Here is a 72,089-nt window from a genome sequence, read left to right on the forward strand (position 1 = left end):
GGAAATAGAGCCTCAACCACGCGCCCCAACCCTAATTGGAGCCGGTGATGCACCACGAAACCTTACCACTAGACAAGGGATAGTCCCGCCAACAGTCCAGAACAATAACTTCGAAATTAAAAGCAGCCTCATCTCAATGATACAAGGAAATCAATTCCATGGATTATCAATGGAGGATCCACTCGATCACCTCGATGAGTTCGATCGAATGTGTGGCTTAACCAAAATCAATGGAGTGAGCGAAGATGGGTTCAAGCTGCGATTGTTCCCTTTCTCCTTAGGCGACAAGGCTCATCAATGGGAAAAGTCCTTGCCAGCCGGTTCAATCACGACATGGGAAGAGTGTAAGAAGGCATTCCTATCCAAATTCTTCTCCAATGCAAGAACCGCCAGATTGAGGAATGATATCTCTAGCTTCTCTCAGCGCAACAACGAAACATTTTATGAAGCATGGGAACGATTCAAGAGCTATAAGTCATAGTGCCCTCATCACGCCTTCAGCAATGAGTCGCTGCTTAGTACTCTCTATCGAGGAATACTACCTAAGTTTCGCCTACTCCTCGATACTGCTAGCAATGGAAACTTTCTAAACAAGGATGTTGAAGCTAGTTGGGAACTTGTGGAGAACCTAGCTCAGTCTGATGGCACGTACAACGAGGATTATGACAGAACCGTTAGAGGCAACAATGACCAAGAGGACAAGTATAAGAGGGATATGAAGGCACTTAACGACAAGCTCGATAAGTTTTTGATGAACCAGCAGAAGAATGTGCACTTTGTTCGAGAGGAGGAGACCTTCCAACCTAATGATGGTGATTGTGCTAATAATGAGGAGGTAAGCTATATCCAGAATCAAGGAGGTTACCAAAAGGGTTACAACAACCACAAACCCAACCCGAATCTCTCTTATAGAAGCACCAACGTCGCGAACCCCCAGGATTAAGTCTATACGCCTCAACAACAACAGTTCCAGAACAAGCCATATGTTGGCTTTAATCAAAAACAAGCTTTTCAACCTCAACAACAGTCCCAAGGTTCTTATCAACAACCTATATCACACCCTCCAGGATTCCAACAACACCCTACTAATGTGCAACCAGAACAAGATATTCAAACAACACTACATCAGCTTCTCCAAGCACAGAACAATAGCCACCTGGAACACGCCAATCAGTTACCCGAGCTTCGCAACGAGATGAGTGAGTCTATACAGGAGCTCCACCAAAATTTCGATTCTTTAAACAAAAGGGTAGTTATCTTGGAAGGCAACAAACCCTCCACATCTTCTGGCCAACTCCCAGGAAAGTCTATCATGAACCCTAAAGAATTTGCTACTGCTCATGCGATTACTCTGGGAAAACCATTCCCAATTATCACTGAGGACAGTGAGGTTCAAGAGGGGGAGGATTCAGCCCAAATTTGTACCCTACACGGTGAACCCGATCGAGTCTACAACAGGCACGACCGTTCCAATGGTGAACCCGATCGAGTTTACCAAAGACTCGACCGATCCGATCAAAGGTACCATGAACCCGATCGAGCCCGATATCGTGTACGCTGCTTGTCTGACAGGTTGTGTGAATTAAGTTCCGACGAGCCTCTTCGCCCGATCAGAGCCACCAGCCCCAAGCCTTCAAATCAAAGACTACTCTACCCTGAAGAATCTAAGGCAGAAATCAAGGAAGAATATAACCACATTCTCGATTCACTATCACGGAACGATCAGCTGAAGGCTTTGGTGGATGCTTTCGCCAACCTTCCCTCCTACAGGGAGATTCTCAAAGAAGTCCTATTGGAAAGGATGCAGCAAAGGAAGAGTTGGATTCCACCCTCTCAAGATTCTGATTTCTCCAAGAAGATTGGGGATCCTGGAGCTTTCACACTCCCCTGCTCAATCCGATCAACGATCTTCAACGAGTGTTTATGCGACACAGGCGCTTCGATTAGCTTGATGCCCCTCTCAATAGCTCACGGGATGGGCTAGACACCCTTTACACCATGCAGCCTGACGATTGTGATGGCGGACCGAAGCTCTAGGCAACCCGTAGGGGTATTGGAGGATCTCCTTGTTGAAGTTGGAGGAGTAAAGATTACCACTGATTTTCCGATTCTCGAGATGGAAAGGGAACCTCAGTATCAACTAATTCTAGGAAAACCATTTCTAGCCTCAGCAGGTGCAGTTATTGGTATGAGAATGGGGGTCATGACTCTTGATCTTGTTAGAGGGACGAGGATGAAGATCAATATGGCGTATCCGCACCAAAGTACAACGTTCAGAATAGAAGAAACCTTGACCTCTTCTCCAACTTGTGTTGAGCTCCAGGAGATCAAGACTCTCAAGAAAGACTTAAGGCGGCTAGTAACCACTATTCAGGGATTGACCGAGGAAATTGTGATGTTGAAGAAGAAGAACGACATCTTGACTTCTAGGAAAGCAAAGAGGATATTTACTTTCAAGAAAAGACATGCTGCAAGGAAGAAGTATCAGATACATTGGTCATTGGCATTGGAGAGAATGGTTGAACCTCTCCATTGTTCAAACACTTCGTGAGGGTTATACCAAGTCAAGCTTAGCGACTATAAACAAGCTCACTTGGGAGGAAGTCCCAAAGGTATCCTTGTACATATTTCTTTAAGTTTTTAAAAAATTTGATGTTCTTTCTAGTTTGATGTGTTTTCAGGTTTGAATGTGAGTGAAGAAAGGTGTTATTGGGCCAAGATAACAGAAGGAGGAAGAAAGAGTCAATTTGAGCCTTAAAAGCCCAATTTCACAAGCCCATTCGGTCGAGTCAACACTCACACGGACGGGTCAACGCGATTCGATCGTGTCAATCACGACCGTCCGATCGAGTCAATCTGAGCCACCCGATCGGGTTCATCTCAGCCGTCTGATCGGGTCAAAGGTAACAGTCGGGTCAATGGTCAGCTCGATTTGAAATTCAAATTTTGAACCAATCCCGACCAAAAACGCTCCTCTTTCAGATTTTTGTCCCCTCTCACCCTCTTTATAACATCTAAACTCGACCAAAACCTCTCTCACTCCCTCATTTTGCTAAAAATTCATTTATCTCTCTAGAATTCTCTCTTCCTTCTCTCTAGATTCTTGGTCGATAGAATTTCTGGGTTTGATTTCATTTGCCCCTTGTTCCTCTCATTCTCTGGTTTGTTGATAAACTTGCTTTCGATTCTTCATATTTTCTGGGTTTGTTTGTGTAATTGAACCTTGTGTTCTTATTTTCTGGGTTTATTTTCAAGATTGTTCTTGGTGTTCTTATTTTCTGGGTTACTAACCTATTAAATTTGAGTTTTGAGTTTCTCATTCCCAGAAAACAAGAATGTCTTCAAGGATTCCCCAACCCAGAAGGAAGAGGCTCTCAAGATCACAACGAGAAGCTCATCACAGCCAATCTGCTGAAGAAATTGCAAGAAATTTCTTGGCAATCCAAGCCACTGGAACCGGACTCGATCGGGTCAGAAGCGGAAGAAGAGAAGCCCGAACACGAACCCGATCACCCGATTGGGCCAGTCGATCGGGTCAGACCCACCCGATTTCCAGAGAAGAAGTTTCGATGGGGAAGAGACCTGCATAAGAGGATGTTGATGAACCGATGGTGGATATGGAGCCTAGAAGGGTAGTGGCTCCAAGGAAGACCAAGAACATGCCCCCTCCAGAAGAGCTTTATGCAATGTTTAAGAAGCAAAAGTTCGTTGGAACTCGCTATCCTCAGCGGCAAACGATGAAGGAGCTGGGCATAGCAAGAGATGTCGAGTTTCTGTTCCAGAGAAGCGGTCTTGCTCATTCATGTCCAAAACCTTGGAAGCCTACGACGAGGAGACGTCCTACGTGTTGGCTTCACTTTAGCTCCATTTCTACGAGGATGAAACCGATTTCCACTAAGATGACTGCCTTGGATACATCACCTTCAGCGTGAAGGGCCTATTCTCTCACGTTCAAAGAAGTTGAGAACCTCTATGGGTTCTTGCAAGCAAGTAGGATGAGCCAAGATGTGTATAAGGAGGAGATCAAGTCTGTTTGGAAAACAAATGGAGATGGGAAGGAGTACACCTCTTCGAAATCCAAGAGCGCCCAAATCCGAAATCCAGCTTTGAGGTATTTCCATAAGTCCTTGGCTAGTACGATTTTTGCTAGAAAGGAGACCGGGAATGTGAACGAGAGTGAGATCCAGCTCATAGATATAGTATTGAGTGGTGTATTGCCAAGTACTAGGGATGGTAGAGAACTAGTAGGAGATAGAATGGATGGTAGCATGGTCTCGAATCTGTTAGACTAGCTGATGTACTGCAAGGATTGGGTATTAAAGGCTGTTAGGAGAGGTGTGCAAGGAGAGCTCAGTATTGGTGGACTAGTCACCCCGCTATTGGTAGCTTGTGATGTTGAATTACGGGGGAAGGTTTACAATGCTCGCTGGATTGACATTGAGACTTGAACAAGGACGCACTTCCTTGATAGCGAGCGTCCCAACGGGTTTTATCTATATAAGTTCACCCACCCTTCACTTGGAGCAGCAAGAATGGTGTTGCCTAACACCGAGCTTACAAAGATCAGATTGGGTGCTAATATCGAATTTTGGCCACCCGTCTCAGCCTTATATGACCCGAGCTCAGTCCAAGATCCAGTTCCTAGCTTCGAGCCAGCCCAACAAACCTATGCTCCTGAGATCAGAGAAGAAGAGCCTGCTAGGGAAGAGCAGGAAGAGGACTTCTATTTTGACGAGTGGGAAGAGTCCTCTAGGTAGTCAAGGGGGGTAAAGGAAGCTCATAAAAAGATTAGCATCCTTCAGAAGTGGAACAAGTTCCAAAGCAAGACTATCAAAGCATTGAAGAACACTGTGAAAGATCTTGCTGGAACAGTTAAGGATATGAGGGAACATATCAAGGAGCTTTAGAACAAGGTCGGATGTTCAACCTCCACTGCAGCCATGCGTAGTGGTTTGGGAAAGAGTGCATCAGTCAGGACACCTACCAAGTCCAACCTACCAGTTAGCCCGCCTAGAGCCTCACTTGATCCAAGGAGGAGTCTGTTCAGAACCAGAAGAGAACCGGGAGCTGACATGAGCACCTCACCCGGACGCACACCCGATCGGGCCGGCTCTTCACACCCGGTCGAGGCAGCCTATCACCTCGCAGTCGACTCTGAAAATGTCCAAACCGAGCATGTAGCAGCAGGTCTCGACGTCATAAGCTCGTGGCTTGAACCACCACCGAAGAGGTAATTCTATTACCCTCAACTTTGTAAATACAGCCTTGCATTTTTAAAATTTCTTTTTGATCCTAAGCCTTTCTTCAGATTTTTATTACACAAGGGACTGTGTAATTTAAGTTTGGGGGAGAGCTTATGATAGCATTTGACATGTTTTCTGTTTTCTTATTTTGAATTTTTAGCATCTAGTTTTGCATTCATCTATGTGCATTAAAAACCCCTAAAAATTTGAAAAATTTCAGAAAATCATTTAAAAACAGAGTGTTCATGTAATTGCATTTACATCATTGCATTAGCATTGGGGATTATGATGATTATAACCAAAGAACTTTCTGTTTCATTAGATTTAACACCAATGCCCTCGTTCATAGTTGTTTAATGCTTTCATTTGAGCTTGAAATGAGACCGCACCATTCTTTGATCGCATGATTTGAATTCTAGTCTAAACTGAAGCTTGCTTGATATGATGCCATCCTTTACTTATAAGAACCTTAACTTGAATTGATAATTATCTGGTTGTGATTTGTTTTAAACTCATGGATACCTTGTATACATACTTGGATCTTCTTTCCCTCTTTTTACCGCTCTCTTGTTGATCCAAGTAGCTGGTCATAACCTTGACCAGTTAACCACACCCTAAAAACCTTAACCTTTCCTTCAAGCCTTTGTTTTAATTCTGAGTGGAGGACCTTTTGGGATTGAGCTTTAAGAGAACGTATTAGGTTTGAGCCGAGAGGAATAGGTTTGAGTCGATGGCGCCATTGCTTCTACACCGTATGCCAGGGCAAAGGATGAAAATCCTGTCGCGCGTCGCGGTGTTGTGCGATGTGACCATAACATGCCATCCAACTCGTCAGCCCAAAGTCCCTTTTTGCGTTCTAACCTCTTTTTTATGCCATCAATAATGGTTTTGTTAGTGGCCTCGGCTTGACTGTTTCCTTGAGGGTATCGCGGGGTTGACGTGCTGAGCTTTATGTGCCATTTCCTGAAGAATCGCCTGGTTAGATAGGAAGTGAACTAGGAGCCGTTATCCGTAACGATCTCGTAATGAATGCCATGCCGGCAGATAATGTATTTCCAGATAAATCCGATTACGTCGGCCGACTTGACGTGGTTGAAGGACTCCGCTTCGACCCATTTAGTAAAGAAATCGGTTAGCACTAGCAAGAACCTCTTATTGCGGAATAAAGGAAATGGTCCAACGATATCCATGGCCCACCGCATGAAGGGATAAGGGGCGGTAACGGGAGAGAGCACCTCGGGAGGTACGTGTTTTAAGGGGGCGTGCCTTTGGCAGGCTTCGCATCTTAGGGCAAATGCTTCGCAGTCGGCGAGCATAGTTGGCCAAAAATGGCCGTCTTTTTTTATTTTTAGAGCTAACGCGCGTCCTCCCGAATGATTTCCGTCGTCTCCATCATGGACCTCGCCCATGATCCTCTCGCTTTTGTCTCGATCCGCGCAAGTGAGGAAGGTTCCATCAGAACTTCGCCGGAGAAGTTCTCTGTTGACAAGAATGTAATTAGCACATCAGGCTTTTAACCTCCGGGCTTGTGCGGGAACGTGGCCGCTTTGTATCTAGAGTTTGATCTCATCCCGCCAATCAACAGGGCGGTCTTCCTCGTTGCCGAGATTGTCTTCGGATGGATCGATTTCTATCTGGACGATTTTGTTTGTGATGAGGTTAATTAACTGAGACTGATCGATGCTTGGTACATCAATGCTATCGATGGGAATGGCTCGACTTAGATCCGGGTTCGCGCTCGAAGCTAAAGCGGCGAGCGCATCAGCCGAAGTGTTGTCGCAACATGTAATCTTTGTGAGGGAGAAGCTATCGAATTCTGCCGAAGCGGATCGGACTAGCGTTAGATAGGAGCTCATCCGTTCGTTCTTGGTTTCGAATTCTCCGCTGAATTGGTTGACGACTAGCTGCGAGTCGTAGAACAACTGGATATGTTTTATCCCGATCCCTTTAGCGATTCTCATTCCCGCGAGTAGAGCTTCATATTCGGCTTCGTTGTTGGATGCCTTAAAACCGAGTTTCCACGATTGCTCTAGGACCTCGCCCGTTGAAGATCGTAGCAGGACTCCCACTCCGGATCCTTGGTTGCAAGAAGATCGCAACGTAGAGGACCCAGCTTTTGACTTTTGGTGCATCGTCTAAAAGTTCTTGGGCGAGTTCAACGATGAAGTTTGCCAGAACCAGCGATTTCAGGCTGGGGCAAGAGCGATATTCGATGTCGTATTCGCTCAACTCGATCGCCCATTTCGCCATCCTCCCCGATTGCATGGGGCTATGCAGTACCGTCCGAAGTGGTTGATCGGTGTAGATGACGATTGAATGTGATTAGAAATATGGGCGTAGTTTCCGGGTGGCGACGATTACAGCTAGCGCGAACTTCTCTAGAGTCGGATAACGCGTTTCGGCATCGTTCAAGGATTTGCTGACATAGTAGATTGGTTTCTGATCGTTGCAATTGTCTTGGACTAAAGCGCCGCTCACCGCTGAGCTAGAGACCGATACATAAAGGTACAGAACCTCGCCGTTCTGGAGCTTCACTTAGATGGGATGGCTGGTTAAATACGACTTCAATTCCTGAAAGGTCGCTTCACACTGTTCGTCCCTGTGAAAATCCTGATTTCCCCGGAGCAGTTGATAAAAGGGGAGACACTTATCAGTTGACCTCGCGATAAAGCGATTGAGGGCTGGAATTCGACATGTCAGGCGTTGAATTTCGCGTTTGCTGGTTGGAGAAGGGACTTCCAATACTGCTGTTATCTGCTTCGGATTGGCCTCGATCCCTCGCTCAGTGACGATGTACCCCAGAAACTCCCCGGATGTCACTCCAAACGTGCATTTCGTTGGGTTTAACTTCATTCGATACTCCTCGAGGAGGTCAAAACATTCCTTGAGAAGGCGGACGTGATCTTCTGCCACTAACGACTTTGCCAAAATGTCATCGATGTATACTTCCATCGTTTGCCCTAAGAGGTCGGCGAACATTTGGTTTACAAGACGCTGATAAGTCGCTCCAGCATTTTTCAAACAAAAGGCATGACTTTGTAGCAGTACGTTCCCTTGTCCGTGATGAAAGACGTTTTTTCACGGTCGGCGATGTGCATCATGATCTGGTTGTAACCTGAGAAGGCGTCCATAAACGATAACAACTGGTTTCCCGAAGTTGCTTCCACCAGGCGATCTATATGTGGCAGCAGGAAAGAATCCTTGGGACACGCTTTATTCAGGTCGATGAAATCTGCGCATGTTCTCCACTTGCCGTTTTTCTTTTTCACGACAACTGGGTTTGCTAGCCATTCCGGATATTGCACCTCCATGATAAGGTCTGCATTCAACAGTCGTTGCACCTTATCTTGAACCGCCTGGGCCCGCTCGGCGCCTAGTCGGCGTCTTTTCTGGCGAACTGGCTTGAAAGTGGGATCTACGTTGAGCTTGTGGCAAACTGCTTCGGGATCTACTCCGATCATATCCCTAGTTGACCATGCGAAGGTAGACGACCTCGTTTGTAGGAAGGTTACCAGTTCTTGCTTGGTACGATCCTCTAGCATGGCTCCGACGCCGACTGTTCGGGAAGGATCAGATTCGTTGATATTGACCTGGATAATCTGACAGCTCGGAGATTGGAGAGATGCTCGAGCTGGCGGTTAGAGAACGTCGACGCATTCTCCGTTCTGTAATTGCTACGCCAGGTCGTCTCTTCGCTTCTTCTTCTCAATAACACAACAGTTGCGTGACATTTTCTGGTCGCCTTAAAGTATGTAAATTTCGGACTCCGTAGGGAATTTTACGCATAAATGATAAACAAAAGGGATTGCTCTCATGGCGTAGATCCAAGGAGATCCGAGAATTGCATTGTAGATTAGAGGGGCGTTGACCGCCGTGAATTTGAGCTTCTTTGTTACTCCTCTGACCTGACGTCGATTTTGAAGTCGCCCATCGCGAGACGCGTGGTGCCATCGTAACCAGTTAGCGTCCGAGTTTTCGGTTTTATTTTGGATTCTGAGATCCCCATCTTGGTCAGGGTGCTCAAGAACAGCACGTTGACGGTGCTCTCGGTGTCAACTAAAACTCGTTCGACATTGTGAATGCCCATGGTTACTTCGACGACTATGGAGTCGTTATGGGGATGTCGTATCCCTTTAGCATCATCAAAGGAAAACGTGATAGGTTCGACAACCGGCGCCTCGTCCTCCAAAGCGACGTGCAAGCTACACACCTGTCTGGCCCTTTTTTTGAGTGCCCGAACTGAGTCGTTGCAGTCCTCAGGTTCTCCCAATATCATGGTTATCCGCCCGCGAGCTGGTGAGTCTACGCGCTGTGGTCGTTGTCCTCTCTGTCTTTTCGGCGGTCCTGGCAATTCACCCTCTTCATTATGATGATGTTTGGGGCTGTGCCTTTCTTCAGGTTGGTCTCGCCGGTCAGTGCCATCTTCCCGATATTGACGGGTCCCCTGGCTTCGACCACGGCCGCGTCCGCGCCTTCCATCAGGTCGTTATCCCCTGTATTCCTTTGGATGAAATACAGCTGATACTAGGATTTTTCTATCAATTACCCTAGAGTACTATCATGTCATTGCAGTACAGTAGGTATCAATCCAATCAGGTGTGATGCTAGCAATCAAGATATATCAGAAATGATTAAGTCAAGCAAGTATAAATGATCTTTTGGTTTTCAGTGATCCTAAGCAAACATGTTAAACATGCGATAAATGTAAGGCTGTAAAACATAGACTACCATGCATAAACTAAAACATAACGATTATTGATATTGGCAAGAAAACAAAGCAGACCAAGTAAATAACAAGAGAATTAAACAGAAAGCACAAATGGATAGAAGATCCCGAGGATGAGGTTATTGATGTAGGTGGAGTATGCTAATCTACTTCGAGTGTTTATCAAACTGCAAACATTCGAATCCCTAGACAATGAACTTCTGATACTAGTCAATCCAATCTCTTGGCAGAAACTATCAAGTTTACAACACTTCCTAATCTCAATTCTCATTGATGAAACATGTAGTAAACAAGCATAAAGAAACAGCTCATTAATGTCAATAAACATCTTAGACAACCAATCTCTTGGGCTAAGCATGTAAATCTCTGGCACTATTTGGTTCAGACATGTCATCATATATATACCTTTCGGGTATGAAATGTCTATGACCCAATTCCAATTGATCAGAGAAGAACTAGCTAATAAAACTCTAGTCCAGAAGGGAAACAAAACGAATCTAACATAAACACTCTAGCAAACTAACATCCTCCACCTAATCTATCCCATCCTCAAGAACCCTAACACTACTCAGACGCAGAAATCATGTTAAACATCATGAAACAAGAATCGTTCAAAACATGCATAATAATAAGGATGATAGGAAAAGTAACAACAATGATTTCAGAACTAGTTGCAAAATCTCAATAACTCAAAAGAAATATGAATTACAATTTTCTGGATTGTTTGGTGGCTAACAACAAAAACCTAATAAAAATAAAACTCGATCCCTTGGGAAATCCAAATGAGACCTATTTATAACAATGTTTGGGAAAACCTTAAAACATAAAACGACAACGTAAAAGCGGTTTAAAAGTTGTAATGGTCATGTCGGTCGAGTGAGCGTGTCGAGTAACACTTAATTTCTTCTCTGCATCATTTCATACTCGACCGTGTTCCTCGAGTGATTGTGTCGAGTGACCTGTGAAACCATCAGCTACTTCTTTGCTTTGCTCGATCATGTCACTCGAGTGAGTGCATCGAGTGACAGGTGGTTCTGCTTCGCTTCCCTTCTGCTCGATCAGCTACTCGATCGTATACGTTTGCTGCTCACCGATCGTCCTACTCGGTCGTGTCAATCGAGTGAAATATGTTCCTGCAACGCATCCTTGCTTCTCACTCGATCGTCCCACTCGATCATGTGCATGTCGAGTAACGCTTGTTCCTCTGCTTCGCTCTGCATGTCTCCTAAGTACCTGAAACACTCCAAATATGCACAATGTATGCAAGATATGCATGATATGCATAAAACCTACCTAAGTATGTAAAACATGCAGAAATGGATCAATATGATGTGAATCAACAAGTGAATGATGCTGAAAAGATGATGAATGCATGCTCAAAAAGCGATTAAATACAGACTTATCAACTCCCCCAAACTTAGTCTTTGTTTGCCCTAAAGCAAAGCAAAAAGAAACAAAGTGGAAGAGAGGTTTGAAAATGGGGTCTCAGAACTTGTAACTTGCAAGATAGAGCAGTTAAAATCAATGTCCTGGTTGCTAAGTCTTTGATGCATGCTGAGAGAACTTTACTTAACGACTTTAGACAAACTCATCAAATCCGAAACTGATTCTATCCCTTGATCTACACATGCATTCAAATCATTCATTCCTTTTAACATTCATTACTCAAGTATATGAATCTGGTTGTGCAAGGCTTAACAAACTCACTTGGCTAGGCAGAAAAAGGTTTTGAGAATCATGAGGGTTTAAACAATTTCAGGACAAGGATCTCTCAATGAATGGATTGAGCTTTAGGGAGAATGCTAAAGGTAAGGACCAACAAATGCATACATGAATAAAACCTTGACTACCCAATGGTTCCCAAGTGCTTACTCCTAATCATCTAAACCCGGATGATCCCTATGTCTACCCTTTAACATCAATCCCGTTTTTTTTTTCTTTTTGCCTTCGGAGAAGTTTATTATCAATACTAGTGGATAGGGGATTTCTTCTTAACTATGGTTCTGTATTCTTCTTACGTTATAAGACATCAAAACTTTTTCTCTTTCTTAACATCCCAGAACCATTCTCTGTATATCATGCTAACCCCACAAAAATCAATCACTAGAGTATAAACTTCTAGAAAACATTCTCCTCCTAAGGACACAACTTTTTCTGTTTCTCTTCTTTCTTTCCACAATCATTCCAATCCCAAACCCAAGTAAGAATCATGACCTAGTCCTATCTGATTTGAAAGCGAAAATTAGAACTACTCAAGATTTTAATCCTGTCGGCTCATACCTAACACGTTCTCCCCAAGCATAATCCGGTTAAAAGACCTACCAGTCAAAAATTATCAATTGGCTTGAAAGAAAAGGATAGGCTGTGGGTGTGGCAAACTGATCAAAAGAAAGATCAGCTACTTGGATCAACAAGAGTGGTGAAAGGAGGAAGATGATCCAAATATGTATATGGTGACCATGAGCATGCAAGCAAAACACAATCAGATATTTGCAAGTCAAGATTAAGTTCTTATAGGGTAAGGAATGAGATCATATCACAACATGTTTCAACCAAGTTCGAGAATGCTCTTCATGAATTCCAAGTTTGTTTCAGACTTACTTCAAGTTCAATCATCATGCATCAAAAAGCTAACAACCAGAGCATTGATCTCAACTAGTGAATCATAGCAAATCAACAAGGTGTAACTCATCATCGCCCCCTATGCTAATGCAACAGTCCTACATGAAACAATCTAGACTCAATCATAATATGCAAATGCAAGCTACATAATCACTCTGTTTTTAAAGATTTTTTCTGAAAATTTTTCAATTTTTTAGGGGTTTTCAATGCACATATATGAATGCAAATTATATGCTAAAAATTCAAAATAAGAAAAAAGAACACAACATCAAATGTCATCCCAAACCCTCCCCCAAACTTAAATTACACAGTCTCTCGTGTAATAAAAATTTGAGAGTTGGTTTGAGAATCAAACAAACAAAAGTATGAAAATGCAATGGTATATACAGATGAAGTTTTGGAGTGGTACCTTACTGAAAATAGCAATCCAGGTATTGAGTCATAGACTCGCTTGTATAAGCACCTGGTGCAGGCGGGACAGGAGGTGCCTCTGCTGGTTGCTCAACGTTCTGCTCGACAGGATCCGCAGTGAGGTCTTGGAAATGATACGCACCTGGATCAATAGTCAGGTCTTCAATGTGATCCTCAGCTTGATCCATGGTCAGATCCTCAACATGATGCTCCTCTGACAAGTGTGATGAACTGGCTTTTGCCTTCCGTCTCGCTGCCTTCTTCTTTTTCCGTTTCTCCTTCTTTTTGCTAGCCCTAAGCTCAGGGGAGGACTGTCTCAGAGGAGAAGAAGAAACATTATGCTCTCTATACTCATAAGCGGAATGACGTGATGGAGAAGGAGTTCTGTAGCGTGCGGGGACATCACTCGTTGACAAACGACGCTGCACTACACAAAAAATCCTAAACAATATTTACAGGATACCTTTGGGACTTCCTCCCAAGTGAGCTTGTTTAAAGTCACTAAGCTTGACTGTTTATGCCTTTTAGGCTTTGGGAGGCTCATAGAGAGGCATGGAGGACCCCTCTGGTGTTTCTTGATCAGCTAGGTAACGCTTGACACGTTGACCGTTCACAGTGAACTCGCTGCCATCCTTGTTCAGGAGAGTGATCGCACCGAATGGCAAAACATCCTTGATTTCAAATGGTCCAGACCATCTAGACTTGAGCTTTCCAGGAAACAGCATAAGTCTGGAATTGAACAGCAAGACGTGATCTCCAGCCTTAAGCTCCTTAACAACAATCATCTTGTCATGGAAAGCTTTGGTTCTCTCCTTGTAGATTTTTGAACTTTCAAAAGCATCAAGTCTGATTTCCTCAAGTTCATGGATGTCAAGAACTCTCTTTGCCTGGGCTGCATCAATGTCCAAGTTCAGAAGCTTGATAGCCCAAAGCGCCTTATACTCAATCTCCACAGGGAGATGACATGCTTTACCATACACCAGCTGAAAAGGTGTCCTTCCTATTGGTGTCTTGAAAGCTGTCCTGTATGCCCATAGAGTATCATCCAACTTGGTAGCCCAATCTTTCTTCAAAACCCCAACAACTCTTGACAAGATTCCTTTCATCTGCTTGTTGGAGACCTCAACTTGTCCACATGTCTGGGGATGGTAGGCTGTAGACACCTTATGCTTCACACCATACTTCTTCAACATGCTTTCAAAAACTTTGTTGATGAAGTGTGTACCACCATCACTGATCACTGCTCTTGGTACTCCATACCTGGGAAAAATGATGCTCTTGAACAGTTTCAGAACAACCTTGTGATCATTAGTGGGACTCGCAATGGCTTCAACCCATTTTGAAACATAATCAACTGCAACCAGAATGTAGACGTTGCCATTTGAGGGAGGGTTGAACGGTCCCATGAAATCAATTCCCCAAACATCAAAAATTTCTACTTCCAAAATCGGATTCTGAGGCATCTCATTCCTTCTGTTGATGTTACCCATCCTCTGGCAAGCGTCACACTTGGTGATGAAACTGTTTGTATCCTTGAACAACGTTGGCCACCAAAGGCCTGCTTGTAGAACTTTCTGAACTGTCTTGAAAGTAGCGAAGTGTCCTCCATATGTGGATCCATGAGAGTGCTCAAGCACTCCCTGCACTTCTCCTTCTGCTATGCATATCCTAAACAGCCCATCTGAACCTCTCTTGTACAAGTAAGGTTCATCCCAGAAGTAGTGGTTGACATCTCTGAAAAACTTCTTTTTCCTATAAGGATCCATGTCTGCAGGAATCTCTCCACAGACCTTGTAGTTAACCACATCCGTATACCAGGGCATACTCTCTGAATTGACTGCTAGACATTGAAGCTCCTTCATAGCCATTCCTGTTTGATGCATCTTCTTGCATATCTCAACAACCATAAGATGTTCTTCAGGCATAGAGTCATCAATAGGGATTGGATCTTCTATTCTCATTCTGGACAGGTGATCAGCAACGCCGTTCTCTATCCCCTTCTTGTCAACAATCTCCATATCAAACTCCTGGAGTAGAAGTATCCATCTCAGCAGTCTCGGTTTGGTATCCTTCTTGGAGTATATATGCCTAAGCGCAGCATGGTCTGTATAGACTACCACTTTTGATCCCACCAGGTAACTTCTGAATTTCTCAAACGCAAAGACTACAGCCAAAAGCTCTTTCTCTGTTGTTGCATACCTCCCTTGTGTCTCATCAAGGGTTCTGCTCGCATAGTAGATGACATGCAGTTTCTTCTCTATTCGCTGCCCCAACATAGCCCCTACTGCATTATCTGAGACATCGCACATTATCTCAAAAGGATGATCCCAGTCTGGAGCTTGGACTATTGGTGCTGAGACTAACGCTTCCTTGATCTTGTTGAAAGCTTCCAGACAGCTCTCATCAACGACAAACTCGACCTCCTTGCACAGCAGTCTTGAAAGGGGTCTTGCAATTTTTGAGAAGTCCTTGATGAATCTTCTGTAAAACCCAGCATGCCCAAGGAAACTCCTTATATCCTTGACTGACTTGGGAGGCTGCAACTGCACCATGACCTCAATCTTTGCCTTATCAACCTCAATCCCTTTCTCTGATACCTTGTGTCCCAACACTATCCCTTCGTTCACCATGAAGTGGCACTTCTCCCAGTTGAGCACTAGGCTTGTCTCCTCACATCTTGCTAATACCCTGCAGAGATTCAACAAACATGAGGAGAAGGAGGAGCCATACACGGAAAAATCATCCATGAATACCTCCACCATCTCCTCTATCAAATCCGAGAATATAGAGGTCATACACCTCTGAAATGTTGCAGGTGCATTACACAAACCAAAAGGCATGCGTCTATAGGCAAATGTGCCATAGGGACAAGTGAAAGTAGTCTTTTCCTGATCATTTGGGTGGATAGGAATTTGGAAAAATCCGCTATATCCATCAAGGAAACAGTAGTAGGGATGATTGGCTAATCGTTCTAACATTTGATCAATGAAAGGAAGAGGAAAATGATCTTTCCTAGATGCAGCATTCAGTTTTCTGTAATCAATGCACATCCTATGGCCAGTGATAGTCCTAGTGGGGATCAATTCATCTTTTTCATTTTTTATCACTGTAATTCCCCCTTTCTTGGGTACGCAATGTACTAGGGATACCCAAGTACTATCAGAGATAGGATAGATAACTTCCTTAAGGTTAGGATTCAGTCTCCTTTGAGGTTCAATACTAGAGTATGATTCGTTTTCCAGATTAATCCTATGCATGCAGAGACTAGGTGAGATCCCCTTGATATCATCTAAGGAATAACCTATGGCCCTTCTATATTTTCTAAGCTCAGTGACTAGCAACTCTAATTCCTCATTACTCAAGCTAGCATACACAATGACAGGATAAGTAGAGTTGGATCCAAGGAATACATACCTCAGTCCTAAGGGTAGCGGTTTGAGCTCAAACTTGGGAGCTTTTAACTCTGACCAGTCATCATCAGCCGCATTGACAGGGTCAACAGCAGGGTGAGTGATCGGGCTGCCTCTGACTTCATCCTCTACTGTGCATACCTCCTTGACAGACTTATCCAATTCCTCAAAACGTTCTGAATCATCAGTTGCCTTGTAGGTATCCAGTAACGTTTCGTAGACCTTTGTCTCAGCTTGAAGAAATCCATCTGATCCATTCTTTGTCAATGCTGTCTTGAGATGATCCTCCTCAGCAAGTTCTTCTAAAAGCTCATCAGATAGCTGATCCATCTCCTCTATCCAGAATACCTTGCCATTGATTGTTGATTTCTTCATAGACTCCTTGATGTCAAATGTCATCTTGAAATCTTCTCCCAAGCATAAGTCTATCTTCCCATTCTTAACATCAATGATAGCTCCAGCCGTGGCTAGGAATGGTCTTCCAAGAATCAGGGGATCTTTAGGCTCTTCATCCATTTCCAAGACAACAAAATTTGTGGGAACTTCAACAACACCAATTCTTATTGGCAGGTCTTCCAAGAGTCCATGTGGGAGTCTCACTGATCTGTCAGCTAGAATGAGAGATATGTTGCATGCCTTGTATCTTGTGAATCTTAAACGCTTAGCCACAGACAATGGCATAAGACTCACAGAAGCTCCAAGATCACATAGGCATCTGCTGAAAGATAGGGGGCCTAGTGAGCAGGGTAGAGTGAAGGATCCAGGATCCTTAAGTTTCAAGGGAGTGATCTTCTTCTGGATAATGGCACTACATTCATGACTTAATATCACCATGCCCTGTACTTCTTTTGTTCTCTCCATAACCAAATCTTTGAGGAACTTCTGATAAGGAGGGACAAGTGCGAATGCATCCAGCAATGGCATTCTCAACTCAATCTCTCTCACTTGCTTTTCAAATAAAGCCTTATACTTCTCAGCTTGCTGCTTTTTGAATCGTCCTGGAAATGGTAGAGGTGGTTTGTATGGTGGGGGAACGTATCTCGCAGGTTTATCCTTGGATGCTGCAGATGTTTCAGCATGTTTCTCAGCAGGCTGAGGAGCTTCTTCAGGTACGACTTCTGATTCTTCCAAAGGAACAACCGGATCTTCATTCTGACATACATCCTCCCCTTCTAAGTCTTCACTGTCCTCAGTGACTACAACAGGTCCTTGTCTAGGAGGCAAGTTTTTACCGCTCCTCAGCGTGATGGCATGAGCAAACTCCTTAGGATTCTGAACAGCTTTTCCTGGAAGTTGGCCAGGCTTTGGGGCAGAAGTTGAAGCAGTTTTGCCCTCCATATACTTGATCTTGGAATTCAGAGTCTCAATCTTCATGTTCAGATCATTGTATGAGCAGTCCAATCTCTGAGTCAGCTCAGCAAACTTCTTAGCATTGTCCATGGAGCCACTTGCTTGTCCCTGTAGGAGTTGCTGAAGCATGTTTTTCATGTCATGGTCTGGTGCTGTTGGAGGTGGAGCCTGTTGAGGATGGAATCCTAGTGGTGGTCCTGCTGGAGGTTGGTAACCTTACTGAAATAGTTGTTTGGGCACATAACCTTGGTTGTAGGGCACAAATGGTTTGTTCTACCCCTGCTGCTGCTGTTGTGGAGGTGGATAAACCTGATCCTGGGGATTTGCAACATTGGTGCTCCTATAAGACAGATTGGGATTCTGCTTATAAGGATTGTATCCCTTATTGTATCAACCTTGGTTCTGGACATAACTTATCTCCTTAGGTTGTTCTCCCTCCCCATTCAGAATCTGGAAAGGGTCGTCTTCAGAGACGAAATAGATGTTCCTCTGCTGGCTCATCAATAGCTTGTCCAACTTATCATTCACAGCCTTCATCTTCTTCTTGTACTTCTCATCAAAATCTGTGCTTGCCCTGATGGTTCTATCATAATCTTCATTGTAGTTGCCATCAGATTGGGATAGGTTTTCAACAAGCTCCCAACCTTCGTCGACGTCCTTGTTCAGAAAGTTGCCATTGCTGGCATTGTCAAACAACATCCGGATCTTTGGGAGAACACCCCTGTAAAGAGTACTGAGGAGAGACTCCTTGGTGAAACCATGGTGGGGGCACTGAGACTGATAACTTTTGAAGCGTTCCCAGGGTTCACAAAGCGTTTCTCCATTCTTCTGAGTGAACCCAGAGATCTCATTGCGCAGACGTGCAGTTCTAGAGTTGGAGAAAAACTTGGCAAGAAACGACTGCTTGCATTGATCCCAAGAAGTGATAGATCCTGGAGGAAGAGTTTTCTCCCATTGATGAGCTTTGTCACCCAAAGAGAATGGAAAGAGACGTAGCTTAAAACCGTCCTCACTGACCCCATTGATCTTGGTGAGACTGCAGAGACGATCAAACTCATCAAGGTGATCCAGGGGGTCTTCCATAGGCAGACCATGAAATTTATTCTGCTGGACCATGGAGATCAGACCACTCTTGATCTCAAAGTTGTTGTTCACCACGGCTGGAGGTACTATACCCTGACGATGGGTATGGTTGCGTGGAGCATCACCAGCTCCAATCTGTGTAGGTGCCCGTGGTGAGGGTGGTGGTTGAATGTTTTCCATCTCCACTTGGGGTGGTGTAACTCTGTTGCGTTGCTGTCGTGATGCAGGTACCAAGCGATCAATACGGTCGGAGGGCTGGAACAATTTCTCTGTGCCTTGCGACCGTGTGTGCATACAACTCAAATCAGCTTATCTCTCTTATCGGTTGAGTGTGTCAGTCGAGTAGGAGCAGTTGAGCAAGAGTTGTACCTGAATCAATAGACAAACAGAAGGAACAGAGTGAGTAACTATAGTGAATGTTGAGTAAAAAACTTGATCTTAGCAAGTCTGAAATCTCAAATGTAACAAACAAACACCCAAATGGCAGCGGCGCCAAATTGATACTAGGTTTTTTCTATCAATTACCCTAGAGTACTATCATGTCATTGCAGTACAATAGGTATCAATCCAATCAAGTGTGATGCTAGCAATCAAGATATATCAGAAATGATTAAGTCAAGCAAGTATAAATGATCTTTTGGTTTTCAGTGATCCTAAGCAAACATGTTAAACATGCGATAAATGTAAGGCTGTAAAACATAGACTACCATGCATAAACTAAAACGTAACGATTATTGATACTGGCAAGAAAACAAAGCAGACCAAGTAAATAACAAGAGAATTAAACAGAAAGCACAAATGGATAGAAGATCCCAAGGATGAGGTTATTGATGTAGGTGGAGTATGCTAATCTAATTCGAGTGTCTATCAAACTACAAACATTCTAATCCCTAGACAATGAACTTCTGATACTAGTCAATCCAATCTCTTGGCAGAAACTATCAAGTTTACAACACTTCCTAATCTCAATTCTCATTGATGAAACATGTAGTAAACAAGCATAAAGAAACAGCTCATTAATGTCAATAAACATCTTAGACAACCAATCTCTTGGGCTAAGCATGTAAATCTCTGGCACTAGTTGGTTCAGACATTTCATCATATACCTTTCGTGTATGAAATGTCTATGACCCAGTTCCAATTGATCAGAGAAGAACTAGCTAATAAAACTTTAGTCCATAAGGGAAACAAAACGAATCTAACATAAACACTCTAGCAAACTAACATCCTCCACCTAATCTATCCCATTCTCAAGAACCCTAACACTACTCAGACGCAGAAATCATGTTAAACATCATGAAACAAGAATCGTTCAAAACATGCATAATAATAAGGATGATAGGAAGAGTAACAACAATGATTTCAGAACTAGTTGCAAAATCTCAATAACTCAAAAGAAATATGAATTACAATTTTCTGGATTGTTTGGTGGCTAACAACAAAAACCTAATAAAAATAAAACTCGATCCCTTGGACAATCCAAATGAGACCTATATATAACAATGTTTTGGAAAACCTTAAAACATAAAACGACAACGTAAAAGCGGTTTAAAAGTTGTAATGGTCATGTCGGTCGAGTGAGCGTGTCGAGTAACACTTAATTTCTTCTCTGCATCATTTCATACTCGACCGTGTTCCTCGAGTGATTGTGTCGAGTGACCTGTGAAACCATCAGCTACTTCTTTGCTTTGCTCGATCATGTCACTCGAGTGAGTGCATCGAGTGACAGGTGGTTCTGCTTCGCTTCCCTTCTGCTCGATCAGCTACTCGATCGTGTACGTCTGCTGCTCACTCGATCGTCCTACTCGGTCGTGTCAATCGAGTGAAGTATGTTCCTGCAACGCATCCTTGCTTCTCACTCGATCGTCCCACTCGATCGTGTGCATGTCGAGTAACGCTTGTTCCTCTGCTTCGCTCTGCATGTCTCCTAAGTACCTGAAACACTCCAAATATGCACAATGTATGCAAGATATGCATGATATGCATAAAACCTACCTAAGTATGTAAAACATGCAGAAAGGGATCAATATGATGCGAATCAACAAGTGAATGATGCTGAAAAGATGATGAATGCATGCTGAAAAAGCGATGAAATACAGACTTATCAACAGCTTCTATCTCGCCCGACTTGTATTTGTCGAGGAGATAATTAGATAGATGCTTACATTCTTCAATCGAATGTCCGGCAAACCTTTGGAAGGTGCAGTACGATTCCTTGGGCGACGTCTTTTGGTTATTGCTCTCCTCTGAGATAGCGTTAATCGTACCGCGCGATGCGTCCTTTCCATCATAGAGCTTACGTGGCTCTCTGCAGTCCTCACGCTTTCAGTCCCGGGGTATGGGGCGAGTTGCGCTAGCTTTCGCCGCTAGCTTGGCGTCTTCTTCTTCAAAAAGCGCATATCTAGATGCGCAATGTAACGCGTTGTCAAGGTCTTTTGGTTCACGAATGGCCAAGTCCTTTCGTAGGGAAGATCCTGGAAGGAGCCCTTTTCGGAATGCGGCTAATGCGGCATCTTCTTGAACTGATACTTTCGCCAGCAAATTCTTGAACCGCACTAGATACTGCTGCAGAGTTTTATCGGCTCCAGAGTTTCATCGGCTCGAGAGATCGATACTGGAGGTCCAGGTTGTATGAAATGCCGGTAATGTCGAAGAAATGAGGTCGACAACTTGGCGAAGTCATTGATCGAATTCGGACTAAGCCGAGAGAAACAGGTGAGGGCGTTGCCCGTCAACCTCTCAACAAAAAGCTGTCAGTGTCCCGTATCCCTCTCCTCTTCGGAGAAATGTGTCTTTGTGACCGCAGCCATGAACGTCGTCATGAAAGTGCGAGGATCCTTGTCCCCATCGTAAGTCGACAACCTGAACTTGATATGCGGAATTCGAGCCTGAGTGATACGGCTCGTAAAAGGGGTCCGCTGAGTTTCTTCAAACATGCGGTCGATTTCCGGGGCCGAGTTGGAGACCCGGTGGACCTGGGAGTTTATGTCTGCTATCTTCTCGTACAGATCTTCTAGGTCATGATCACGTCTGGAGCTCGGTGCGTCTGCGGGTTGGCTGGACGCCGTTACGAATGCTCGGGGTCGAGTTTCAGCGTGCGAGGGCCTTGCACATGATCGTCCAATCGGGGGTGGAGGGCGTACCATAAATCCTCCGACCTGATTAGTAGGAGGGACGTCAAAGCTCACCTCCTGGATATTAGATTCCAGCGTGCGAGTACGCCCGATCGTATCCATCCGACGGATGGCAGCAGCGATCTGGTCGTAGATGTCTTTGGTCACATTACCAAATACTATGCGCAGGTCGTCCATAGATGCGGTTTGTGGGACAGACGGCGGTATTGGAACGGTCTGGGAGATTTGGGTTTCGTCTGCAAGTTGGCCCTCGGCTTCTCGAGTGGCCACAGTACTAATCTCCACCCCGCTGGTTTGGGGGCAGTCAACGGCTCCGGTTGGTGCCGGGAGATCCGTTTGGCGGACCTCTTCATCGAGTCGTCCGTTAACGGAGTCGAGCTGTGGGGACATCTCGAAGTGGATTGCTTCGGTAATCGAGTTGAGAGAAGTGTTACTTTGAAAGGCGTTTTTTAAAAAGGAAAAAAATTCTCCCCTCCTTCTAGCGCCAATTGTTGAACCAAGGATTCACACAATGAATTTATTAAGGAAAGGAGAATAAATTCACTTTGAACAATCTCTCGGGAACTCGATTAAAGAAGATATTAGAAGAATTACTTTGACCTAGAAATAAACGATTTAGGGTTTGCTCAAGAACAAATGAAGAACTAGGGTTTTTGGTATTCAATGATCGATGCCCTAGAAATGCAGGCATCTTGTTTATTTATACAAAGGATCTAGGGCTCAATAAATGCTCTCATTCCTTAGATTTACAAAGAATATTGTCATAGATATTTAATTAGGGTTCTCGAAACCCTAATTGTATGAAGTCGTTCATCCCATTTTAGGAATGCACATAAATCCGCTTTAAATACGAAACAGAGATTCCCCGATTTACTGGTCTAATTCGATTTCGTCTTGGTTTAGGCCGGTATGTCGTTGGTGCTAATTCCTACACCATCAAATGGCATACAATTGAAAAAGAAGATTAAGAACTAACCAGTAAGGTAATCCCAAACAAGATGCGATGGGAAGAGTTACTTGACTTGCCAAATCCATCCCATTAGATAAAAACCTGCAAATAAACAGAATACTAGGAGGATCAACTAATGTTTCAAAGTTGGAATCCGCAATTCATAAATAGAAACAGGTTTGCGAGTGCCAAATAACAGGACTGGAACATCTTTCTTAGTCCGTCGTGAATTGAAACCATAGAAAGAAGAAATAAAAAGAGGAACCAGAGATAGTCAAACTAGGAAGGAAAGGAGGGACAATGCATTGTATGTCATGTGGTGACGCTGGACACAAGGCAGCTAGATGTCTGAAATTTTCTGAGGAGAAGAAGAGTAAGAAGCAGGACACAATGCAACCAGCGGAGGCATGTTTTGAATATTTTTATCTTTTAATTTGTTTAGCTTGCTCTGTTTCTTTTTTTTCTCCTTTTGTGTCTGTTTTTTCTTTGCAATGTTTGTGTTTGGAGTGTTGTTGTATCTGTTTTCTTGGCAGGTTTGAAGTGTTTGCAAGTTGTTTGTGTTTGTGACTGTTTTTATTGTCTGCATGTTTTGTACTGTGCCTGATTTTTGTTCTACGGGTTTTTGTTTATTTTTTTAGTGTCTCCAAATTTTGTTGCGTCTTTTTTTTTTGTGATTGCAGGTTTTTGTGTTGGCATTACGAAAATACATAGAATGAGTCACAATTACATAGACGTGTAGAAAGTCAGTCAAAATACTTACTAAATCATGAACAAAGCAAGACTCTATAGTCTCTATATCTTTCCCCATAGCCAAACAAGTGCAATTGCCAATACAACCGTAAAACATATGGTCTTCAAAGATGACTTATCAATCTTCTCATTCATCTCCTAAGTCTTGGGTGTAAATATGTAAACATCCTCTCCACACCAGCATGAGGTCGGAACACCATGAGAGACTTCTAGGTGAGAAAGGATTGAAGCCGCAGTACAGCTCATGATTTTCAGGAAATTTGATACTCGAGCCTATGAAAAACAAAGCCTAAACCGCCAAATCATTTTTGTTTTAAAAGAATGCAAATGAGAAAATGACGTCGTTTTAGTGTTGTGTCCTGGGATTAGTAAAATCGTGATACAATATATCTATTATAACATTTTTGAAGTACAATTTTTGGCCACTTTTGTGTAAAACCTTAATGACATCGATTACCCTCAAATACACATGATTAGTGTTTTTTCATTAAGGTTACTCGTGTAATATTAATTGTCGGGTCGGTTTTTTATTTTAATTTAAGACCCGATTGCAAATGATGGATCTTAGTTATTGAAAAAATCGAAGTTGTTTTTATTATAATAAACATAATAAATACGAATAAATCCTACAAATAAGGGAAACAATTAGCAAAACAATAACCTACTAACCAAAGTTTAAATCCTACATATAAGGGAAACAATTATATCCTTTCCATATACATCTGTTTTTGGTAGGATTGTTTTAGATAATGAGATTAAATATGCTGAGTTAATGCTAACATATCACCGTAAAATTCTAAAAGATATATATTTCTCTAATATCTAATCACAAAATTGCTATAATACAGCAATACAAACAAATTAGTACACATACACGATAATTTAATGGGATATTTCTTACCTAAATACTAAATACCCGATTCGATATCACACCTATTTTTTTCATCACAAAGGAACTCTATAAATAACTTCTGAATACAAGATCTAAAATGCTCCTAATCGAAGTGGCTTCTACAATGGTAATATATGTAGATTATTGTTTCTGCTATACAATTAACTAAATTTTTTTCTCTTAACTGTAGATATGCTCAGCCAAATCTCAATACGACATGCGTGTTATGGTCTCGGCCTTGACTCAAATAATCGAAAACCAACAAAGCAATTCTCATGATAATATGGGCTCTACTGATAGCCATCATTGTGTCTATAACCCACAAGATCCTATTCAACAAGTTGCTCCTACTCATCAAGACGAAGGTATACATATACATGCTCATGTCGTCTATGTTATACTTTTGTTGAAACAATGTTCAAGTATTTGGAATTTTTTTTTGGCAAATTTCATATCAGGAGTAAAACCCCAAAATTAATAGATAGTTGTAACTTAAACTATGCTTTTCAATACTCATTCACCAACAACGGTTCTGTAACTACCAAAATGTATGTTTTAAGTTTTAACATGGAGATTTGTTTATAGTGTATGGCTTAAATTAGTAAATTAGCACTAATATTTTAACGAGATATTTGAAGTTCGGATGATATAATAAACAAGATATTTTTATTCTACCAAAAAAAACGGTGATTTAAAAGTGTACCTAGATAAATAAAAAATTAAGAATATAGGATCACTTTTTATTTGAAAATGTATTAAAATTATTAAAATTTGATACAAGATGACAACTTTTACTGCTTGGTAGTTACTAAACAAATGTATTTCGTTTATTATAAATTTGAATATCGTACTCAATTATTTTATAATACAAAATCACAAAATTTATATAGAAAAAAGTAAAAAAAAAAAACAATTTGTCTCTTGGTGTACCACGGGATAAATCCTATTAATGAGTAACTTTGACTTAATATTTACAAAACAACATTATATTATGGCATTTGGAGATTTTTCAAGCATATATACCAAATCTTATTAAGTAATATAAATGATGAATCAAAATATAATATTTATTTGAGCAAATATGAGTTTAATCTATTGTACATTTTTTAAAAAAAATACGCATACTTATAGTTTTTTTTTTCAAATTCCACGACATATATTCAATAACAAATACTATTAATTATTAAAATTACACCAAAATATATACTATAACAAAGTAACACCTATATTAAAATCAAGAAATTTACCATGTGGTGGTATATTTGGTAAATACAACAACGTATATATAACATCGTAACATTCATATTAACTAAAAGGAATCATATCACTAAACTAATTAGCTCATTTCAATAATTAATTATAAAAAATGAATCCGCGGTATACCACGGGGTAAATTCTAACTTCGTATGTATATATAAACTATAACGATTGAGGTTTTATATAAAATATACGCATAAATTACTAGACTCGTGGTGTACCACGAGGTAAAATCTAGTGCTATATTATGATTAAAAACAGTTTAAGCATCATAAAAATTTAATTAAAAAATGATGAGAAGATCATCGATATCAGTTAAACTATACCCTCCTTAATTCAAATCTTAATGATATCAATGAAAGTATAAAACCATTTCATTTGTTTTTTAAAATATTATTTCATAAAAATAAACATACATTTATAAAGAAAATAATGGTTTTAATAGATTAGGAAGATGATGAATGTGGAAGTGATGAAGTTCGCGACACTGAGGACAGTGAAGAAGAAGATCTTAAGTACGAGGAATTAGAATCTCAAATTGAATCATCTGCTAGTGATGGGAACAAGCAAGAAGATCTTGCTTACGACGATTCTGGAGAAGAAACCAATGACAATGAGGATTCTAAAAAAGGTGATTTAATTGAAGACGACGTCGAAGAAGAAGTCGAGAATGATGATCAAAATTGCAAGGAAGAGGCCAATGAAGAAAAAGAATATTCCATACACCATAAAATTTCTTTTGAACTTCGGGACACTAGGTATTGGTTTCTAAATATGAAAGTATTCATTCTAATTTTATTTTATTTTAAAATATATGATAATTATATAAAACTAATTGATTTTGGAAAATTAGTGGTGTCATTTCACAATGTGAATTAACTGAATCACCGGCCGCGAACTTTTACGACTTACAGAACTTTGCAAGGCTGTACTCTAATCTGTGTTATTCGATTGGGAGTTGTGGATGTTTTCCAAGGTACAATACACACTCTTCAATTTAGAATCCTATAAAAACTGTAAAACTTAAGATATATATAAATGTTAAAATTTTAAAATAATAAAGATGGAAATGACTAATGTCTGTTTCTAAAAGAAAAATAACATAACTTATATGGTAAATATATATTACTAATTTATATACATTATTTGACATATACCATCGATCGTTATCCAACATCTCACCATATAATATGGTCTTGGCATATTAGTTAATATGTTTATACTATAAGTATTTTAGAAACATTCTAAGGTGCTCATATCTACATCACTACATGAGATGTTAATAACATTATAAGATGTTGTTAAGTCGAAAATATCCGAATTGATAATTTGGATAAGGTGTAGCATCTCAAAAATTCTTAGATTCATCTTTTTTAGCCACCTCTCTTTATTAGCCAATAAAAATATAATAATATGCCACTAATTATAGGTGTCCAATGAGCTGGTCCATCATGGTCCTGAAAAACTAAAGCCCGTGCGGGCAGCCCAACTAGACGCGGGAAAAAATGTTATGTCCAAGCATGCTCCATAAGTCCAACGGGCTAGCGGGCTTGCAGCTGTTTGACACCTCTAATGGTAATACTATATTTTAAAAGTACATTAAAATTAAAATAAGAAAACAAAACAACTAAGGAGACAAAATATGTATAGTTATTAATTAAACAAAATAACAGTTTGGGTTTATAAATAAGCATTTGAGTTTAGATTTTACAATTAAACGAGGTTATATGTTGGTTTGAATTTATGAGTCAGAAGATTAGAATTTCGAATTACAATTAAAATTATATGTCGGTGTCGGTTTAGAAATGAAGATTAGAGTTTAGATTTTACAATTAAACGAAATTTTATGTCGTTTTGAGTTTATAAAAGAGTGATTAGGGTATAGATTTTACAATTTGACAAAATTATATGTCAGTTTGGGTTTATAAAATAGTAGTTAGGGTTTTATATTTTATAAATAAACGAAATTATATGGTTTGGGTTCTATAAAAGAGTGGTTAGGATTTATATTTTATAATCAAACGAATTTATGTGCGGTTTGAGTTTATAAACGAGGACTAGAGTTTATATTTTATAATTAAGTAAAATTATATGTCGGTTTGGGTTTATTTATTTTTTGGTAGGTGTCGGTTTGGGTTTATGAAAGAATGGTTAAGATGTAGATTTTACAATTAAACAAAATTATATGTGAATTTGAGTTTATAACTAAACAAGATTATATGATTTTATTAGGGTTTATATTTTGCAAAATATTTTTGGTATAATTTGATAAGTCAAACGAGCTGGCCCATCACATTGTATGAAAAAATAATGTCTGTTAGGACATGCTCAGCTGGAGGTGGGAAACAACGTTGTGTTCAAGCGCGCTTCCTAAGTCTAATGGGCGGGCCAGCTAGTGGGCCTTATTTAATATTTAGAAAATAAAATAAAAAATTACTTTTATTTAGAGAAATAAATTATCAATTTTAAAGTTTAAATTAGTTTTATAATCACTCTTTTGTAGATATATTAATTTCAACCATTAATTTTCATACATTATCACAATTTTTTTAGTCTCTAATATATTAATGGCGTAGTCCGAAGAGCTCACGTTCGCTTTAAAAATCGGATTACCTTTTCATCCTTCTAAAATGTAAAGTATTTTGTCTCGATAGTTATTTTTATGTATATATATATATATTTGTATATGAATGTTTAATTAAGGTTAATCTATATTCTACATAGATATCCATCTAAATATAAAAGAAAATCGTTATATGTTATATTAACAATACTTTGGTAACAAAAAGAAATATTTTAATTTTTAAATAATATTTGTTTTAATATAAGATTTGACATGTGCATTTGCGAATACTTATCTTCTGATCACTTAAACGAATACGATTTGACCGTTGCATGGCTTTAAAACAACATGGTTGAAAATATCATACTTGAAATCAAATAATAGTTACTACAATTACTCTAAACAAAATAAAAATGTCTTAAGTACAAGTCCAAATAGCAAAGATTTATTATGGAAGATAAGTAAATTATACAATTTTGAGTATACGGGTAACCCTAAATAGATAGGTAAAATGTAAATTTACTTTTTTACCAAAACAGAAAATGAAGTAAAGACAATCTAGAGAATCATAAACTATATCGATTATCTGCAATCTAATCGGTTTCCAAGAAAACACTAAATTGAAAATTTAATAAATATTAATACACAAAATTGATTCATCTTCAAAATACAAACTTAAACACCTAACCTAAATAGCCATGTAATTGTAAGCTTAAAAATTTGGTACTAATACTTAGGATTTATTATTGGTAGTAATGCAAATAGTATTTACTGTTCCGGTGAACCGCGGCGGAGCGCGGGGTACTTTACTAGTTTATTTAGTATTAGAAAATGTGATTCTAGGAACCAAATATTTATTTTTCTCAGGCACTAGTTTCGATGCAACTGTAAAGCCCGTGTCTGGAAAACCGGGTTGTGTCGATCGACACCAAGGAAGGGTGTCGATCAACACTAGTAATTTTTGTAATTGTCGGTTCAATTGGGATTGGTTTGGGGGAAACCTAGGGTGACTTAAAGGTTAAAAGGTGCACCGTTTTCCTCATTATTGAGCTTTTGTCGTTTTCTAAAGAAGAAGAAAGAGCAAAGAATGTGAGTGATCTTTTGGGAGCTTTTGAGTGCCGTTTTGGTGAGTTGGAGGCTTTTGAGTACCATTTTGGTGGTTGAAGGCTAGTAGAGGCTAGATCCGTGCTGTGTGGTGTTAGAAGAGTCAGATCTTTCCTTCTTCTTCCCTGTTTTCGTTGCTGTTCAATCTTGTAAAAGGTGAGTGCATGACCAAGGCTTATCTAAGCATTTTTGATCATTATTTTGGGTGTTTTTATGATTGTTGGATTGATTTCTTTGCTGGTTTGGCTGTTTATGTGTTGGTTGATCCCTGTGAAACCCCTTGGAGACTCGCTCATGAGGGTGATTTGAAGAGGAGATCCAGTGAGAAAACGAAGCTAGAGCGAGTGCAGAGTGTCGGTGTCGATCGACACCAATCGTGGGTGTCGCTCGACACCAATGTTTTGTTCCGCGAGGATAATTGCGACTCGCGAATGGAGTGTCGAGCTCGGTATCAACCGCGAGTGTCGATCGACACCTATGGTGGGTGTCGATCGACACCGATCGTCATCAGCTATCCTAGTTGTTATTAATTGGCTGTTCTGTTCATTTTTCCTTTATGATGATTGATTTTGCTTGTGTGTATAGCCCAGTAGTTGGGATGAGTGCCTCACTAAGTATTCTGAAATACTTATGCATCTCTTTTCTGTGATGCATGTAAAGGAAAAGTGTGATCCGTGGAATCATGGCGAAGAGAGGAGGATGATCTAGGCGCTCGTTGTTATTTTGGATTATTGTTGGAATTTTTAGGCTGTTAGAATGGAATTTAGAAGCATGATAGGGTGATTATGTTTATGGAATAATGTTTGGTTGAACTTGCTGGTTTAATGAAATTGTTTTATTAGATTTCTGGTTAAGTCTTCTGCTGGTTATTGATGTTTGGTTTTGTTTAAATTAATGGTGTGGTGTAATTGGTTTAAATTGATTAGAACCAGAATAGCTGGTTTAGCTGGTTGAATGAAATGGGTTAACCCGGTTTGCATGTTTAAAAAAAAAAAAACGGGTTGGGTCCTTTCAGCAACCCCAAAGGAGTTAGCTTTGTTCAAAATTCTAGATCTTACCTACTTTTTAGTTCTAAAAGAGGTAAGTTATCTTGGAAACTTGACATTTATGGCCATTTCCGGCCAGCTCTCTGGTGGTTCTCCTGCTCAATTCTCCACTCTTCGCCAATACACCGGAAAGTTGGATCCGCCCAACACTAAAGAGGCACACCCAAGACGCGTATCCAGAATGTGATCTCTGAGGGATAGGTTGGGTCCATAGATAGCTGCCATCGAACCATCGACACCATCCAGTGGTCGAAATGGAAAGGCTCCATTTTGAACACCTCCTCTATGTCTTCATCGCTCTCAATATCAAACTGAAACCTCCCGAGACCGAGATCAACCCCCACGACCTTGTCTTCAAGCTGCCAAATGCGAGGAAGCATAAAGAGTAGTGTCTTCAAGTCCTGTTTGCGTGGATTCATGCACCAACCGATAACGGTTTTGGGAATAACCGGCTATCTGAGCAGCATTGTCGAAGAATGGCACCTTAACCTTCCGCTTCTGTCCCAGCTCCACCACCTTCTTCCCCGAGGCACCCTTTTTTACAAGAGAGCTCTGTGACATGATTAGAAACCAAAATTGGAAGCCATCCCCAAGAGATAAAACCAGAAAAATAAGCTTAAGAGAGTCGAGAAAGTTGTGAGGGATACAAAAGAACCGAGACCACCATTATAGCCACCGTTGTCTCGAGAAGAATCAAACAAACGAATAATGCCTTTGATTACAACATTCCAAAAACCACACCACCGGATACTTGAATGGCCCCAAATCCTCGCGATGAATCGCAAAAGATCAAAGGAGACGATACAATCACCCAATATATTGATTCACCATATTGAATTGAATCCGTTAGATAGGATCTCCCAAATCTCTTCTTCTACACAAATAAACTCCAGAAAAGAAAAGGAAAGGCAGATCCTCTCCCGATTTGAATCACCAAATCGATTCACCAAATCCGTCAATCTTTGAAACCAGAAGATACCCACGAGCCAACCAAAGAACAACCATTCAATTCCCTGCAGATCAACCGAACTCATTGTCGGGAGATCCCAAGAGCCACCGTTGTCGCCATTAGAGAGAAAGTAGGGATTTTTTTTTGTTTTAATTTTTAATTCGAAACAAAACAGTTTTAATTAATATTAATGATTGAATATTTAACATCAAATTGTTTGAATGAAAAATTATATTCAACAGAAAACCAAATTTGTACAACAAGTGCCACAATAAGATTTTTCAATAAAAGAGCTTAATAATAAATTAAATAGCAGAGCAATAATGTAAGGTTTTCTTTCTTGACTTTGAAACTAGAGTAGTAAATATGTGTGTTCTTTTTTTCAAATGAGAAATGGCTTTTGATGGGGAGGAACTCAATGATGCAAAGCAAAGTGAAAAGAAGAGAAGGTCACGCTTTTAGAAGACTTCAATCTTGTATACTATATATTACCGTTAATACCGGAGAACAAAAATTACATATCACAGTAAACTAATTCCAATAATAAAATTGCCGAGTCAGTGGAGAAGAAGAAGAAGATGGATTCCTTAACAGAGGATCTTTTGGGTAATCATATTAGCTACCTTACACGAAAGCGTGGCTCAAGCATTGATTCCCGCTTCAGAAGCGGAAGCAGAATCGGAAACGCCCGGAACCGCGCGGAATCGCGGTGGAATCGCGTTTCCTAAAAAGCAGCGTTTGGAATCGTAGAGGAAGAGACGACTCTTATTTGGAAGCGCACAAGTTGAGGTATTGGAAGCGTCCGAAGATTTGCCAAAACCACTTGTTAATGAATTAAACGTGTATCCATATATAGTTTAATTCTGAGTAGATTCATAAAAAATTATAAACAAAGATACATATAATGTCAAGTGTGGCGGCGAACTGCAAGAAGAAACGAAGAAGAAGATTAGAAGAAGAAACGGTTAGGTTTTCCAATTCATACGTCGCTTTTTTCTTTTCGATTTTTAAATTATTTTTTAAAGAAGTTTTAGTATTTAAGGAAAATAAAGGATTGTCAATCTGACAGGGTTTTATAATTCTAATTTTTTTCCCTTTTCCGTCTCTATATATATATATATATATATATATATATTCTTTTCTTTTATTTTGATATTTGATAATGTGTACAGTTTAATAAAATTAAATTAAATTTATAACCTAGTTCTTTATTTAGTATATACTATGTAAATATTAAATATCTTAACATATATGTTTATTTGAATAATTTAAGATAGTTAAAATAATTATGATACATATATATTAATATATATATATATATATATATATATATTATTAACGCTTCCAACGCGTACCCGTTTTCTAATTTTATAAGAAAATTCGCTACCTCGCTTCCAAACGCTTCCGCTTCCGCGTACCCGCTTCCGAGTCCATGCAGCTTAGCATATTAGTGAGATTAACACTAAAGAGCATCACTACTTGTGCATCGGTTTGCAAGCAATGGAAATCAATTCTTAAATCTCAGTATTTTTGCGAGCTTTTCCTGTCTCATGATAAAAACTCGCATTCTTCATGGTCACACATTTGTAGGGACTCTCCAAAAGAAGTCATAGCTTACTTTGGATACAATATTTGGGGACTTCCACGATCTCTAGGATCGTACATCTCTTGTTTCATAGTCGATAAGTTCGAGAACAGTAAGGAACATCGTGTTAGACTCGAGGGTTACACGCATGTAGGCTTTATATTGATCAGTTTGGCTTATACAATCACCGAGAATATAACCTACTATATAGCTAATAAAACTATTTCACGACAATGTCTTGAGATCCCTCCTAATCCTTATCCTCATTTTTATCCATCTCCTTGAGAATATGATTTATTCAGACACTTTGGTCTGGTCACACCTATCGACAACATGGTAATTTTAGGCTACAAAGCTGTTTACATGGATAAAAGCAACATAAATGATACAATGTTGCATGTATATTCATCTGAGATGGATTTGTGGAGTTTCAAAACCCATTTGAGGCTAGTACTATATACATGCGGAGCAGAAATAAATAAATGTTTAGTATCTAATAAGTTCAACGAAGGTAAGCTTTGGATTCACAACAACTTGGAGCATATATCATATATGGTAGTAGCCATGGTAACATTTTGAGCTTTGCTGGAGAACTTAACCCATTTCAAGTTCTTTATGACATACACTATATACCCGTTCATTCTCCGCGTTGGCTATATCGGATCTCTTCCTCACAATCATGAGCAAAGGTGAAGAGTTGTTTCCTTATTGCTTCTTATTTATTTCTTAGTTATGGGAAAAGGTGAGGAGATGTTTCCTTTTTTCTTTAGATGAAGATATATTGGTAACTTTGATTTGGTTATTTGATGATTGTTAACGTTAAAAATGATATAAGAGTATAGGGATTCATACGCTACATAAACCATATAAATAATAGAGTGAAATAAACAGAGGAGAAAAGAGCAAATAATAAAAAAGAATTTATGAAACCTAATAACATGATGTTTATTTTGATTCGAAATTTTTTATTATTTCGAATACGGGTCAGGTTTGATACCGGTCTTTTCTTTTTCAACGAAACACTAAATTAGAATATTTTTATTATTTCATACATACTTGACGGTTTGATTCCGGTCTAATCAGAATTTTTTTTCTAATCATAATTTTAAGATACAATAAAATTGATTAAATAAAAAAATCATAATAGAGCAATTTCAATGGATACGCATGGCTTCGTTTTTCTTTCTAATTCTTAATTTTTGTAAAGATGAAATCTAACATTTGATTATGTTCGAAATACTCCTTTTAAATATATATATATATATATATATATATATATATATATATATATATCATATGTTACTCTAACGGTTTGGGAATATGTTAGGTATAATATATGAATTGCATGTTTGGAATATTTAAACTTGAAAGTCTAGAACTGTACTGCTTAGAAATTATCTTAGAAGTTGAGAAAATTTTACCAAATCATTCAAAATATCTGTCTTGAAAAATTACTAAAATTTTGGTAAATAAATTATTTCTATCATTAGTGTTGGCAATTTGTTACAGTTGCGATGAAGGAAAGAAAAAAAGAAAAGAAAAAACACATAAACCAAATCTCATAATTTCCCTAAAAATATAATTAAATCTGACCGTTGTGAGATTAATTTCGATTTCCTTATTCTTTTTAACATTTTTTTTTCCTTAGTCTTATTAACTTCATAATTAATTTGTTTATTCTCTCTCTCCCAACACAACGCTTTTCTTCATTCATTCTTCTTGCTTGATAGAGAAATCAAAACTTCCTCTTCTTCCTCTTCTAAACCCTAAAACCAATAGTACATACATATTCAGAGTCTGGGTAAACTCCGATGAAGATATTGGAATAAAAGCAACCAGAGAGGAGACGATGATGATGCGTAACGGTAAGATTGGAAATTGAATGATTGATCAGAATCGATCTCTATTGATTTCACCGTATACTGAATCTACTCACAGAGACGCTTTCACCGGAGACTGACTACGACGTAAGATTGGATTCACACAGGACAACCTCGTAGAGTTACAGAGCCGTGGTTAAGTATACTTTACTAGTTAGCTTTAGGATTGAACTATATGTAATAATATGATTACATTCTCTTTTTTTTTTTTTTTGGAACAGGAGAAGATGATGGCAGAGGAGCATCGGCAACTCATTTTCTAGCTGGTATGTTATAAATAATCTTCATAACATAACATGTATAAATGTATATTGATATAAGGCTTTGGCGCGTATGATATTTTGGTTTGAGACTATATATATATATATATTTGTCGTCAATTTGAGACTATATGTATACTAGTATGTTTTTGTGTGTGTTATGACTTTTGAGAGAGATATATTGATGGGGTTATTGGAAATTTGCAGCAACAACAGGAGATGGCTATAGCTAGCAACGCAAGAGGAATGATGTGTCAACAACAAAGATATGATTCAACACCCGAAAAAATTGTTGGCCAAACGCAATATACAATTCCTAATAAACATTCCTCTTTCTTCAGGGTTTCTTGCGTCATGATAATCCTGTTAGGATGTTCTCGTTTATCTTCATGCCCTGTGAAGGTCCTAAAACTAACAGAGTAAGAAGGAAGTATCAAATAGCTGGACCAAATGAAGCATTTCTTGGATCAATTGTCATGTCTTGAGATCGTTAAAGTTTTCGCATCCGCAAAAGATGACAAAGAAAAGTTGCGGCTCACCATGGATTTGCTAATGCTTTGTAGAGCTTCTTCCAAATGCGAGATCGAGAGTTTTCTTGTGAATCACCATATTGGTTCTCATATTTTCCCAAAACTGTTGGTTGTGTACGACCATAGTAATCCCTCATGTGTAGTATATTGGCTCCGGTTCTATAACCGGTTTATAAACCCATAACTAATTTACTTTCTCCAGCGATTATAGTAAACATAACTCGATGTAATGCAGAGGAAACAACAGGATTTTTAATGCGTTTTAGCGTTTACGAGCAAGAGTGGGTGATTTTAGACATAACTCGATGTAATGCAGAAGCCACAATCTAAAATGATGAACTATAAGTTTTTAACACTGATTGGTGGGATACGCCAAGCCCTTGCAATAGTGCAACGCATGGGCGACGAACGTGAGCACAAACAGCAAGCTATTTCGATGGCTCACTCCCAAAAAAAATTGAGTTAATATCGAGTGGATCGATGATTCACATATCAGATATTAAACTGATAAGAACAGATACTACACTTGATCTTAGCCAAAAGGCCGAGAAAGGTATGCTTTATCTCAAAGTTTACGAGTCCCTTTTAAAGCAAGACGTTGGATTTGTTTCACAAATACTCTCCGATGTGGGACTAGCGTAAGTATTAAACTGTAAGCTCACACCACCGCTAACAAGTTATATAGGTTTATCGATTAATCGAAGAGGATAATAAATTTAATTAGAAATTTTAAGTTTAATGATTGATAGAGCTGATCTCAATAAGAGATAACCCTCCAAAAATAGGCGTATGCCGCTAAGGACGACAAGCACACGGTATTCTTTAGTAAAAGGCGAAAGAATAGTTCGCTATGTGCTTATCGCACGGCTCCGTGATTTGTTGATGATGCCTCTCTCCATCTTATATATGACTTGAGTTCGTTGTCTTTCTCTGTCTGTTTACGATGTGGGACTTTAAACCAATGTATGCAAAATCATGCGCTATGTGCTTATTAAGCGTTCTAAAAACTGATAGAATACGTTGTGACATTCTATACGGAAAAAGGTAACATATGACATATCTACTGCTTTACGAAGAGCAGTTTCATAAGCTTATTTACAATTACAAAAAAAACGGTAAAAGCGAGAACTATCACAAATTCGTTTTTAACAAGTAAAAAAGTTGAGGTTGGTTTAGAAAACTACACGCACACACAATGACGCAAACATCAACGGATACTAATATACTATAAACTGTTGTAAAATCAGACATAATACTTCTTTCTTCTTCATTCTTTCTGCTCCACAATGACTAATGGTCTCTTCCAAGTGCAAAATGTATTCCAGCAGTTTCATCATGCCTACTCAATCAAAATGAAGGTTTGATCAATATTCATGAATCATATTTCACCAGCAAAGATTATAGCACATACAGTACATGAATATATAATCATTGCTAGAGTTTGAAACGGTGGGTTTCAAGTAAGAGCATAAACATAGCTGAAACATCCGTGATCTCAAGACATAAAGCAGGGGCTTCTACAGCCATGGGGTTTGCAACCGTTTGGTGACTCAACTAAGAGAGTTCTATCCCTCAATCTAACAAACTACCCGGTTATGATTGCATATAACCTAAAACCTCTAAGGCTGTTATTTAAGGGCATCAATACTTTGAAAAGAGTGTTCCTTTTTACTCTATATTTAGTTTTACAAAAAGCAGTAATTAGTTATATACCTTGCCAGCAATATTGTTGGAGAGCCAATCAAGGCCTTCATATAGACCTTCTCCAGATGTGGCACAAGTGCTTTGAATGTACCTGTTAGAAGGAAAAACATAAGGTAAATCCCACCACACAGTGTGATCAACCTAACCACATTAAGGACAGAGTTCGAGAAAGAAGATAACTTTACCAATGGCGTTGGCGAAGAGAGTGAAGACCAAGCTTGTCAGTTATTTCAGCAGCATTCATTGCATTGGGAAGATCTTGTTTGTTTGCAAACACAAGAAGGACAGCATCCCTCAGCTCAGACTATAGAAAGGTGTTCGCGTCTTACTGTGATACAAGAGAACACCAGATAGAAAGCTAACCTCATTTAACATGCGATGTAACTCATCCCTCGCCTCCACAACTCGGTCCCTGTCGTTGCTATCAACGACGAATATAAGACCTTGAGTGTTCTGGAAGTAGTGCCTCCACAGAGGACGAATCTATTTTTCAAGGAAGTTATTTTCATAATGTCAAATAACCAGAAAAAAAAAAAAAAAAACACTCATAGATAATGGACGCGTTAATTAAAAAAACCAGGTGTTTCATGATACATACAACCAGGTAACACAAAATATCAGTACTTGAATTATGAGGACACTACACTATGTTCTAGGCAAGAATTCAAAATGTATACCTTGTCCTGACCCCCAACATCCCAAACAGTGAAGCTGATGTTCTTGTATTCAACAGTCTCCACATTGAATCCTGGAAACAAAAACCTCTTCAACATCAAAATTTGAGAATCAAAACATGGATTTCTTGGTGTTCAAATAGTAATATAGCCATAGCCATCTCCTGTAGTGGTTTGGTTAAGTAAGTAAGATTTGTCTCTCTTTAGTTTCTCTTCTTTATTAGTTTATGTAACTAGCCACATATGTGACCTTAGGTCTTCTGAAATAGACCTGATCAAGCGAGAGGTATTCGTAAAAGTCCTATGTTTTCTTGATTCTGAATTTGATATTCTAGACTTTATTATTAATTATTATGAATGTTTAATGTCTAGAGAATGAATAGCTAATAATTTTGCCGGAGTAGGATGGTATTGCACCGCACCGAGAGGCTCATCAACAATGGGTGCGGCTAATCTACGAAGGAGTCTTTCATTCTAACATACGGAGGTTGAAGATTTGGTTTGGGCGATGTAGTATATGCTTGACGCATCTCGAAGTGAAGTGACTTTTCATTACATACTGCTCAGATTTGGTGGACATGGTGTCTTCCCCAGCAGAATGGCCAGCGTTCGCGACATATCTAGAGGAGATTCAAGCAGATAAGGAAGTGTTTTTTTTTTCTCTTTAGGAAAAGCTCCTCGTTGTTCTAATCTTAAGGCGGATAAGTTAGCACGCCATGTGCGTTCTGAACCGCTACTTTGTCTTTATGTAAACGATGTTCTTTCCTTTTGGCTCATTTGAGTCTTATATGAAAGTTGTTGACAAAAAAATATACAAAAAGTTTTTTTTTTTTAACTTCTTATTTTTAAGATTTAAAACTAAATATAAAAGTTTTTACCAAATAAATTTCAAGTAAATAGTTTTAAATTTTAATTTCACCAAAATGTTTTTTTTTCCCTTTATTGAATGTAAGTGTTAAATTTAAATATGATGAAAACAAACCGGACCTAGCATCAGTCCATTTGTAGTCCGTCAGTTTAGTGTAAAATTTCAACATGTTTTCCTGTATTGTAAATTTAACACTTATAGAAACTTCAAAGTATTTTTATAAATATTATTTTATATAAATGATCTTGATTTTTAATTAAAAGTTAAAGTTATAATTTATTGAAAAATAGATAAGTTTTGTGGACCCGGTCGTTTTAGATATATTGTTAAATTTAAGTTAACAAAGAATAACGACTTCGTTGTTTTCAAAAGTATAAAAACAAAAAAAAATTGATACAACATAGAGTCAAATTTCCCAACGTTAAGTTTTTCTTGGAAATAAACTTTAACTCTTATTAAAAAAGATAAAATTTGTTACTGTTGTAATGAAGAAATAATAGAGCCAAAATCTTTTTTAATATCCTTCAAAATATATTTAACCTGATAGTTGTGAAACAAAACATAAAAATTCCTTTTCTTTTGAACATCTTAATCAATTAGACACTAGGTAAGGACCCGTGCTAAAGCGCGGAGGAAAAGTATCTGATTTTTGTTTTTATAATCTAAATCGTATTATGTTAAGATTGATTAATGGTGTTCTATGTAGAAGTTTATATAGTTTTTGAAAGAGGGTATGTGTTTAAAATTGTAAGGGGTTTGAGGAAAACTAACAAATATAGGCCTTGATTGGTTGCTGCGTAGCTTTAGATTTTTGTCTGTATATTTAGAGTTGTAGAATTTTTGGCTATGACTGTAGATTTGTTTCTGTAGTATTTGGGCTGTAGGAATTAAGTTTCTGGAAAGCTGAAACTATGTGCTTTAGAAAAAATGGCTTTGTACAGCCAAAGAACAATAACTAAGGAAATATTTTGGCTGTGAATCAAAAAACGAAATACAAAATTTATAAAGTTTGATTGCTGTAAATTTGTAGCTTTGGAAAAAATATGGCTGTAGAAAGACTCTAAAGCAGCAACCAAATTAAAGCCATAGTGTAATTTTAGAGTTTATACGTGTATACTAAACAAAAAATAGAATTTAGACGTATATAATTTGTTATATTAACACTACTATTCATAATGTTAAATTGATTTTTTTTTAATTTAGGACCCCTAATTCAGTAAAAGTGAATAATTTTCTATATAATTTAAAATTGTATTTATGTAAGATTTGGTATTACAAAGTATTTGGTTGTAAAACGTGAGTGGTGTGTATCATGGTCTGACCTGTTGCAATATTATTAATAATGTAATAAATACTCTGACCCGTTACAAAATTTTAAATTATTTTATATATTTATAATATTTGAACCATTTAAATTTTTTTAATAATTATAATATATGAACCTTTTACATTTATTAATATTATAATATTTTGAAGCTATTGAAAGTGTTAATTTGTTCAAACTTAAAACCGGATTATATCAAATAAAAGTTTTAAATTTGGATGCCTGATAAATCAAATTTACTGTTCATTCGTAGTTTGGAGCAAGTTGGTCTTCTTTATAACTAGAATCGAACCCGCGCTACAGTATGGGGGAAAGTTATCAGACTATTATTAAAAAAAATAATTTACTAGGTATAAATGTATTTTAAGATTTGTTTTCTTTACAAATATATCATTTTACATTATGAATTTGCTATTTTTGTAACTATTTTTTCGAACAAGTTTGTATTGAATATTATCCAAAAACAGTAGTGAGTATGGTTAGTGCATGAAGCTGGGTTAAATAACTGAAGTTGATTATGGTGAATCATACATATTTGTAATGGATATATGTTTTGAATGTACCAATCTGTAACAAATTGCATTCGTAAAAATGTTATTGATTACTCGCTCTACTATATAATTACGAGTTTAACAAAATAACCCTGTAAATTACTAGTAAAACTTATTCGTATTATAAATTTGATTAATTCAATATTTGAGTAGTATATTTCGTTAATAAGACTTTGTATGTACCACTGTTAAAATTTGATTTAATTATGTTATTTAAGACCCGTAAAAATGAACAATTTTGCATATTATTTCTTTTTGGTATTACAAAGCATTTAATTTTAAAATTTAAGTGGTGTGTATCATGTTTTGACCCGTTGCAAAAATATTCTGACCCGTTTCTAATATTTTAAATATTTGTTTTTATATTTGAATATTTTAAAGGTTTCAATATATTTTAAACTTTTAAAATATTTGAAAAATATAATATTTTGAAACTTTTTCAAATTTTATATGTTCATATAAATAACTCTAACTTCATGCTCATTCATAGTTAGAAGCATATTGATCATGTTTATAATGATTTAAAACCATTGTCCTAAATATTTAATTGATGTGTTATGTATTACACCTTTTTTATCAATAAAGTATAATATAAAATATCATTAAAATATTTAACCAGCCCGCTTAGAATTAGGAAATATATTTAAACAACCAATTTTAGATATCCAAACTTTATTTTAACAAAATTTTAAGTTTATATTGATATTTTCTTTTTCAATTGAGTAATATATATCCATTTTGAAAAATTCAAATTGCAACATATTCAAAAATAAGGTGAATTTTAATTATATCTATATTATATATTTTAATATTATAAATTAAAATACTTACAAAAATGTGAAAGAGAATAATAAATGTTTATAATTTCTTATTTTAAATTAGTTATAGACATATTAGGAAATACAAAATCTAGATATGGAAATAATATAATATGTTGGGAAAGTATCCGATTTATATCCAATCTCAATTAAATATCCAATTTTGAAGTATCCAATTGTTTAATTTCGAGTTAATTTTTAATTGAACACCTCTCGGGCGTGGAAGCCTGAGAACTAATCACCACTTAATCAAATTGGGATTAGTTTATATAAAGAAATCTAAACATTCCTAACTATGGGCAACCTAGCTACCTAAAGTTCTCCACCTACACATCTAACTTATCTCCAAAACCTTAAGACTCTACTAAGATCTAACAAACATACTTAAGAACTCAAACCCATAAATCTCTAAATCATGCATAGTAGATAATGAACTAAGGAGCAAGATAATACAATGAAGCAACAGAAAATACTCAATAGATAAAAATATATGGAGTTTACAAGATTCTAGAAATTCTAAAACAAAATGAAGAAAAACCCTAATACGACTCGAGATCATAAGTCATTAGGAAAAGAGCCTTTTTATAGCAAGTTAAGGTAGCCCTAAAACACTAGCAGACAAAATAGAAAGTCGGTTTAACGGTGCTCGATCGGTCTGCTTGGTCGTGTACTCAATTGGTCTGGTCGGATGAGCTGATCGAATGGTTGGTCGAGCTGCTTCTCTGTTCCAATCTAACACTCGATCGATTCCATGGCTCGGATCCTCCTGCTCGATCGGATGCAACATCTACACTTGGTCGATTTGTCCTGATTTGCTTCTTTTCCCTTGGGTAGACACCTACATATGCACAAACACTACAATGCAGGCAATGCAAGGCCGATATTCTACAAGTGAAGCAAAACAAGGAAAATATGCATAAATGATCAAGTAATGAGACCTAAAATGACAAAATCAATGCATAAAACTAGTGCTAAAATGAGTAAAATCCAGACACATCAACGACCACATTGCGTTGGATCCAACTCGACCTACGCCGATCCATTTTCAAAACGGGTAGACACGCGGACTTATACTAAATTGGGTCAAATAATCGATTTTAATTTACAAAAATTCCTTATATTACCCTTTATAGTTTCAATTAAGGCTCTCCTTTCTCAATAATTGAATGTTAATTTTGGAATTTTTTACCAATTTTTTGTAATGACTATATGTGTACTTCTCTTTTAATATAGAAGAGGATACACAAATAAAATTACATATCAAAATTAACTTTATGCTTATCAAGGCTTATGAGAGAAAATGACTATTCATAAAAATCATTAACACACTAATCATTGACTAACCACAAACAAATGATATATAAGCTCGATGACAAAAATAAGATACATAGGCTATACCATCAAACATATAGTAAATAAATTAATCAACACGGCATGTGGAGTGAAGTGAATGCATAGTTAAAGAATCACAGCAGGACATATTAATTTGAAGAATTGTAACATAATGCTTTATCAAATGTCATGTTGAAAAATTGATCATTGAGAATCTGTATATTTTCTCGTGGTAAAGCCGTAAAGAGGATGCAGTAGAGTTGAAGAGTTTATTTTTCACTCAATTTTACTATTGTTATATCAAACATCTGAAAAGGTACATAGAAACTGAAACAATTGATAAAGATATATAAAAGATTGAGAATAATGATTTTGATCTAATAATATACAAAACTAAATATCAAAGTTTATGATTTAAAATTAAATATCAAAGTTTTACCAAATAATTTTCAAGTAAATAGTTTTAAATTTTAAATTTAACAAAAATGTTTTTCTTTTTCCTTTTACTGAATCTAAGTGTTAAATTTAAATATGATGAAAACAAATCAGACCTAGCATCCAGTCCATTTGTAATCCGTCAGTTTACTGTGTAAAAGTTCAACATGTTTTCATGTATTGTAATTTTAACACTTAGAAACTTCAAAGTATTTTTGTAAATTGTTAAGTTTCTTGAACACAGTCGTTTTAGATATATTGTTTAACAAAGAATAACGACATCGTCATTTTCAAAAGTATAAACACATAGAGTCAAACTTGCCAAAAATGTAAAACTTAAGGGGTCCGTATCATGTTCTGACCTGTTGCAAAAACTTAAATATTCTATAATTTTTTTATATTTGAATATTTTTAAAGGTTTCAATATTTAAATATTTTAAACTTTTAAAATATTTAAAAAATATAATATTTTGAAACTTTTTCAAATTTTATGTGCTTAAATAAATAACTTTACTAATCGAGAAAAAAAAAATTGAAAGCCCGATAACTTAAACTTCATGCTCATTCATAGTTGGAAGCATACTGTTTGGGCAGAATTAATCGTTTCGTTAAGAAACTATGTAAAACAAGAAAGAGATGTTGAATGGATACTAAATTATTTTATTATGTTTTTTTTTAACCTAGTATCCACAAGAGAGCAAATAAACTCTCTCTCACTTCTTTCTTCTTATTGGCGACTCTTACCCAGGGGCGGAGCTATAGAGTTTACATGAGGGTCAGTTGACCCATATGAATTTTTAAAATTTGTTATTTTACTTGTACTATTTAGAGGTAAATTTGGTTGAAATGGTTTAAATAGGCTTATTGACCCACACAAAATTTTGTTTGAAATGGATATTTAAGTTTTAGAATCAAAATGACCCATGTATATGTCACGGCTGGCTCCGCCACTGCTCTTACCCCTTTTTCTTTCTCCTATTTTTTCTTTTTCTTTGTGGAGTATATTTTAGAGTCACCCATTTATTGTTTAAACCCTTCTCTTGCATATTTATGAGAAGATTCAAAAGTAGGACAACCATGCTTCCCAATTTTTTTTTTTTTTGAATGTAACCAACGGCTACTCTTCTTTTTTTGTAGAAGAATGAAGTATTTGTCTGCTGATTTGTTTGCTGCAAGTGATGATAATCTTAGCTTGTAAGATACCATCGTCCCGTGGGACAAACACAAGGTAATCAATCAAGCTCACGATTCATGACAGTGATTAGTGTGTTGATAAATAACTGATTTTTTTTTTAAAGTATGCTAATGAGTAAACTTGACTTTGTGTTTACTAGTGGTCAATGAGACTGTAACTGCTTTCCTCCACCAATCTCGAGTTGCGACATCCATTTTTTCAGGTAGAGTAATGTTCCATTCTCTGCTGTACTTTCAATTCATCACGCTCAACATTCGTTGGCTCATTGAGCCTGTAAAAGACTTTTACAGCTGAAAAAGGTATATTTGTACCCTTGGAGTTCAATTCCCCTTAGCGATGTAGCATAAGAGGTATCGATCCAGATGGATGAATTGCAAACAATCAAGATATAACAGATCTAATCAAGTCAAGCCAAGTAGTTCAGGGGTTGGTTTAATAAACTCTAAAGCATAAAAGTAAACTAAAGAAGCAGAACTGAAAGCAGTCAATAAAGATAATCAATCAGATAAACAAAGGGTCTTAACGATGGGCTAATGGGGTGATGAATCCTCTTAGTATCTTTGGGATGCTTAACATGCTCAGATTGATCTAATCCTAGACAATGAACCACTTAACCTAATCAGTCCAATCTCTTGGCAAAGATTATCAGATCTATAGCACTTCATAATCTCAACTTTCATTGATGAAACATACTATAAATAGGCATAAAGAACAAGCTCATTAATGTCAATCTACTCCTTAACAACCAATCTCTTGGGTAAGTAAATAGATCTCTGGCATTAGTTGATTAGACATTCCATTTGAACACTTTTTGAGTGCTGGAATGTCTAAGATCTAATCCTGCATGGTTAATGCTAAGATAGCATTAAGATCTCCTAATCCAGAAGGTATCTACCTAAATCTATACTTAAGCAACCCTAGAAACTAAGATTCCTCATCACCTTACCCATCCTATAAACCCTAGAAAGACTACTCAGATCTGGGGTTCATCATGAAGAACACAAACCCATAAATCCTTGAATCTTTCATAACTAGATAGATAATGATCTAAGGAGCAAGATATTGTAAAGAAACAACTCCAAATTCTCAGCAGATCAAAAGATATAAAGATTACAAGTTTCTGGAAATGTTTGGTGGCTACAGAGAAAAACCCTAATGAAAACTCGTCCTTGGCTTAATGACCTAAGAGGTATATTTATACTAAAGGCAGGAAGCCCTAAAACACAAAAAGACAAATTACAAAGTCGGTTTAAGGTGAGCTCGGTCGGGTGCTTGTTGGGCTCGTTCGGGTCCTCCCTCGGCTCGTCCGTGTTCAGCTTCCTCTTGTGAGTCCGGGTGCTCGATCGTGCTCGCTTGGTCGGGTTGGACACACTCAATCGGGTCCATGCTTTGCAGTGTCCGGGTGTACCTGTTTTTGCTCTAAAATGCAGATGATATGCAAATCCCTATGCTAAAGATCCTAGATGCGAAATATAATGCAAAGAGACTAGAAACTCTAAGAAGTAGAGACCTAGATATGCAAATAATGCACAAAACATATGCTTAAGAGTATTAAAAATATAGGGTTATCAACTCCCCCAAACTTATTCTTTGCTTGGCCTCAAGCAAATTCAAAGTAGGGAGAGAGGTTTGAAGGTGGGGACTCAGAACCAAAACTTGCTGCATAAGAGTTTAATACCAATGTCCTAGTTCGTAATTCTAGAATGCGATTCAAAGGCTGTACTCTGAAGACATTAGCCATTCCTATTTCAACACAAAATGTCATCAGCCTCATAACCTAGACAAGCAATCAAGACATCCATCCTTTTTAACATTCATTAAGTAGCAACAGTGAATCTGGATGTGAATTTGAATTTAAACTCATTTGGCTAGGCAAGTGAAAGGTTTAAGAGATAAAGAGAGTCTCTTTTTGGTGAGGGTTTAATCGTTTAAGTGCTGGGATCTCTCTATGAACAAGATTGAGGTTTTGGGAGAATGCTAAAGGTAAGGACCAACAAATGCATACATGAATAACATCTTGACTACCCAAAGTACCCAAGTGATATCCTAATTGTCTAAACCCATATGATCCTATTCTACCCTTTAACTCTTTTCATCCCAATTTCTCATTTTGTTCTAAGTCTAAAGAGAGTTTCTTATGATAAACTAGTGGATAGGGGGTTTTCTTTATAAACACTATGGTTCTCTTTCTTCTTAACACTTAAGAAATCAAAGCATTTTGCTATCTTCACACTTTTCTCTCTTTCTTTTTAAAATCCAGAACCATTTCTTTTCTATACTTTGCATTCCCCACTTATCTTTCACTAGAACCTTGAACTTTTCTGAAACTTTTACCCTCCTAAAGACTCAACTCATTCCCTTATCCTTTTCTTTTCTTTTCACCATCCCAAATAATCCCAAAACCCAAGTAGAATCCATCCTAGTCCTATCTGATCAGAAAAATGCAAATCAGAACTACTCAAGACCCTATTCCTGTCGGCTCAAACCTAACATGTTCTCTTAAAGCTCAATCCCAAAAATAGGCCTTCCACTCAGAATTAAAACAAAGGCTTGAAGGAAAGGTTAAGGTTTTTAGGGTGTGGTTAACTGGTCAAGGTTATGACCAGCTACTTGGATCAACAAGAGAGTGGTAAAAAGAGGGAAAGAAGATCCAAGTATGTATACAAGGTATCCATGAGTTTAAAACAAATCACAACCAGATAATTATCAATTCAAGTTAAGGTTCTTATAAATAAAGGATGGCATCATATCAAAGCAAGTTTCAGTTTAGACTAGAATTTAAATCATGCGATCAAAGAATGGTGCGGTCTCATTTCAAACTCAAATGAAAGCATTAAACAACTATGAACGAGGGCATTGGTGTTAAATCTAATGAAACATCAAGTTCTTTGGTTATAATCACCATAATCCCCTATGCTAATGCAATGATCCTAAATGCAACAACCTTAAAGCAAGACTAATATGCAAATGCAACTATATGAACACTCTGTTTTTTTATTTTAAAAGGATTTTCTGAAAAATTTTCAAATTTTTAGGGGTTTTTGATGCACATAGATAAATGCAAGACTAGATGCTAAAAATTCAAAATAAGAAAATAGAAAACATGTCAAATGCTATCCTAAGCTCTCCCCCAAACTTAAATTACACAGACCCTTATGTAATAAAAATCTGAAGGAAGGCTTAGGATCAAAAAGAAATTTTAAAAATGCAAGGCTGCATTTACAAAGTTGAGGGTAATAGAATGACCTCTTGGGTGGTAGTCCAAACCACGAGCTCATGACGTCGAGGCCTGCTGCTACATGCTTGGTTTGGACATTTTCAGAGTCGACTACGAGGTGATAGGCTGACCCGACCGGGTGTGAAGATCCGGCCCGATCGGGTGTGCGTTCGGGTGAGGTGCTCGTGTCAGCTCCCGGTTCTCTTCTGGTTCTGAACAGACTCCTCCTTGGATCAAATGAGGCTCTAGGCGGGCTAACTGGTAGGTTGGACTTGGTAGGTGTCCTGACTGATGCACTCCTCCCCAAACCACTAGGCATGGCTGTAGTGGAGGTTGAGCATCCGACCTTGTTCTGAAGCTCCTTGATCTGCTCCCCCATATCCTTAACTGTTCCAGCAAGATCCTTCACAGTGTTCTTCAATGCCTTGATAGTCTTGCTTCGGAACTTGTTCTACTTCTGAAGTATGCTATTCTTTTTATGAGCTTCCTTTACCCCCCTTGACTTTCTAGAGGACTCTTCCCACTCGTAAAAATAGAAGTCCTCTTCCTGCTCTTCCCTAGCAGGCTCTTCTTCTCTGATCTCAGGTGCATAGGTTTGTTGGACTGGTTCGAAGCTAGGAACTGGATCTTGGACTGAGCTCGGGTCATATAACCCTGAGACGGGTGGCCAAAAGTCGATATTAGCACCCAATCTGATCTTTGTAAGCTCGGTGTTAGGCAACACAATTCTTGCTGCTCCAAGTGAAGGGTGGGTGAACTTATATAGATAAAACCCGTTGGGACGCTCGCTATCAAGGAAGTGCGTCCTTGTTAAAGTCTCAATGTCATTCCAGCGAGCGTTGTAAACCTTCCCCTGTAATTCAATATAACAAGCTACCAATAGCGGGGTGACTAGTCCACCAATACTGATCTCTCCTTGCACACTTCTCCTAACAGCCTTTAATACCCAATCCTTGCAGTACATCAGCTGGTCTAACAGAACCGAGACCATGCTACCATCCATTCTATCTCCTACTAGTTCTCTACCATCCCTAGTACTTGGCAATACACCACTCAATGCTATATCTATGAGCTGGATCTCACTCTCGTTCACATTCCCGGTCTCCTTTCTAGCAAAAATCGTACTAGCCAAGGACTTATGGAAATACCTCAAAGTTGGATTTCGGATTTGGGCGCTCTTGGATTTCGAAGAGGTGTACTCCTTCCCATCTCCAATTGTTTTCCAAACAGACTTGATCTCCTCCTTAAGCACATCTTGGCTCATCCCGCTTGCCTGCAAGAACCCATAGAGGTTCTCAACTTCCTTGAACGTGAGAGAATAGGTAGTGCCCCTCACGCTGAAGGTTATGTATCCAAGGCAGTCATCTGAGTAGAAATCGGTTTCATCCTCGTAGAAATGGAGCTGAAGTGAAGCCAACACGTAGCACGTCTCCTCGTCGTAGGCTTCCAAGGTTTTAGTCATGAATGAGCCAATGCCGCTTCTCTGGAACAGAAACTCGACATTTCTTGCTAAGCCCAGCTCCTTCATCGTTTGCCAGTGAGGATAGCGAGTTCCAACGAAATTTTGCCTCTTAAACATTGCATAAAGCTCTTCTGGAGGGGGCATGTTCTTGGTCTTCCTTGGAGCCACTACCCTTCTAGGCTCCATATCCACCATCGGTTCATCAACATCCTCTTCTGCAGGTCTCTTCCCCATCGAAACTTCTTCTCTGGAAATCGGGTGGGTCTGACCCGATCGACTGGCCCGATCGGGTGATCGAGTTCGTGCTCGGGCTTCTCTTCTTCCGCTTCTGACCCGATCGAGTCCGGTTCCAGTGGCTTGGATTGTCAAGAAATTTCTTCAGCAGATTGGCTGTGATGAGCTTCTTGTTGTGATCTTGAGAGGCTCTTCCTTCTGGGTTGGGGAATCCTTGAAAACATTCTTGTTTTCTGGGAATGAGAAACTCAAAACTCAAATTTAATAGGTTAGTAACCCAGAAAATAAGAAAACCAAGAACAATCTTGAAAATAAACCCAGAAAATAAGAACACAAGGTTCAATTACACAAACAAACCCAGAAAATATGAAGAATCGAAAGCAAGTTTATCAACAAACCAGAGAATGAGAGGAACAAGGGGCAAATGAAATCAAACTCAGAAATTCTATCATCCAAGAATCTAGAGAGAAGGAAGAGAGAATTCTAGAGAGATAAATGATTTTTTAGCAAAATGAGAGAGTGAGAGAGGTTTTGGTCGAGTTTAGATGTTATAAAGAGGGTGAGAGGGGACAAAAATCTGAAAGAGGAGCGTTTTTGGTCGGGATTGGTTCAAAATTTGAATTTCAAATCGAGCTGACCATTGACCCGACTGTTACCTTTGACCCGATCGGACGGCTGAGATGAACCCGATCGGGTGGCTCAGATTGACTCGATCGGACGGTCGAGATTGACTCGATGGAATCGCGTTGACCCGTCCGTGTGAGTGTTGACTCGACCGAACGGGCTTGTGAAATTGGGCTTTTAAGGCTCAAATTGACTCTTTCTTCCTCCTTCCCTTATCTTGGCCCAATAACACCTTTCTTCACTCACATTCAAACCTGAAAACACATCAAACTAAAAAGAACATCAAATTTTAAAAACTTAAAGAAATATGTACAAGGATACCTTTGGGACTTCCTCCCAAGTGAGCTTGTTTATAGTCGCTAAGCTTGACTTGGTATAATCCTCACGAAGTGTTTGAACAATGGAGAGGTTCAACCATTCTCTCCAATGCCAATGACCAATGTATCCGTTACTTCTTCCTGGCAGCATGTCTCTTCTTGAAAGTAAATACCCTCTTTGCTTTCCTAGAAGTCAAGATGTCGTTCTTCTTCTTCAACATCACAATTTCCTCGGTTAATCCCTGAATAGTGGTCTTAGCCGCCTTAAGTCTTTCTTGAGAGTCTTGATCTCCTGGAGCTCAACACAAGTTGGAGAAGAGGTCGAGGTTTCTTCTATTCTGAACGTTGTACTTTGGTGCGGATACGCCATATTGATCTTCATCCTCGTCCGTCTAACAAGATCAAGAGTCATGACCCCCATTCTCATATCAATAACTGCTCCTACTGAGCCTAGAAATGGTCTTCCTAGAATTAGTTGATACTGAGGTTCCCTTTCCATCTCGAGAATCAGAAAATCAGTGGGAATCTTTACTCCTTCAACTTCAACAAGGAGATCCTCCAATACCCCTACGGGTTGCCAAGAGCTTCGGTCCGCCATCACAATCGTCAGGCTGCATGGTGTAAAGGTTGTATAGCCCATCCGCTGAGCTATTGAGAGGGGCATCAAGCTAATCGAAGCGCCCGTGTCGCATAAACAATCGTTGAAGATCGTTGATCGGATTGAGCAGGGGAGTGTGAAAGCTCCAGGATCCCCCATTTTCTTGGAGAAATCAGAATCTTGAGAGGGTGGAATCCAACTCTTCCTTTGCTGCATCCTTTCCAATAGGACTTCTTTGAGAATCTCCCTGTAGGAGGGAATGTTGGCGAAAGCATCCACCAAAGCCTTCAGCTGATCGTTCCCTGATAGTGAATCGAGAATGTGGTTATATTCTTCCTTGATTTCTGCCTTAGATTCTTCAGGGTAGAGTAGTGGTCTTTGATTCGAAGGCTTGGGGCTGGTAGCTCTGATCGGGCGAAGAGGCTCGTCGGAACTTAATTCACACAAACTGTCAGACAAGCAGCGTACACGATATCGGGCTCGATCGGGTTCATGGTACCTTTGACCGGATCGGTCGAGTCTTTGGTAGACTCGATCGGGTTCACCATTGGCACGGTCGTGCCTGTTGTAGACTCGATCGGGTTCACCATGTAGGGTACAAATTGGGCTGAATCCTCCCCCTCTTGAACCTCACTGTCCTCAGTGACAATTGGGAATGCTTTTCCTAGAGTAATCGCATGAGCAGTAGCAAATTCTTTAGGGTTTATGATAGACTTTCCTGGGAGTTGGCCAGAAGATGTGGAGGGTTGGCTGCCTTCCAAGATAACTACCCTTTTGTTTAAAGATTCGAACTTTTGGTGGAGCTCCTGTATAGACTCACGCATCTCGTTGCGAAGTTCGGCTTACTGCTTGGCGTGTTCCAGGAGGCTATTGTTCTGTGTTTTGAGAAGCTGATGAAGTGTTGTTTGAATATCTTGTTCTGGGTGCACATTAGTAGGGTGCTGTTGGAATCCTGGAGGGTGTGATATAGGCTGTTGATAAGAACCTTGGGACTGTTGTTGAGGTTGAAAAGCTTGTTTTTGATTAAAGCCTACATATGGCTTGTTCTGGAACTGTTGTTGTTGAGGCAGATAGACTTGATCTTGGGGGTTCACGACGTTGGTGCTTCTATAAGAGAGATTCATGTTGGGTTTGTAGTTGTTGTAACCCTTTTGGTAACCTCTTGATTCTGGATATAGCTCACCTCCTCATTCACCATCATTAGGTTGGAAGGTCTCCTCCTCTTGAACAAAGTGTACATTCTTCTGCTGGTTCATCAAAAACTTATCGAGCTTGTCGTTAAGTGCCTTCATATCCTTCTTATACTTGTCCTCTTGGTCATTGTTGCCTTTAACGGTTCTGTCATAATCCTCGTTGTACGTGCCATCAGACTGAGCTAGGTTCTCCACAAGTTCCCATCCAGCTTCAACATCCTTGTTTAGAAAGTTTCCATTGCTAGCAGTATCGAGGAGTAGGCGAAACTTAGGTAGTATTCCTCGATAAAGGGTACTAAGCAGCGACTCATTGCTGAAGCCGTGATGAGGGCACTGTGACTGATAGCTCTTGAATCGTTCCCATGCTTCATAAAATGTTTCGTTGTTGCGCTGAGCGAAGCTAGAGATATCATTCCTCAATCTGGCGGTTCTTGCATTGGAAAAGAATTTGGATAGGAATGCCTTCTTACACTCTTCCCATGTCGTGATTGAACCGGCTGGCAAGGACTTTTCCCATTGATGAGCCTTGTCGCTTAAGGAGAAAGAGAACTATCGCAGTTTGAACTCATCTTCGCTCACTCCGTTAATTTTGGTTAAGCCACACATTCGATCGAACTCAGTGGATCCTCCATTGATAATCCATGGAATTTATTTCCTTGTATCATTGAGATGAGGCTGCTTTTAATTTCGAAGTTATTGTTCTGGACTGCTGGCGGGACTATCCCTTGTCTAGTGGTGTGGTTTCGTGGTGCATCACCGGCTCCGATTAGGGTTGGGGCGCGTGGTAGAGGTTCCATATCCACTTGTTGAGTGTTGTTGTCTGATGCTTGAACGCGTTGCTTTCTGAGTTGTCTTGGAAAGCGGTCAATGTTGTTGAGGTAATTGAGTAGGTATTGGTTGCCCTTTGATCTGGTGTGCATGCAAGGTTACTCGATCAGAAACACGTGGTGGACTCGATCGGATCTGCAGTTGGCTCGGTCGAGTGTAGAGTGTAGCTCGATCGTGCTGAGTGTAGCTCGGTCGAGTGCAGAGTGTAGTTCGGTCTAGTGTACCTGAAATGCAAGACAGACAAGTAGCAAAGGTAGAAATCAGTAAGCGAATATGAAAGAAAGTAAACGAACTTGATCTAGATAGAACTGGGATCCTAAATGGAACAAATAACATCCAAATGGCAGCAGCGCCAAATTGAAACAGGTATTTTTGTACCCTCGGAGTTCAATTCCCCTTAGCGATGTAGCATAAGAGGTATCGATCCAGATGGATGAATTGCTAACAATCAAGGTATAACAGATCTAATCAAGTCAAGCCAAGTAGTTTAGGGGTTGGTTTAATAAACTCTAAAGCATAAAAGTAAACTAAAGAAGCAGAATTGAAAGCAGTAAATAAAATAGATAATCAATCAGATAAACAAAGGGTCTTAAGGATGGGCTAATGGGGTGATGAATCCTCTTAGTATCTTTGGGATGCTTAACATGCTCAGATAGATCTAATCCTAGACAATGAACCACTTAACCTAATCAGTCCAATCTCTTGGCAAAGATTATCAGATCTATAGCACTTGTTAATCTGAACTTTCATTGATGAAACATACTATAATTAGGCATAAAGAACAAGCTCATTAATGTCAATCTACTCCTTAACAACCAATCTCTTGGGTAAGTAAATAGATCTCTGGCATTAGTTGATCAGACATTCCATTTGAACACTTTTTGAGTGCTGGATGTCTAAGATCTAATCCTGCATGGTTAATGCTAAGATAGCATTAAGATCTCCTAATCCAGAAGGTATCTACCTAAATCTATACTTAAGCAACCCTAGAAACTAAGATTCCTCATCACCTAACCCATCCTATAAACCCTAGAAAGACTACTCAGATCTGGAGTTCATCATGAAGAACACAAACCCATAAATCCTTGAATCTTTCATAACTAGATAGATAATGATCTAAGGAGCAAGATATTGTAAAGAAACAACTCCAAATTCTCAATAGAAAAATATATAAAGATTACAAGTTTCTGGAAATGTTTGGTGGCTACAGAGAAAAACCCTAATGAAAACTCGTCCTTGGCTTAATGACCTAAGAGGTCTATTTATACTAAAGGCAGGAAGCCCTAAAACACAAAAAGACAAATTACAAAGTCGGTTTAAGGTGAGCTCGGTCGGGTGCTTGTTGGGCTCGTTCGGGTCCTCCCTTGGCTCATCCGTGTTCAGCTTCCTCTTGTGAGTCCGGGTGCTCGATCGTGCTCGCTTGGTCGGGTTGGACACACTCGATCGGGTCCATGCTTTGCAGTATCCGGGTGTACCTGTTTTTGCTCTAAAATGCAGATGATATGAAAATCCCTATGCTAAAGATCCTAGATGCGAAATATAATGCAAAGAGACTAGAAAATCTAAGAAGTAGAGACCTAGATATGCAAATAATACACAAAACATATGCTTAAGAGTATAAAAATATAGGGTTATCAACAGCTCATCAAACTGTGTGGTCGCATTGGGTGTGGCTGAGTCAAGACGTTTTTTACTCGTATAATAGTAAGTCACTTGGGAGAGGTGATAGATATTTCTGGTGGTAATACGAACACCAGATTAGCTCAGAACAACACGTCGTCAGTCTTGGCAGAGAATGACATCCGCAAAATTAGGAGTATTTACAATTTATCCCCTACAGTGGCTCTAAGGCGTTCTCTACCTTCTGAGCGTATTATAGATACACATCTCGATGAGATCGATGTGTATAAATACAACTTTGCATTAAGCTTGCGAGAGACTATTCCTTCTTTGGTTGTGCAAATGGCTACCCAAGTCTTTGGAGAATTTTATTCTCTTGATATAGGAGTAGATGAGATCTTGTACGCATATTACTTCACTCCACTTGCAGATGACATTAGTAGATATTCTATACACTCGCGACGCCATCAACATTTGGTGTTTGATGTTGATTTAAATGAAAAGAGAAAGCTTGAAGGATCTTGACGACAAAGATATGTGTATATGAGAGTCGGTTATAACCCATGATTTCCCACTTCTTGGTTTGATGATGGTGGGTCTATGAATGTGAATGTCGTACGTTACAACTTTTACTTTCACATGTGCATAGGTAGAAGGATCGTTTCGCAAGTGCTTTCACATGATCCTAAATATTGTTGCGTTGCTTTTCTCACCAGCAAATTCGTACTCGAACACTCTAGTTTCTGGGGTATGAAATATGTTGCATACTTTTTTGTTACTAATTTCAAATTTACTTATCAACAAATGACCGCTTTCTTAATATATTTCTTGTGTGTTATGCGCAGGATTCGACATGTCGCGTGCCCAGCGTTGTTCTATACCTGATAATTTCGCTTCATTCCTTGCTGCTCGTGGGAAACTGATTGGGACTACACTCGCCTCAAAAGATTCTTCAGATGAGGCCGAGTGTGTTGAAGTTTCTATCGCGAGTAAGCGCAAGGCTCCTCAAGATGTCTCATCATCATCACATCAGAGACGTACTAGACTTGCTCGTGCAAGCACCTCGTCTATTTTCACGCCTCCATCTTAGGAGATACTTGCTAGCAGTGATGCTTCTTCGGTTGTTGAAGAACTTAAGAACAAAGTGTTCTCTCATGAATTTGAATCTCTAGATGCAGAATGAACTACTGCTATTGCTAATGAAGTTTTTGGCGACCTTCTCAAGGTAACGTTAAACTGATTTTACTTATGTTATAGATGCGTCACCTGTAGATTGTCTTTTAGAAAGTGACATAACTCCTTGCTTGCTTCCTGTCTTAGGCTATGTCATCATTCCATCTTGTAGAAAGGAAGCTTTCATCCACCACCATTGAGGTCGCATGTGAGCGCCAAACGGTAGTCAGCCTTGATCTTGAAAAGAAAGAGTCTCATACTTTAATTTCTTGGAAGAACGATCGTGATCTTATCATTCTCGACCTACAGACGGATGCAGCAAAGTTGCACTCGGAAAAAGAGGTGTTGTCGCAAGATATCGTTAACCTTAAGAAATGCAATGAGCATTTGAAGAACGAGCATGACTTTTATATGAATGGATCGGCTATCATTTCTCGATGGGAGACGCTGCATGAATGCTTACTCACTGAGCAAAAGAATTGGAACTTGGCAGATGCAGACATGCAAAACTAGGTTATGTAAGCTCAAGCCGAGTACAAAGGAGAATCTCCCCCTGTTTTTGCTGATTTACTTGTCTCCATTGCTGAGAAAAGAGCTTGAGACCCTTAGTTCTTCCTCTACTCGTACGTGCGTAACTTGGCACGCTTCCCTTACGATTTCTCTTTTTGTCGCATAATATATGAATGCAACTACTAACAACATTGTGTGTTATGCTTCTCCTTTTTTTATTTATTATTTTAAACTATGTTGTCGTTGTAAGGACTGCTCACTGAGCTTCTTGAGTTCTAAGAATGTCATGACACATGTGTTTGGACTTGTGCTCGTGACACATATTGCGTGTATCAATTTATGTACCAATCGTGTCTAGTATTTATTATGTCTCGAGCACATTTATTATCTGTCGTGCTCGTGACACAATTATTATCTCTCGTGCTCATGTCACATTTATTATGTGGCGCGAATAATCCTCGTGCTCGTCACATGAGAGATAGTGTAGCATCCGTGTCCGGGTATTCTAGTCGAGCTTGTGATCGAGGATTGAGATCAATGCTCGAAGGATTATCGAAGGAAAAGCTATGGATCGAAGATTTATCGATAGTGATCGATAATCAGCGATGGAAATCAAGTGTACCGAGAAAATCTATGTAAACTGAAGAGTTTATCGAGTGTTCCGTGTTTTTCGGAGAAAACTGACGGTTACTCGGTCCGAGCGTAATTTTCGGACAAGGGTGGTCGGTAGCCGACATGTCTGGTCGAGAGTCCGACAAGCTTGGTCGAGCAATTATCGATGTCCGAGATGATGCGTGTGAATTGTTCGAGAGAATTGGTGGGAACGGTTACTTTCTTGAGAAAACACGCGGATCTGAGTTAAGTGGCAGTTACTTGACGGTTTCTGAAGGAAGAATCGATTAAAAAGGAAGTTACTCGATATTCTTCGTCACTTATGTTATGTCTGCGAGAGAGTCCAAGAAAAAGAGAGAAACGAGGAGATTTCTTCGAGAAAAGGTTGAGAGATGGTGATTGTGAGTCGAGTATGAGTGGTTATCGTCGAGGATGAAGATTCGTTGATGATCCTTATCGATCAACGAGCAGTTTATCGAGGATGTGGTTTCTGGGATCGACTAGGGTCGATAGAAGTCCATGTATGATGGAAGATCTGAGTTTCATCGAGAGTATGAGCAGTTTATCGTCGATAAACAGATGGAGTATCGTCAAGAACAATTCTGGATGCCGAGTTCTAATAGAAATCTGTTGAGATCGGTCAGTTCTGCCTAACGGTTACTGGATACTGTCGTTGTAATCGTGATCGACTGGCGGTTATCGAGATCGAGTAGAAGTGTTCGAGATTCTGGAATGATCGGTTAGTTTGATCGAGAAAGCTGTCCGGAGATCGAAGGTCTTAATGATGAATATCGAGAGTTTGGTTCCGTGAGTGAGATTGAGGAGTGAAAGTACGGATCTGTGTATGGATCAGGATTATGAGTCATGATCGAGAGTTCTTTCGAGTGTTGATTCATGATCGAGAGTTTGCGGTTCGATGATCCGAGAAGATCATGTCCGGATGTTCTGTTGGTCGAGGAGGGTCGATCATGTGTGTCTGTTGATCGAGAGATCAAAGGTTCTGATCGGAGTGGTGTTGATCTGATTAAGTGTTCTGTAAGTATGTTCGGTGTGATGTTGATTCCGGACATCTCTCTTTGTACTTAGTCATGTGGGGATGGTTGGCTGAGTGACTATGTACCGAGAGAGATGTTGGATGACTCATCGATGGCCGAGCGGTTATGGAAGCTGTTTCGGAAGCTGGAGCATTGGAGTATCGAGAAGACTCGTGGATTCGTGTACATTGGTCGGACGAGTTGGTTCGATAAATGGCCAAGGTACGATTGAGTTAAGTTTAATTATATCTGTTGTTGATTTTAATCCGCTGCGTAGGTTGTTCTAGTTATGTTGGTAGTTGGAATCGGTCTGTTTTGGGAAGTTTGTGGAAGTTGAATCGTCGTCGGAAGTTTATCGGAATTTTAGTCTCCGGCGAGATAGAATTTCTGTGTGTTCTGTGGTCGGAGTCCTAGTAGCGAGGACGGGGTATTATAGATAGCCTGGTGCTCATGATATATATATATACTACAAGAAAACATGTGATTAGTGACTGCAAAAACAATCACTATTCAGTCGCTAAGTACCATAGAACGATTGTTTAGCGACTAAATAACGTAGTCGCCAAACCATGCGTCGCTATTTAATAACTGTAGTGCAACATAGTTTATTGGTCACTATGACGTCGCAAATCAGTTGCAACATTGGCAAATGACTTGCGTATATTATGAAACTGTTTTGCTACTGTAAATTTTTACTGTTTTATGACAGAATTGGTTTGAAATCTCGATTTAGGATGCTTTTAAATTTGACTTTGTAATTACAAATTGTTTTTAAAACAAAAAAAAATTAAAACATTTTCATTCAAAACAAACACAAACATGTTTTCATATTCAACAAAATACAACCAAGTTCAAACACAATACAACCAAGTTTGAACACAATACAACCAACACATGTTTTCATGTTCTTTCAAGTTCTAGTAGGAGGGAAGTTAAAGGAACCTATTCATCTGTAGAGGCATCATTGGACCCAGAGATGAGGAAAATAAGGAAATTGGGGTAAGTTGCACTCAAGTACTTCTTGACAGGCTTCAAGTGCTTGATCTCAGCTTGTTGCTCAACTAAAACCCGTGAAGCCTCTGCTTCACGCTCTACTTGAATAGCTGCTTGTTCCTTTATCTTCCGAGTAGCTTCCTCAAGCTGTTGCTGCAGGCTTGTTGTGAAAGAAGAAGTGCTTCCCGGGTACTTTCGCTTCCCATTGATGTAATCCCCTAGGCTTCCAACTCCAAAGTATGCTCCTCTATCATTTGTGAAAGTAGACTGCATAAACAAAACTTAAAATAACAGAAAGCTACTCACAACAAACAATATCAATAATCTATCCTTTAACATTTTTCAGGAAAAAGCAAACATACAATCTCAGAAAAAGCAGCACATTACCTGAAGAAAGATCTTGTCATCCTCCTCTTGAGATAGCTCTGATCTATGTGAAGTACCGTTAGAAGTCTCATCATTTTCGAGTGCAGCCAACTTAGCTTCCTTGTTCTTCTTATATGCCTCATGAACTTCTTGAGCTTTCTCATCAACAAAGGTACGAGTCCTGATAAAAACTTCCTTTTTGGTACGAGTCCTGATAAAAACTTCCTTTTTGGTACGAGTCCTGATAAAAACTTCCTTTTTGGTACGAGTCCTGATAAAAAATTCACCAATAGTTGGAGGTCTTCCCAATTTCACTTCTTGAAATGTTAAAATAATGTTAAGATGAGGACCAAGAACATCAAATGTAACATATCAATTCAAATTTAATGTTCTGAAGAAGTAACTTACCATGTCTTGTTGGACTTGTAAGTAAGACTTTTGCCCAGATACATGCTTGTGAGGACCACGACCATTATGGTCTGACATTCTAGCTACTGATGTAGTTGCACTCTTTCCTCGGGCTTCTTCGGTATCCCAATAAGCACACTTTTCTTTCCATAAAGTTCCCTCAATCGAAATTGGTTTTTTTCGTCGAGATGCTACCTTGGAAACCATGTCTTTTATACGGCGTTGACACACTTTATTTTCTTGAACAAGACCAGTATGTGTTTTCTTCCAAGTGTGTTCTTTCTACAAAACAAGAGGTGTTAATGAAAAAATAAATAAACAAAAAGGTTACAACATTTTGATAGGGAAATAAGTTTACCGCAAATTCAAGGAAGTATCTCTCTCTTCTTTTGGTAGGCACACAACCCCAACTGTAATACTTCCGGGTAATTGCTGACCTGTCCTTACCAATCCTACAAGCATAAAAGCATACATTCACAAGTCAAACTATTACATAGACTAATCATAGAGACTACACAATTTTAAATTATAGAGACTAATCATAGAGACTAATCATAGAGACTACACTACGCATTTCTGATATCAAGGCATACTTAGAAATACAATCCCAATCACATAAACTACACAACCTTAATCACAGAGCACTCAACCGTTAAACCACTCAACTTCAAAGAGCCAATCTCACACTTAGACACAAGAACAATCGAAGAATTAAGTATAGTTAGAAGCTTACCAAGTTGTTTCAGGCTCCAACTCGGGAGAGAGGACAGTCGTATACAACTCACGACCTAGCAAGCAAAGCAGCTCATATAAAGCAACGAGTTGATCTTCTAGGAGTGTTGGGTATGTTGCAGCATCTTCCTTAGAACCAGATTCATCATCTTCTTCCTCATGTGAGTTTTGCGCTTGAGAACTATGGTGTGACATAGAGCCTTGAAGTTGAGGAGATGGTCGAGGTTGGTTCGAGAAAGCAGGCTGATTGGACATTGAAGGTTGGTTCGAGAGAGGAGGCGTCTTTGTTGAGGTAATGAACCAGCTCTTCGAGCTTCATCAGAAGGAGATGCACCAAGATAGCTCCTCGTAGGCTGGAAAAGATTCCTCGGAGGAGGATAGTCTCTAATAGTAGGATTCATTGGAGGCTAAAAAACAAGGACATGACTCTCAAAAGAAACGTTTGTTGTGCCATAAGGGTTCGCCGGTGTGAAGGTGTACTGGCTGGGAAGGCCCTTCGATCTCCGATTTGTTTTCTGTGAACCACTTAAGGCAGTTGGTTGACTTGAGTTGTATCGCGGAGCTCTTCCTCCACCTTTCGTATTTATAGAGGCATCGAATTTGATAGAAAACAGGCTGATTGGGTGTCTTAGGGTTTGATGTTAGAGAGATCGAGGAACAGAGAGATCGAGAGAGAGAAAGAGGCGATTAGGGTTCGTCGTTTAGAATGGGTGTCATTCGTCGAGAGAAAAAGAGAGATTGGGCCGAAACAGGCGAAGACCTCCGACCCAAATGAAATAGAGAGTCACAAATCCATAGCGAATTTAGCGACTACAACAACAGTTGCAAATGTAGTTGCCTATTTGCGAGTATTTTGTGACAATAAAAATAAGTCTCAAACTACCGACGGTTTGGCGACTAAATCAATTTTGTTGCTATTAAGTGACAAGAAAGTGGCCAGTTAGTCGCAATATTTAGCGACTACTCGTACAGTCGCAACATGCAGTCGCTAAATAGCTGTTTTCTTGTAGTCGCACGACACGGATTATTGTGTTGCACACATGACATTGTTTGTTTATGTCGGGTGCTCAAGACTATGTCTCTTGCTTACGACTCGATTAACGTCATGCGTTCATAACATGATTTCTTTATCTCTTGTGTTCTCGATACGCGACTGTGTCTCGTGTTCGCAACACGAGTAATTGTCTCGTGATAATGTCTTGTGTTCATGACAACGTTTTTTAAAAATCAGGCACGCGACATGATTGTTATGTCTTGTGCTCGTGATACGATATTGTTTACATGTACACGTTTTTAGTGTTCCATTATTGAAGTTTTTCTTCTAGAGTAAACAATTTTTTGGATGTTCAGACAAATGCAAAATTTGATTCGTTCTTTCGTAAAACCGCTTTTATTAATATCCACTACTGCACCCCCCGCTGTACCACTGATTGCACAACTGCTACCACCATCTGTTGCGCCTTAGGGCACCTCGCCTTGATATGCCCCGTTTCCTTGTAGTTGAAACAGACACGAGTCTCCACATGCGGCTCACTCTTCTTCGGAAAGCTCGCCAGCTTGTGATCTATGCTCCCGCACCCAAAACATCCACGACCACCCTGACCTGTTCAAGAAGCATCATCACACTTCCTCTTATGTCCTTGAGCAGGCTTGCCGCCCCTGCTCGGAACCGACTGCGGCTGGGTCTTCTTCGGCTGCATCGACAGACTAGGAACCACCATCTAACTCCTCAGCTCATCCTCAATACATGTCGCCACCTCAACCAGCTCCACACACGACGCGTAGGTTCGCACCATGCATCACACCCTCATATCGTGGTTGAGACCCTTCATGTACCGACGCACCTGCATCTCCTCTGGATTTCCCGCATGACCCGAGTACACTAAGTGTCAGCTAAACTCCGAGTCATACTCCCACACCGACCGCTCATCCGGAGTCAACGCCAGAAACTGCGACTCCATGCGATCCAATGCCTCTGACGGAAAATATTTGGCATTAAAGTCTGCCAAGAAGTCCCTCCGCACCATCAATCCATGCTCCCTCTTGGCCAGCACACTCCTCCACCAAAAGTGTGCATCACCAGCCAAGTAGTGAGCCGTTAGGTCCACCTGTTATGCCTCCGCGAACCCTATAGACTAGAAGTACCGCTCCAATCTCACCCACCACTCATCCGCTGCAGCAGGATCGGAGCCCTTGAAGAACTTGCACATCCCGAACCTCTGCAGCTGTTCCATCATCCGTAGATAGTACGGCTACTTGCCAACCGCACCTATCCCTTCTGGCTGTACAACCCCGACACCGGGCTGCACACCAGACCCACCTGGCCCAACAGTCTGCACTCCCGCCACCCTGGTCCAACAGGAGGATGCCCTGGTACAGCTTCGCGTAACTTTTTCAACAGCTTTTTCACCAGATCTGCAATACGATCATTCTGACCGAGCTCCCCACCTACTAGAACACCCCAACCGGGTTTCTAGCCACATCAATAACGTCTTCGGGCAAGCCGGTTCCAAAGGCACTCACAAGGATCCCTCCTGATACGACTGAGAATCGCTGACATCCTCGGTCGTAGCACTCAGGCCCACACTCGTGTCGCTACCCGAGGCAACACCACGCCCCCTAAATGAACATGTGCTCCACACATGAACATTAATCCACACAACACACAACTTACCGCGAAATCTCATTGAAGGCTCGAGAGAATGATCTTGGTCCCCATGCCCACACAATTGATTAAACACAAAGAAATCAATCAAGCATGCAATTCACATCATCATTTCTCAGCAACGAAATTCACACATTACATCATCACGACCACACATTTAACCCAGCATCATTTTTAATCATGCAACCCAATTAAACCATTTAATTTAAACCAACTAAACCGACTAAATCACTTTAAACCAACTAAACCAATTTAGTTCATCCAATTCCAATTTCAACTGGTTCACTAGTAGTTCCAAAGTAAACCAGTTAAAACAATAAAACCAGCGAAAAACAGTAAAACAACAATGCAGTAAAACAATTGCATTAACCAACTATCCAACAAGCATTCCAAAGAAATAACATAAACAACCTATCATGTTTCTAAGTTCTAGAACTAAAAATTCCTAAAAATTTCCTAACATTATTCAGAACAACCAAAAAGCCCCTAGATCATTCTTCTCTCCTCGCCATGATTCCACGATCACACCTTTCCTAGAGATGCATAAGTATTTCAATAAATACTTACTGAGGCACTCATCCCAACTACTTAATGACTCTTCTAACACCAACAACCACAGATCTAGCCTCCTCTAGTCTAATCAAGCAAGAACAAGCCTCCAAATCCCACTAGAACTCTCCAAAACTCAGTGGAATAACCCTCACATTTCCCTATTCTTTTTCTCAACTTCTAAAAGCGGCTGAATTAGAACAAAGACGAACTTTTTCTCTGCACATCATAAAACTTAAAGGAAAAAAGATTCCTACCTACACGAAGTATAGGAGAATGCATGGTCACACATGCCAAGTATAATATTGTATACTCAGCTACACGAAGTAGATGTATTGCATGGTCACATAGTTGATGCATGTGGCCTTGCAATACATCTATTTCGTGTAGCTGAGTATACAATAGTTGATACTAGGATTTTTCTATCAGTTACCCTAGAGTACTATCATGTCATTGCAGTACAATAGGTATCAATCCAATCAGGTGTGATGCTAGCAATCAAGATATATCAGAAATGATTAAGTCTAGCAAGTATAAATGATTTTTGGTTTTCAGTGATCCTAAGCGAACATGTTAAACATGCGATAAATATAAGGCTATAAAACATAGACTACCATGCATAAGCTAAAACGTAACGATTATTGATACTGGCAATAAAACAAAGCAGAACAAGTAAATAACTAGAGAATTAAACAGAAAGCACAAATGGATAGAAGATCCTGAGGATGAGGTTATTGATGTAGGTGGAGTATGCTAATCTACTTCGAGTGTTTATCAAACTGCAAACATTCTAATCCCTAGACAATGAACTTCTAATACTAGTCAATCCAATCTCTTGGCAGAAATTATCAAGTTTACAACACTTCCTAATCTCAATTCTCATTGATGAAACATGTAGTAAACAGGCATAAAGAAACAACTCATTAATGTCAATAAACATCTTAGACAACCAATCTCTTGGGCTAAGCATGTAAATCTCTGGCACTAGTTGGTTCAGACATTTCATCATATACCTTTTGGGTATGAAATGTCTATGACCCAGTTCCAATTTATAAGAGAAGAACGAGCTAATAAAACTCTAATCCATAAGAGAAACAAAACGAATCTAACATAAACACTCTAGCAAACTAACATCCTCCACCTAATCTATCCCATCCTCAAGAACCCTAACACTACTCAGACGCAAAAATTATGTTAAACATCATGAAACACGAATCGTTCAAAACATACATAATAATAAAGATGAAAAGAAGAGTAACAACAATGATTCAAGAACTAATTGCAAAATATCAATAACTCAAAAGAAATCACGATTACAATTCTCAGGATCGTTTGGTGGCTAACAACAAAAACCTAAATAAAATATAACTCGATCCCCTGGGCAAATTAAATGAGACCTATTATAACAATGTTTGGGAAAACCTTAAAACATAAAACGACAACGTAAAAGCGGTTCAAAAGTTGTTGTGACTAAGTTGGTCGAGTGAGAATCTCGAGTGAGCATCTTCTCTGCTTTGCTCGATCGTGTCACTCGAGTGTGCACGTCGAGTGACAGTTGTTTCGCATTCCTTCGGTTCAATCGGTCACCCTACTCGATCAACTGCTCGATCCGCTACTCGATCACCCTACTCGATCACGTCCATCGAGTGAAGTATGTTCCTGCAACGCATCCCTGCTTCTCACTCGATCGTCCCACTCGATCATATGCGTGTCGAGTAACGCTTGTTCCTCTGCTTCGCTCTGCAAACACTCCAAACATGCAGAATGTATGCAAGACATGCATGATATGCATGAAACCTACCTAAGTATGTAAAACATGCAGAAAGTGATCAATATGATGCGAATCAACAAGTGAACGATGCTGAAAAGATGATGAATACATGCTCAAAAAGTGATGAAATACAAACTTATCAACTCCTCCAAACTTAGTCTTTGCTTGCCCTCAAGCAAAGCAAAAAGAAACAAAGTGGAAGAGATGTTTGAAAATGGGGTCTCAGAACCTGTAAGTTGCAAGATAGAACAGTTAAAATCAATGTCATGGTTGCTAAGTCTATGATGCATGCTGAGAGAACTTCACTTAAAGACTTTAGACAAACTCATCAAATCCGAAACTGATTATATCCCTTGATCTACACATGCATTCAAATCATTCATTCCTTTTAACATTCATTACTCAAGTATATGCATCTGGTTGTGCAAGGCTTAATAAACTCACTTGGCTAGGCAGAAAAAGGTTTTGAGAATCAAGAGGGTTTAAACAATTTCAGGACAAGGATCTCTCAATGAATGGATTGAGCTTTAGGGAGAATGCTAAAGGTAAGGACCAACAAATGCATACAGGAATAAAACCTTGACTACCCAATGGTTCCCAAGTGCTTACTCCTAATCGTCTAAACTAGAATGATCCCTATGTCTACCCTTTAACATCAATCCCATTTTTTTTTTTTTTACCTTAGGAGAAGTTTCTTATCAATACTAGTGGATAGGGGGTTTCTTCTTTACTATGGTTCTGTTTTCTTCTTACGTTATAAGACATCAAAGCTTTTTCTCTTTCTTTACATCCCAGAACCATTCTCTGTATATCATGCTATCCCCATAAAAATCAATCACTAGAGTATAAACTTCTAGAAAAACATTCTCCTCCTAAGGACACAACTTTTTCTGTTTCTCTTCTTTCTTTCCACAATCATTCCAATCTCAAACCCAAGTAAGAATCCAGACCTAGTCCTATCTGATTTGAAAGTGAAAATCAGAACTACTCAAGATTTTAATCCTGTCGGCTCATACCTAACAAGTTCTCCCCAAGCATAATCCGGTAAAAGACCTACCACTCAAAAATTATCAATTGGCTTGAAAGAAAAGGATAGGCTGTGGGTATGGCAAACTGATCAAAAGAAAGATCAGCTACTTGGATCAACAAGAGTGGTGAAAGGAGGAAGATGATCCAAATATGTATATGGTGACCATGAGCATGCAAGCAAAACACAACCAGATATTTGCAGGTCAAGATTAAGTTCTTATAAGGTAAGGAATGAGATCATATCACAACATGTTTCAACCAAGTTCAAGAATGCTCTCCATTAATTCCAAGTTTGTTTCAGACTTACTTCAAGTTCAATCATCATGCATCAAAGAGCTAAAAACCAGGGCATTGATCTCAACTGGTGAATCATAGCAAGTTAACAAGGTGTAAATCATCATCGCCCCCTATGCTAATGCAACGGTCCTACATGAAACAATCTAGACTCAATCCTAGTTTGCAAATGCAAGCTACATGATCACTCTGTTTTAAAAGTTTTTTTCTGAAAATTTTCAAATTTTTAGGGGTTTTCAATGCACATATATGAATACAAATTATATTCTATAATTTCAAAATAAGAAAAGTGAACACAACATCAAATGTCATCCCAAACCCTCCCCCAAACTTAAATTACACAGTCTCTTGTGTAATAAAAATTTGAGAGTTGGTTTGAGAATCAAACAAACAAAAGTATGAAAATGCAATGGTATATACGGATGAAGGTTTGGAGTGGTACCTTACTGAAAATATCAGTCCAGGTATTGAGTCATGGATTCGCTTGTATAAGCACCTGGTGCAGGCTGCGCAGGAGGAGCTTCTGTAGGATGCTCAACGTTGAGTGAGCAAACGGCGAGATTGAGAGATCCTGTCGAGTGAGCTGAAATCTGACGAGTCGAGCTAGAGCTTCATCGTCGAGTGGCGAGGAGCTCGCTTGGCCGGTGGAACGGGAGCAGACGGTGGTGAGACTGTCGAGTAGAGATCGACAGAGTACGAGTGCGGTCGACTGAGAGACAGCTCGAGTGCGCTGGTCGAGTAACGGTGAGTCGAGTGGTTTTTGAGAAGACCGTATGAGTTGAGTGAGAGGGAGAACCGAATGATTTGGAGAGTGGTGATGGAGTGAGAGGAAGATAAGATATGTGTGGTGTGGGTCGAGTAAGTTTTTTTTTTTTTTTTTTTTCAAAATTATCTCTACCTCCATCTCACTAGACTATGTTTGATACTGCATCTTCTGCTCACTTCGTTTATTTCACTTTCTGATGATAATGTCTCTGTTCTCTCATCTCTTTGAACTCTTAAACAACACAAAATCAAAAACAAAAATTAAAAACACAAAAACTTTAAGCAATATGTACAGAGATACCTTTGGGACTTCCTCCCAAGTGAGCTTGTTTAAAGTCACTAAGCTTGACTGTTTATGCCTTTTAGGCTTTGGGGGGCTCATATAGAGGCATGGAGGACCCCTCTGGTGTCTCTTGATCAGCTAGGTAACGCTTGACACGTTGACCGTTCACAGTGAACTCGCTGCCACCCTTGCTTAGGAGAGTGATCGCACCAAATGGCAAAACATCCTTGATTTCAAACGGTCCAGACCATCTAGACTTGAGCTTTCCAGGAAACAGTTTAAGTCTGGAATTGAACAGCAAAACATGATCACCAGCCTTAAGCTCCTTAACAACAATCCTGTTGTCATGGAAAGCTTTGGTTCTCTCCTAGTAGATTTTGGAACTTTCAAAAGCATCAAGTCTGATTTCCTCAAGTTCATGGATGTCAAGAACTCTCTTTGCCTGAGCTGCATCAATATCCACGTTCACAAGCTTGATAGCCCAAAGCGCCTTATACACAATCTCCACAGGGAGATGACATGCTTTACCATACACCAACTGAAAAGGCGTCCTTCCTATTGGTGTCTTGAAAGCTGTCCTATACGTCCATAGAGTATCATCCAACTTGGTAGACCAATCTTTCTTCGAAGCCCCAACAACTCTTGACAAGATTCCTTTTATTTGCTTGTTAGAGACCTCAACTTGTTCACAGGTCTGGGGATGGTAGGCTGTAGACACCTTATGCTTTACACCATATTTCTTCAACATGCTTTCAAAAACCTTGTTGATGAAATGTGTACCACCATCACTGATCACTGCTCTCGGTACTCCATATCTAGGAAAAATGATGAGTTTGAACAGTTTCAGAACAACCTTATGATCATTGGTGGGACTTGCAATGGCTTTAACCCATTTTGACACATAATCAACTACAACCAGAATGTAGACATTGCCGTTTGATGGAGGGTTGAACGGTCCCATGAAATCAATTCCCAAACATCAAAAATTTTTACTTCCAAAATCGGGTTCTGAGGCATCTCATTCCTTCTGTTGATGTTACCCATCCTCTGGCAAGCGTCACACTTGGTGATGAAACTGTTTGTATCCTTGAACAACGTTGGCCACCAAAGGCCTGCTTGTAGAACCTTCGGAACTGTCTTGAATGTAGCGAAGTGTCCTCCATATACTGATCCATGACAGTGCTCAAGCACTCCCTGCACTTCTCCTTCCGCTATGCATCTCCTAAACAGCCCATTTGAACCTCTCTTGTACAAGTAGGGTTCATCCCAGAAGTAGTGGTTGACATCTCTGAAAAACTTCTTTTTCCTATAAGGATCCATGTTTGCAGGAATCTCTCCACAGACCTTGTAGTTCACCACATCCGCATACCAGGGCATACTCTCTGAATTGACTACTAAACATTGAAGCTCCTTCATAGCCATTCCTGTTTAATGCATCTTCTTGCATATCTCAACGACCATAAGATGTTCTTCAGGCATAGAGTCATCGATAGGGACTGGATCTTCTTTTCTCATTCTGAACAGGTGATCAGCAACGCCGTTATCTATCCCCTTCTTGTTAACAATCTCCATATCAAACTCCTGGAGTAGAAGTATCCATCTCAGCAGTCTCGGTTTGGTATCCTTCTTGGAGTATATATGCCTGAGCGCAGCATGGTCTGTGTAGACTACCACTTTTGATCCCACCAAGTAACTTCTGAATTTCTCAAATGCAAAGACTACAGCCAAGAGCTCTTTCTCTGTTGTTGCATATCTCCCTTGTGTCTCATCAAGAGTTCTGCTCTCATAGTAGATGACATGCAACTTCTTCTCTATTCGCTGCCCCAACACAGCCCCTACTACATAATCTGAGGCATCACACATTATCTCAAAAGGATGATCCCAGTCTGGAGCTTGGACTATTGGTGCTGAGACTAACGCTTCCTTGATCTTGTTGAAAGCTGTCAGACAGCTTTCATCAACTACAAACTCGACCTCCTTGCACAGCAGTCTTGTAAGCGGTCTTGCAATTTTCGAGAAGTCCTTGATGAATCTTCTGTAAAACCAAGCATGCCCAAGAAACTCCTTATATCCTTGATTGACTTGGGAGGCTGCAACTGTACCATGATCTCAATCTTTGCCTTATCAACCTCAATCCTCTTCTCTGATACCTTGTGTCCCAACACTATCCCTTCATTCACCATGAAGTGGCACTTCTCCCAGTTGAGCACTAGGCTTGTCTCCTCACATCTTGCTAATACCCTGCAGAGATTCAACAAACATGAGGAGAAGGAGGAGCCATACGCAGAAAAATCATCCATGAATATCTCCACCATCTCCTCTATCAAATCCGAGAATATAGAGGTCATACACCTCTGAAATATTGCAGGTGCATTACATAAACCAAAAGGCATGCGTCTGTAGGCAAATGTGCCATAGGGACAAGTGAAAGTAGTCTTTTCCTGATCATTTGGGTGGATAGGGATTTGGAAAAATCCGCTATACCCATCAAGGAAACAGTAGTAGGGATGATTGGCTAATCGTTCTAACATTTGATCAATGAAAGGAAGAGGGAAATGATCTTTCCTAGATGCAGCATTCAGTTTTCTGTAATCAATGCACATCCAATGCACATCCTATGGCCAGTGATAGTCCTAGTGGGGATCAATTCATCTTTTTCATTTTTTATCACTGTAATTCCTCCTTTCTTAGGTACGCAATGTACTGGGGATACCCAAATACTATCAGAGATAGGATAGATAACCCCAGCATTCAACAGTTTAAGAAATTCTTTTTTCACAACTTCCTTAAGGTTAGGATTCAATCTCCTTTGAGGTTCAATACTATAGTATGATTCATTTTCCAGATTAATCCTATGCATGTAGAGACTAGGTGAGATCCCCTTGATATCATCTTAGGAATAACCTATGGTCCTTCTATATTTTCTAAGCTCAGTGACTAGCAACTCTAATTCCTCATTACTCAAGCTAGCATTCAAAATGACAAGATAAGTAGAGTTGGATCCAAGGAATACATACCTCAGTCCTGAGGGTAGCGGTTTGAGCTCAACCTTGGGAGCTTTTAACTCTGACAAGTAATCATCAGCCGCGTTGACAGGGTCAACAGCAGGGTGAGTGATCGGGCTGCCACTGACTTCCTCCTCTACTGCGCATACCTCCTTGACAGACTCATCCAATTCCTCAAAACGTTCTGAATTATCAGTTGCCTTGTAGGTATCCAGTAACGTTTCGTAGACCTTTGTCTCAGCATGAAGAAATCCATCTGATCCATTCTTTGTCAAGGCTGTCTTGAGATGATTCTCCTCAGCAAGTTCTTCTAAAAGTTCATCAGCTAGCTGATCCATCTCCTCTATCCAGAACACCTTGCCATTGATTGTTGGTTTCTTCATGGACTCCTTGATGTCAAAAGTCATCTTGAAGTCTTCTCCCAAGCAAAGATTAAATTTTCCTTTCTTAACATCAATGATGGCTCCTGCAGTGGCTAGGAATGGCCTTCCGAGAATCAAGGGATCCTTAGGCTCTTCATCCATTTCCAAGACAACGAAATCTGTAGGAACTTCAACAACACCAATCCTTATTAGTAATTCTTCCAAGAGTCCATGCGGAAGCCTCACTGATCTGTCAGCTAGAATGAGAGATATGTTGCATGTCTTGTATCTTGTAAATCCTAAACGCTTAGCCACAAACAACGGCATCAGACTCACTGAAGCTCCAAGATTACATAGGCATCTGCTGAATGATAGGGGGCCTAGTGAGCAGGGTAGAGTGAAGGATCCAGGATCCATAAGCTTCAAGGGAGTGATCTTCTTCTAGATAATGGCACTGCATTTATGACTCAATATCACCATGCCCCAGAACTCTTTTGTTCTGTCCATAACCAAATCTTTGAGGAACTTCTGATAAGGAGGGATAAGTGCGAATGCATCCAGCAATGACATTCTCAACTCAATCTCTCTCACTTGCTTTTCAACTAACGCCTTATACTTCTCAGCTTGTTGCTTTTTGAATCGTCCTGGAAATGGTAGAGGTGGTTTGTATGGTGGGGGAACGTATCTCGCAGGCTTATCCTTGGATGCTGCAGGTGTTTCAGCATGTTTCTCAGCAGGTTGAGGAGCTTCTTCAGGTACGACTTCTGATTCTTCCAAAGGAACAATCGGATCTTCATTCT

General features: G+C 39.3%; 2 protein-coding genes, 2 long non-coding RNA genes and 5 other non-coding genes across 9 annotated transcripts; 3 read left to right on the plus strand and 6 right to left on the minus strand.

Annotated features, from left to right (window-relative positions):
- Positions 1–169: 169 nt before the first annotated feature.
- On the plus strand, positions 170–1,984 carry LOC111829417. The gene is made up of 3 exons (XM_023778510.1): positions 170–480; positions 574–835; positions 968–1,984. The coding sequence occupies exons 1-3, from the start codon at positions 170–172 to the stop codon at positions 1,982–1,984; spliced, it is 1,590 nt and encodes a 529-aa protein (XP_023634278.1).
- On the minus strand, positions 392–498 carry LOC111829796. Its single transcript, XR_002833152.1, has one exon. It is a non-coding gene; the product is annotated as a small nucleolar RNA R71 (small nucleolar RNA).
- Positions 1,985–13,001: 11,017 nt separating the features above from the next.
- LOC111829418 lies at positions 13,002–18,845 on the minus strand. The gene is made up of 6 exons (XM_023778511.1): positions 18,158–18,845; positions 15,690–17,977; positions 14,907–15,599; positions 14,640–14,828; positions 13,602–14,510; positions 13,002–13,424 (listed from the first exon to the last, which is right to left on the minus strand). Exons 1-6 carry the CDS (start codon positions 18,843–18,845, stop codon positions 13,002–13,004), a joined length of 5,190 nt encoding a protein of 1,729 aa, XP_023634279.1.
- On the plus strand, positions 18,517–18,623 carry LOC111829800. Its single transcript, XR_002833156.1, has one exon. It is a non-coding gene; the product is annotated as a small nucleolar RNA R71 (small nucleolar RNA).
- An 11,683-nt stretch (positions 18,846–30,528) lies between the features above and the next one.
- LOC111829543 lies at positions 30,529–31,602 on the minus strand. Its single transcript, XR_002832924.1, has 2 exons — positions 31,188–31,602; positions 30,529–31,092 (listed from the first exon to the last, which is right to left on the minus strand). It is a non-coding gene; the product is annotated as an uncharacterized LOC111829543 (long non-coding RNA).
- Positions 31,603–36,106: 4,504 nt separating this feature from the next.
- Positions 36,107–36,301, minus strand: LOC111829775. Its single transcript, XR_002833132.1, has one exon. It is a non-coding gene; the product is annotated as a U2 spliceosomal RNA (small nuclear RNA).
- A 197-nt stretch (positions 36,302–36,498) lies between these two features.
- LOC111829787 lies at positions 36,499–36,613 on the minus strand. The gene has a single exon (XR_002833143.1). It is a non-coding gene; the product is annotated as a U5 spliceosomal RNA (small nuclear RNA).
- A 240-nt stretch (positions 36,614–36,853) lies between these two features.
- Positions 36,854–37,541, minus strand: LOC17878956. The gene is made up of 2 exons (XR_002832925.1): positions 37,458–37,541; positions 36,854–37,083 (listed from the first exon to the last, which is right to left on the minus strand). It is a non-coding gene; the product is annotated as an uncharacterized LOC17878956 (long non-coding RNA).
- A 15,065-nt stretch (positions 37,542–52,606) lies between these two features.
- LOC111829798 lies at positions 52,607–52,713 on the plus strand. Its single transcript, XR_002833154.1, has one exon. It is a non-coding gene; the product is annotated as a small nucleolar RNA R71 (small nucleolar RNA).
- Positions 52,714–72,089: the final 19,376 nt, after the last annotated feature.

This window comes from Capsella rubella, unplaced genomic scaffold (genome assembly GCF_000375325.1).
Source record: "Capsella rubella cultivar Monte Gargano unplaced genomic scaffold, Caprub1_0 scaffold_7, whole genome shotgun sequence".
NCBI lineage: Eukaryota > Viridiplantae > Streptophyta > Magnoliopsida > Brassicales > Brassicaceae > Capsella > Capsella rubella.

What these genes read in the sequence shown, in the direction of transcription:
- LOC111829417 (XM_023778510.1), top strand. Translation starts at nt 170, where the DNA reads ATGGAGGATCCACTCGATCACCTCGATGAGTTCGATCGAATGTGTGGC. An exon ending in TTCAAGAGCTATAAGTCATA is followed by an intron (nt 481 to 573) that starts GTGCCCTCATCA and finishes CGATACTGCTAG; the next exon opens with CAATGGAAACTTTCTAAACA. An exon ending in ATTGTGCTAATAATGAGGAG is followed by an intron (nt 836 to 967) that starts GTAAGCTATATC and finishes CAACAACAACAG; the next exon opens with TTCCAGAACAAGCCATATGT.
- LOC111829418 (XM_023778511.1), bottom strand. Translation starts at nt 18,845, where the DNA reads ATGGAAGACCCCCTGGATCACCTTGATGAGTTTGATCGTCTCTGCAGT. An exon ending in AAGTTATGTCCAGAACCAAG is followed by an intron (nt 17,978 to 18,157) that starts GTTGATACAATA and finishes TATTTCAGTAAG; the next exon opens with GTTACCAACCTCCAGCAGGA. An exon ending in GTTTGTTGAATCTCTGCAGG is followed by an intron (nt 15,600 to 15,689) that starts GTATTAGCAAGA and finishes TTGGGACACAAG; the next exon opens with GTATCAGAGAAAGGGATTGA.